Here is a 72,089-nt window from a genome sequence, read left to right on the forward strand (position 1 = left end):
GTGGTGGATGAAGTGTGAGAGAGGTGGTGTGCCAAGGGATGAGTTGCAATGAAACCAAGCACTCCTATTTATAGGCTGAACAGAAGCCTGGGCACGGCCCCGTGCCCGCTGGACACGGCCCCGTGCCCGTCTGACAATCTCTCTCCTCATTAATTGTAATTCACAATTACAATTAATGCGCCTGCAGTACTTTCGCCACGCCCCCGTGTTCACTGGGCACGGCCCCGTGGTGGGCAATAGAAGCTTCTATAGGTTTGTCTTATCTGCTGCTTCTTGGGCACGGCCCCGTGCTGGCTGAGCACGGGGCGTGTTCAGTCTTCTGCCTTCTCTGTTTTGCTTGGGAGGATGCTGTCGAGGGGTCGGGCAATCCACTTATGTTCCTTTTCTTGTATTTATGTCAGATTTAGCTGCCTTTTTGCTTCTTTTGTTAATTTGAGCTCATTTAATCCTGAAAATACAAAAGGAAGACAAAAACACTCTTTTTCCAACATTAGCACTTAAAAAGGGTTAGTTTTATGCCTTATTTGATGTAATTTATATGTTGCATTTTACACAAATCAAATATCCCCACACTTGAATTTTTGCTTGTCCTCAAGCAAAACTCTTTAATATGTGGCTTACACTCCCAAATGGAATGGGTAGAAGAGAAGGTTTTGGCTTGTCATAGAGTGTCGGGAATCCAAGATCTTTATTGGGTTTTATTTTTATTTAGTTACAATCCTATTCGTTATGATTTATTTAGAACGTTTCATAAGAGAAATTACTTATTTGGGCATAACATGCCTTTTTAAATTTTCATTTATATACAAGTTCACATACCTCACGGGAGAAATCACTCACACTCGGCCGAAGGTGTCTTTTTTTAGTGAATCACTCGAGAGCGGCATGGAACTTATTCCTACCATAGTTTGTGTAACAACTGCCACTAAAATCAATAATTAGGATGATAATTAGTCAATAAGAAAACCCTAATTAAGACACCCAAATAATTCTGCACTAGCCCTAAAATTTTCAGAACAATTGGAATCAGGATCAGGGCCCCTAAAACTCAAGGGGGGTAAACCCTAGTTGATAATTATCTAAAATAAAACGATGGAAACTTCTGATTGGCCAATTGTGTTGATTCATGCAAGCTACTCCCGTGCATGGCAAGTCTAGGACATTTAGGTATCCCTTACGGACCGTAAGGGATCAGGCTTACGGTCCGTAAGCAAGGCCAAATTTTGGCTATAAATAGCCGACCTTGGGACTTGAACAGGGGACTTAGAACGACGTAAATAGCTTCTGTGTACGTCGAGATATCACTGTTATATCATAATAAACACACACACGATCACGAGGTGCTGCCGCAATCAGGGTAATAACTCGATCGCTATTACGATTCAACGTCCGATCGATTATAACTATCCAACGATTGTCCGAGTGCTACTCAAATTGAGCTTGTACTTTGTTATTCATTGTGATTTCGACTTGAATGTTTGAGTGCTGTTCGAATTCGGACTATGCTCTGTCATTCGTTGTGAATCCATTGAATTATTAAGTATCGCACTTGATAATAGTTGTGAAGGTTTAATCTCGTGAATTGACGTAACTGCTGAATTAGTTACTAATCCCGTTTGTGTGTGCATTGTTATTTAAATTAGGTTAGAAGGCTAATCAGTAAAGCTTATACTCTGCTCGTAAATCTGCAGTGTGAGTCATTCTCTTTTTACCAAATATGCTTTACAAAACTCCAAACTATTTTCCGTTATAATTACAGGGATTAAGTCTATGTAATCACCAAATTACAGCCGGTATGTGGGGTTTTGTATACATTACTTGTTTCCCGTCACACTTGGACAAACGGGTGGCCAAGGGGTGATCTGACCACAGTCACAGACACCATTGGACAAATGGGCTAGCCAATGGATGGTCGAGTGATAAATACTGTGGGTAGTTGGTTTGATATCAGAAACATTGTAATTCCCCTTAATACTGTAGATTATAACAAATGTGTCGTTTTTAGTAAAATGAATGATTCACTCAGTATTTCCCCGCTGACAAAACCTTTTTCAAACATGTTTCAGCTGATATGGTATGAGCAAAGAAAAGTGCCGTGGAGCACTCCCAGCTTAGAAAAGTGGCTCAATGTAATTAAATAAATGAACATGTTTTGAAAATAAAGATTTCCCTGAGAAATCACATTATTGTAAATTTCGGGAATTTATCCCTAAGTTATGAAACGGGCAGTTTGAATGATTGAAAGATCCTGTTTTAAAAAGACTTCCGCTGTCGCCTAAATTAAATACCACGGGGTTCCTGTCCCGCGGCTCCTGAAACGGGTCAAACCGGGTCGGGGGCCGTGACAGGAAAAGGTGGTATCAGAGCTACTGTTTTAAGCTTACTGATTAAGCTCATTATTTTTAATTAGGAAAATTTTAGTTATCATTCTGTGAATATATGCTTATTAACTGATTAATTGTTAAAATTACATTATGGGTAAACAAAAGATTTCTGCTATCTACCACAAATTAGATAGTACACCTAAAGAACAGGGAACCTCTTCCTCCAAAACTTCCGTCAAGTTAGAGGAAGGAATCTTTGTCCGTAAGGCAAATTATGAAAACCCACTTACACCGGAGAAAAGGAATTCAATCCTTAGAAAAGGTCAAGAGAAAAAGAAACCCCGAACCAAGAGAGTGAGGTTTAACCTAGAAATTCAGGAAATTAGTAATAATCCACCAGGGGAAAATAAGTTAGATGAAAAATGGGCAAATCTATATCTGCTCGCTACCGTAGCAGAAAATGCAAATCTTTAAAGCTTTAAATCTAGAAATATTTACTTCCCAGTAAATAAATAAATAAATCTGAGTGTGTACTGTTTGCTGTTATGTTGTACAAATTGGTATGCAATAAAAAAATGTTTATTTGTTAAGCTTTGTTCCAAAGTTTTAACTTAGCATTTTGTGCATTTTGCATATATGCCGTACAGCATGAATGAGATGTCGGAAGCATTTCAGAATCTCAACCTCTATCCTGTGCCAATTGAAGTCTCCCACAACTTCACTGGTTACATTGCTGACATAGAGGAACCTCTTGAATTCCAAGCTCCACCGCTGGAAAAAGCAAAACCTAAAAAGAAGAGAAGATATGTAGGGTGGCGAAAAGTGCGCAGAAGGAAACCTAGGAGACTCCCTAAAATAGAAAATCCTGCGAGTGTGAGCAAGGGAAAAGAGAAGGAACAAATGGCAAACAAGTTCCTGAGTCATCGTATGCTAGGTGTAGACTGTCGAGGATATACTTCGACATTCTTCGAATATGCGAGAGTGGTACCTTCCCTGGCTTCGCCAGAACCGGTACTTATTTCCCGTTATATTTGGGGATTAATTGGAGAAATCCGTAACATCGTTAAAGCTGCGAGACCACGCACGATTGACGATGCTGTGGAATTAGCTAATACCTTAACCGATGAACTAGTCCGCACCAGAGAAGAAGATCGCAAGAAGGAATTGGCTCAGAAGATTACCCAAGGATTTCGCATGGGTAATAATAGCAATAAGTTCAAAAAGAGGGGAACAGGGCAATCCTCATCACCTCCTTTCTGCCGAAATTGCAAAAAGAAACACTATGGACAGTGCAATATATTTTGCAACTTCTGCAAGGCGAAAGGACATCGGGAAGAAGACTGCAGAAAGAAAACAAGAGTTTGTTATAACTGCAGAGAAACAGGACATTTCCAGTCTGAATGTCCTAAGTTAGCTAAACCAGCAGACAGTAGAGCTAAAACGACTGAAGGAACTACTAAGAAAAATGCACGAGCATTCCAGCTGACCACTCAAGAAGCCGAACTCATTCCAGACGTGATAGCGGGTAAGTTCTTAGTGCATAACGTCTATGCAGAAGTATTATTTGATTCTGGTGCAAACCAAAGTTTCATTAATACTGCATTCTGCCACGCTCTTAACTTACCTCTAAATACCCTTAGGCAGATCTTTACTGTTGAAACGGCAGATGGAAATTCTGTCAACATAAACAAGGTTTTACAAAAAGTAAAGATAGAATTGTTAGGCCATAAGTTTTCTGCAAACCTATTACCTATGAATTTAGCCGGATTCGATGTAGTGTTAGGAATGGATTGGTTAATAGCCAACCATGCTCGAATCCTGTGTGATAAGAATTCCGTAGAAATCCGTACCCCCACAGGAAAAGTAATTCTAATTTCAGGAGATAGACCTCGAAAGCCACTGAAATTCATTTCAATAATGAAATTGGCTAGTTATTCAAGGAAACAAGGAATGGTGTATATGATTTCTGTAATCATTAACACTAAAAGTAAGGAACTCCAGGACATCCCTATAGTTTCAGAATACCCAGATGTTTTTCCAGAAGAATTACCTGGGTTACCACCTGATAGGGAAGTAGAGTTTAGAATTCATTTAATTCCAGGTACTGCACCAATAGCTAAGACACCTTATCGATTAGCACCTACTGAAATGCTAGAATTGAAAAAGCAATTAGATGAATTACTAAGCAAAGGATTCATACAACCTAGTTCGTCCCCTTGGGGTGCACCAGTGTTGTTTGTGAAAAAGAAAGATGGATCAATGAGAATGTGTATCGATTATAGGGAATTGAATAAAGTCACAATTAAGAACCGATACCCATTACCTAGGATTGATGATCTTTTTGATCAATTGCAAGGAGCTAGGTATTTCTCTAAGATAGATTTAAGATCTGGATATCACCAATTGAAAGTACAAGAGGAGGACATACCTAAAACTGCTTTCAGAACTAGGTATGGTCTTTATGAGTTTACAGTCATGCCCTTTGGATTAACAAATGCTCCAGCTGCATTTATGGACATGATGAATAGAATCTGTAAACCATACTTGGATAAATTTGTAATTGTGTTCATTGACGATATACTCATTTATTCCAAAAGTCAGAAGGAACATTGTGAGCACTTGCATGCACTCTTAACTTTGTTAAGAAAGGAAAAGCTTTATGCCAAATTCTCGAAGTGCGAATTCTGGCTACAAGAAGTGCAATTTTTAGGTCATATGGTAAATCACGAAGGAATTCACGTAGATCCTGCTAAAATAGAAGCAATCACAAATTGGAAAGCTCCACGAACAGTTATGGAAGTTAGAAGTTTTCTAGGATTAGCTGGATATTATAGACGATTTATTAAAGATTTCTCTAGGATAGCTATACCTTTAACTAAGCTAACCTGTAAAGCCGTTAAGTTTGAATGAGGATCTAGACAAGAGGAAGCTTTTAGGATTCTAAAGCACAAATTGACAAATGCTCCAATTTTAGCTTTACCCGAAAGAACCGAGGATTTTGAAGTATACTGTGATGCTTCAAAATTAGGATATGGATGTGTGTTGATGCAACGCAAAAAGGTAATTGCGTATGCCTCTAGGCAATTGAAAAAGCACGAAGAAAATTATACAACTCATGATCTAGAGTTAGGAGCCATAATTTTCGCCCTTAAGATTTGGAGACATTATCTGTATGGAAGTAAGTTTACTATCTATACGGACCATAAGAGTTTAAGGTATATATTTGGGCAAAAAGAGTTAAATATGAGGCAAAGAAGGTGGATGGAAATCTTAAGTGATTACGACTGTGATATTCAGTATCACGAAGGAAAGGCAAACGTAGTCGCAGACGCCTTAAGTCGTAAGTATCATGAAAAGCAAAAGCGAGTCCGTGCTCTTAGGTTAAATCTACAATTAGATTTAATGGAACAAATAAAGGAAATTCAGGGAACGGCAATCAAGGACGATGCCGAAGGAATGAAAGGTTACCTAAAGGAATTAGAACAAGGAAAAGATGGAATTTGGAGATTCCACAAGAAACGAATTTGGGTACCTAAGCAAGGAGAATTAAGAAATAAGATTTTAGAAGAATCTCATAAATCTAGGTATACCGTACATCCAGGAAATAATAAGATGTACCAAGATTTAAGAAATAATTTTTTGTGGATAGGAATGAAAAAGGATATAGCCGAATACGTATCTAAGTGTCTAACCTGTTCACAAGTTAAAGCCGAACATCAGAAACCTTCAGGACTACTACAACAGTTAGAAATGCCTGTATGGAAATGGGAACTCATAACAAGGGATTTTGTTACTAAGTTACCCAAAACCAGAAAAGGTAATGATGCTATTTGGGTAATTGTGGATCGATTAACCAAATCAGCTCATTTTCTACCAATGAAGGAAACCTTTAGCATGGAAAGGTTGTTGTATGTAGATGAAGTAGTATCCTTACATGGAGTCCCACTCTCCATTGTATCGGATAGAGATAGTCGTTTTACTTCCCGTTTCTGGACAAGTTTCCAAGAAGCAATGGGAACTCGACTTAATTTAAGTACTGCATATCATCCTCAAACGGACAGACAAAGTGAAAGGACGATACAAACCCTGGAAGACATGCTCCGAGCATGTGTAATTGACTTTGGTGGTAATTGGGATAGCCATTTACCATTAACTGAATTCTCCTATAACAATAGTTATCATTCGAGCATCGAAGCTGCTCCATTCGATGCACTGTATGGACGCAAGTGCAGAACTCCCGTTTGTTGGGCAGAGATAGGAGAAAGTCAGTTATCAGGCCTAGAGATTGTGCAAGAAACTACTGACAAAATATCGCAAATCAAGGAAAGACTGAAGACTGCTAGAGATCGTCAGAAGAGTTATGCGGACAATCGCTGTAAGCAATTAGAATTTCAAGTCGGAGACAAAGTACTTTTGAAAGTATCTCCTTGGAAAGGAGTAGTACGATTTGGTAAGAAAGGAAAACTGAGTCCAAGATATGTTGGACCATTCCCAGTGATCCAACGAATAGGACCAGTAGCTTATCGTTTACAACTACCAGAAGAATTAGCTGGAGTACATGATGTGTTTCATGTATCCAATCTCAAGAAATGTTTATCAGACGAATCCCTGGTAGTACCTCTTCAAGATATAGAGGTAAATGAAAAGCTGAAATTCGTAGAGAAACCCTTACAAATAGAAGACCGGAAAATCAAGTTTCTCAAACACAAACGACTAGTGCTAGTAAAAGTCAAATGGGAATCCAAGAGAGGACCAGAATATAATTGGGAACTGCAATCAGAGATGAAGCGAAAGTACCCTCATCTATTTCAGTAAATCTCGAGGACGAGATTTTTCTCAAGATGGGGAGGATGTAACAACTGCCACTAAAATCAATAATTAGGATGATAATTAGTCAATAAGAAAACCCTAATTAAGACACCCAAATAATTCTACACTAGCCCTAAAATTTTCAGAACAATCGGAATCAGGATCAGGGCCCCTAAAACTCAAGGGGGGTAAACCCTAGTTGATAATTATCTAAAATAAAACGATGGAAACTTCTGATTGGCCAATTGTGTTGATTCATGCAAGCTACTCCCGTGCATGGCAAGTCTAGGACATTTAGGTATCCCTTACGGACCGTAAGGGATCAGGCTTACGGTCCGTAAGCAAGGCCAAATTTTAGCTATAAATAGCCGACCTTGGGACTTGAACAGGGGACTTAGAACGACGTAAATAGCTTCTGTGTACGTCGAGATATCACTGTTATATCATAATAAACACACACACGATCACGAGGTGCTGCCGCAATCAGGGTAATAACTCGATCGTTATTACGATTCAACGTCCGATCGATTATAACTATCCAACGATTGTCCGAGTGCTGCTCAAATTGAGCTTGTACTTTGTTATTCAGGTGATATGGTATGAGCAAAGAAAAGTGCCGTGGAGCACTCCCAGCTTAGAAAAGTGGCTCAATGTAATTAAATAAATGAACATGTTTTGAAAATAAAGATTTCCCTGAGAAATCACATTATTGTAAATTTTGGGAATTTATCCCTAAGTTATGAAACGGGCAGTTTGAATGATTGAAAGATCCTGTTTTAAAAAGACTTACGCTGTCGCCTAAATTAAATACCATGGGGTTCCTGTCCCGCGGCTCCTGAAACGGGTCAAACCGGGTCGGGGGCCGTGACAGTTTTCCAAGCAATCAATCCTCCTCCTTTTTAACTTTTTACCTTTGTAAATATCAAGAGGACTTTTTTGGGTAAAGGCTTGGGCTAAAGGTGGGTAGTTGGGTTAGTGGTTAGTAGAAAGGTGCGAAAATCGTAAAAAGCGTCGGTTTTCGTAAAACATTTTGTTTTAGTGACTTTTTATTCTTAATGAAGTATTTCTTCAACCAAGCTTTTTAGGAGCTTTGTTTGTTTATTTCTAACTTTATTGTAAAATTCTCTCTTTTTTTTTTGTTTTTTAGTCACATGAAAACCGAACTTGTTACTAAAATAAAGGGTAAAAATAAAAAGGGTTTTTGGTGGGTAAAAAGGGTTTTGGGTTAAGAAATGAAAAGGTTTAGGCTCAAAGGGGTTAACTAGGGGGAGTTTTTTGGGTAGGTGAAAAGAAAAATAAAAATAATGGTTTTGAAAGAAAAAAGGTTAGTCCTAATGCCTCCATCATTTACTTACTTGGGTTTAAGTTGGTAAGGACCGGGAATGAATTGTCGTGACAAGTTGTAGAGTTGTAAGAACCAAGCGGCTATTCACACAAGAAACGAAAAATGAGCATTTAGCGTAAAGATGTATATTTGTATGCTCAATAAAGTCTCAAAACTCACTTTTGTGGGAATGGGTTTTTCTATGTGATCAAGTATATATAATCGAATTTTAACTAAGCTTGTCATGCCGTTTCATAATTTTCTTTTGTTGGTTCTTTTTATCACGACGCTATCGGTTGTAAATTTGTAAAAATATAACCTTGTTAGTCTTAGAATTCCTAACTTAAACTTTAGACAAGTAAAAAAAATGATTTTTTTTTTTTGAAAAAATTTGGGGTGATTAGCGGTTCCAATAGAGTTTTGTGTAAGGCTTGTTATTAGGACTTGCAAAATTCAAGGTTTTAGCATCCCCCCCCCCAGACTTAAATTACACATTGTCCTTAATCTGTCCTAAAAATAAATTTTTAGGTTGATTGAATGTGTGATATGGTGTTAAAAGCAAAAATTTATGTTACTGGCAGTCTGGACACGGCCCCGTGTTCAGGTGCCAGTAACGATAATTAAAGAAAAGAAACAGAAGCCTGGACACGGGGGCGTGGTCTGGTGAACACGGCCCGTGTCCAGTTACCTGAACTGGGCATTTTTCTGCAGGGTGTTTAGCACGGGGCCGTGTTGGCTGGGCACGGCCCGTGCTGAACCTACTGTAATGGAGAAATTGATGTCGGGTGGCCTTGTTCTTGTGCATGGGGCCATGTTTCTCGTTTCCCTTATCATCCTTTACCACCATGAGTGTGTTTTATTCCTACAAATTAAAACTAAAAGATTAAACTAAACTAAAGATAGTTCCGCGGAATGCCTCCGTGGTGCGCCACGTTTATAAGGGTCCTTGGCTAGACCCAAGGTGAGGTTATATATTTTCTGAGTGGGATGTTTTGCATCCCATGTTGCACCGTCGGAGAGCAACATCCAAACTCGAATCAATAACCTTCATGTAGTTGACCGGGTCATCGTCCTCTATTCTCTTCCCAACCCCGAACTTTACTTCATCATCCCCGTAACTTAAGGTGAGCGTTCCGTCATTCATGTCTACTACTGCCTGTGCGGTGGCGAGAAATGGTCTCCCTAGTATGAGGGGGACTTCGGTGTCTTCTTCCATATCGAGTATGACAAAGTCGGCCGGGTAGACAAATTTGTTTACCTTGACTAGGAGATTTTCGATGACACCTTGCGGGAATTTGACAGATCGATCAGCAAGTTGTATGCTCATTTTTGTAGGACTCGTTGTTCCTAGGCCGAGTCTTTTGAACATTGATGAGGGCATGAGTTTAATGCTAGCCCCAAGGTCGGCTAGTGCATTACGAACGGGGGAGTCCCCGATCGAGCAAGGAATCGTGAAACTTCCGGGATCGATTTTCTTCTGGGGGAGTTTGTTGAGTACGAGGGCAGAGCATTCTTCGCCTAAGTTAACTAATTGCAAAGTTTCAATTTTCCTTTTATGAGTGAGGAAGTCCCTCATAAACTTAGAGTATTTGGGCATTTGGGTTAGGACATCAATAAAAGGAATGTTGACATGCAATTGTTTTAGTAGACTTTCGAATTTTGCGAATTGCTCATTGGTCTTTTGACGGATTAACCTACCGGGGTACGGAACCCGAGGAGCCTTGGTAGGCTCTGGTGATGGAGGGGAACCCTTCTCTTGTAGAGGCGGCGGTATAGTCTCCTCGGTAGGCGATGGCACTTCCGTAGGACCCACGGTGCGGTTTCATAATGTGATGAGATGAACTTGCGCTTTTGGGTTTGTTTCGGTATTGCTTGGTAATGCGCCTTGTGGTCTCTTGGAAAAATTTTGGGCTAGTTGACTTATTTGTTTTTCTATGTTTTGAATACTAGCTTGTTGATTTCTAAAATTTGATTCTAATTGTAGAAACCTTTCTGAGTTTTTCTTTTCAGTGTCGGAGATGAGGCGAGATATAGTATCTTTAAGCCTTTCTCGTCCACCTTGTTGTTGAGGGAAATTTTGTGACTCATTTTTTGGTTGTTGAAAGTTTGTTCGTTGGTTTTGTTGGTTACTACTATTGCCGGGCTCTCTCCAACCAAGGTTAGGGTGATTTCGCCATCCTTGGTTGTAGGTGCCCGTTGGAGGACCCGACGGCCTAGGTCTATTATCAATGTAGCTTACCGACTCTTGTTGATCATCTGCTTCTTTCATACAACTCCAATTTTCATGTGGCCCACCACACCCTTCACAAGCCATAACCGAGACTGTTTTTGTCATTTCCAATTTTTTTATTTTCGAAGAAAGGGCCTCGATTTGGGCTTGTAAAGAAGTGCTTTCACCAACCTTATGGGTGCCCGGGGCAATAGATTTATTGCCTCGGGGAGTGTGCCACTGAAAATTGGTTTTGAGCAATTTCCTCAATTTGATTATATATTTCATGCGGGCGGCGATTACCTAAAAGTCCCCCGGAGCTAGAGTCAAGTGTCTGCCTTGTGTGTGGCAACAACCCATTATAGAAAGTGGATACTTGTTGCCATATCGCAAGGCCGTGATGTGGACACTTTTGCAATAGCTCCTTGAACCTTTCCCAAGTTTCATATAAGGATTCCCCGTCCTCTTGTGAATATGTATTAATTTCAGTCATTAATTTAGCCGTTTTAGCGAGAGGGAAATACTTATATAAAAATTTTTGGGCTAGTTCATCCCAGGTGTTTACCGATCCAGCTGGGAGGGCGTTAAGCCAAGCTTTTGCTCGGTCTTTTAGTGAAAAAGGAAACACTCGGAGGCGGATGGCGTCATTTGATGCTCCATTGATCCGAAAAGTATCACATATTTCTAAGAAATTAGTAATATGTAGATGGGGATCCTCGTCCGCAAGCCCATGAAAGGTTGCGGAGTTTTGAAGCATTTGTATCAAATGCGGCCGAAGTTCGAAGTTATTGGCTTCAACATTCGGTGCATTGATAGCGGCGCCGAGATTACCTACGGTGGGTCGTAGATAATCCATGAGGGTACGTTGGTCCGCCATTGGAAGTGGATTTCCCGAAACCTTCTCTTGGTTTTTGGCTTTTAGTCTTTTTCTGAGAAAGCGTTCGGGTCCTTCTAGAGGTTATTTTATGTCCTTATTAGAACTGGAGCTCATACACTACGTAGGGATGGCGTCTGGTTCCAAGTCCTGCAATAAAAACAAAAGAGAATGCTGGTCAGAAGGTTCACCACAGCCCCGTGCTCAGTGAACACGGCCCGTGGTCGGAGTTACAGTGGTTGTTTTCCAGATCCCAGTTACTGGAGAGTTGGACACGGCCCCGTGTTGCACCGACACGGCCCCGTGGTCAGCCTTCTGTAACTTGGAAAACTAAAAACTGCCAGTAACAACGCTGGGCACGGGCCGTGTCCGACCAGGCACGGCCCGTGCTGAGCTCTGCAGAAGCTGAAAAACTAAGAAAATCCTAAAAATTAAAAAGAAAAAAAAATGATTAGGCCGTTGATTCCTAACTTTCTTAAAATCCTTGTGTCCCCGGCAACGGCGCCAAAAAACTTGATACGTGCAAGTGTGTATATGTTTTAGATGTATATTTTAAGCCCTTTTTACACTTTTAGCCAAGTTTTAAATTTATAAAACACGATATTTACTAACACTAAACACACATATGGGCAAGTGCACCCATCGTGGACGTAGTATAGTGTTGGTAAGATACCGAGGTCGTCCAAGGACACAAGAGCTTTTAGTACCGGTTTATCCTCAACGTCTAACCAAATCAAAATGTTAGAAAAGATTTTTAAACTAAGAAAATAAAACTAACTAAATGCTAAAAAATAAAAATAAAAATAAAAACAGATAGACAAGATGAATCACTTGGATCCGACTCGTGTATTAGTATAACCTTTGATTATTTTCGCACTTTTGCACTTGTTTAAGAGATTATCTTAGTTATTGTAGTAGGCCCCTCTTTTGAAGGCGACGTTACCCTCAACCCAGTAGTTTGAGTCAGCAAGGATACAATCCTAAAGGGTCGGATTATTGAAAAATAATGAATTAAGTTATTAATGCAAATTATGGTAGGCCCCTCTTTTGGAGGTGACGTTACCCTCGACTAAGTAGTCTGAGTCAGCAGGGATACAGTCCTAAATAGCCGGGTTATAGTATTAATAGTAGTTAACTTATGAGGGGTCAAAGAGTTTGGATCCCGCCCATCCAATACCTTTGGGTATTGAAGGAGATCCTACTAAATTTGACTTAGGTCCCTTGCAGGACTTCTAAATGTTGAACAAGGGCAAGACCCGTACCAAACCGTTCCCTTAACCCCCGACCAGGTAGCCAACATACCTCCATATAGACCGTGGAGACATGAATGGTGAAAATCTTTTATTTTATATAGACAGTAAAATAATGCCAAGACACCATGGACAAACGATAAGGAAGAATCAACTTCAACATAAGCAACTAGTTATTAAAGTCATTAATACAAAACCAAATAAAAAGTGCAAAAGATTAAAAATAAAAAGTATTATACTTAACACTTGTCTTCACCAAGTGATGTAAGAGACTTAGGCAAACATGGCCTTGATTGTCAAGAACTCTTACGATCAATCTTGGATCCCGAGACGACTCACACACTCTATGATGGACAATGGATGATGGTGGTGGATAATGGTGTTGTGATGGTGGTGGGTGGTGGATGAAGTGTGAGAGAGGTGGTGTGCCAAGGGATGAGTTGCAATGAAACCAAGCACTCCTATTTATAGGCTGAACAGAAGCCTGGGCACGACCCCGTGTCCGCTGGACACGGCCCCGTGCCCGTCTGACAATCTCTCTCCTCATTAATTGTAATTCACAATTACAATTAATGCGCCTGCAGTACTTTCGCTACGCCCCCGTGTTCACTGGGCACGGCCCCGTGGTGGGCAATAGAAGCTTCTATAGGTTTATCTTATCTGCTGCTTCTTGGGCACGGCCTCGTGCTGGCTGAGCACGGGGCGTGTTCAGTCTTCTGCCTTCTCTGTTTTGCTTGGGAGGATGCTGTCAAGGGGTCGGGCAATCCACTTATGTTCCTTTTCTTGTATTTATGTCAGATTTAGCTGCCTTTTTGCTTCTTTTGTTAATTTGAGCTCATTTAATCCTGAAAATACAAAAGGAAGACAAAAACACTCTTTTTCCAACATTAGCACTTAAAAAGGGTTAGTTTTATGCCTTATTTGATGTAATTTATATGTTGCATTTTACACACATCAATACTCGACTCTTCCATTTGGGCAATCTTCGGGAATTCAAGGAGATGGGTATGATGAGGGATATGAGGAATTTGAGGGTTTTGATGAAGATGGGTATGCGTATGCGTATGGGGGTGATGGAGATCAAGGAGAGTTCGGTTACGTGCAAGGCCAACTTCAAGGAATGCCAAGTTTTGGTGGAATGCCACAACAACAACAACAACTTATACCACAACACATTAGGCCAAGGCCACAAGGGCCACATGTTCAACAGCCTATACCATTGCAACAAGTTCGGCCACAAAATGCACGCCCACAATTCCAAAGGCCAATTCAACAACCACCGATGCCACAGCAACAGTTTCAACAACCATTAGCACCACAAGGGCATAGGCCTAGACCAATGGGTCCTATGCGTCTAAGGGGTCGGGTTGGTGTACCAAGAAGGCATCTTAGAGATCATGCAAGAGGTATTGAAGCACATTTTAGGCCAGTGATTACTCATAATTCTTCACCAGTAGTTATTCCTCACAACGACCAAGGAAGAACTTTTGAAGTGAGAACGAACTCTTTGCAAAGTTTGCCGAAATATAAGGGTCTAGCAACGGAGGAACCTTATTTTCATTTGGAAGCTTATGACTCAGTTTGCAATACTCTTGGGAGTCAAGGTTTTTCGGCCGATGATGTCAAGTTAGTTTTGTTTTAATTTTCGTTGGAGGATAAGGCAAAGAAGTGGTTCTACACTTTGCCTTCAGCATCTATTTATACTTGGGGGGAAATTTTCTTAGATGAGTTCTACACCGCCCAAAAGACAAATGATGCTAGGAAGGGGTTAAGGAGTTTTCAACAACAACAAGGTGAAATGTTTCATGAAGCCTTCGAGCGTTTCAATGTGATGATTAAGAATTGCCCTCACCATGAAATTGAACTTTGGGAGTTGATGAATGCTTTTCACGAAGGGCTGTGTGCCGAAGATGCGCGTGATCTAATGTCCATCACAAATGGGACTTTTGGCACAAATTATGAAAATGATGATTGGGAGTTCTTGGAACAAATGGCCATTACTTCGAAGAGAAAAGCTCAAGCATCAAGGAGAGCATGACCGGCCGTTACCCGAACTCAAGTGCATGCAGTTGATGATGGTAATGTACAAACTTCTAACCAAATTTATGATGTTTGTGCTATTTGCAATGAAATAGGTCATGCGACTGAAAATTGCCAAGGAATGGTGGAAGGGCAATATGAGGAAGTAAAGCTTTCCAAGGTCAAGGAGGAGGTGGTAGAAACTTCAACATGAATTCTAACACTTACCACCCCGGGTTGAGGAACCACCCAAATTTCCGATATGGGAATCCTTCAAATCAAGCAAACCTGAATTTTCAAGGTAGCCAAGGAAACTATGGTTCGCGCCTACCTTACAATAACCAAAGTGGATATCGAGGTGGGAACAACCAAGGATACCAAAGGCAATATCAAACGGGACAAGAACAAGGGGGGGTCCTTGGGTGGAAATGAAATGATGGAAATGTTGAAGAGCATGCAAGTGGAAATGCTAAAGAGGAACCAAATGGATGACACTCGCATACAAAAAGATGAGGCCCGAGATAAAGCGATTCGAACTTTGACCACCCAAATGGGTCAACTTGCAACCGAAGTGTCCGAATTGAAGAAAAGTAAAGGTTAATTACCAAGCGACACTAAGGTAAACCCGTCTCATAGTACTTCAAGAGGTAATAATGTTAATATTCACCATGTAAGTGTTTTGAGAAGTGGGAAGGAGTACAAAACCAATCCTTCACCGGATTTGGTTGATGGGGTGGTTGAAGATATAACGGGTCAAGATAGTGAGGAAGAAAATGAATCACCCATTGTTTCTTCTAAAAAACCCAATTTTGAAAAACCCGAAGTTAATAAAGAAAAAGAAAAGGTAAATGAGGGTGAGGGATCTACTGAAGTACCATTTCCCTCGGCTTTATTAGATCTGGGTAGAAAAAAATTTATTTCAAAACGGGGTCCTCAAAAAGAGGAAATGTGGGAGGTTTTTAAACAGGTTAAAATTAATCTTCCTTTACTTGAAGCTATCAAACAGGTACCCGCTTACGCCAAGTTTTTAAAAGAATTGTGTACCCAAAAGAGGCAACAAAAAGTGCCTAAATTGGTAGACTTGACGGAGCGGGTAAGTGCGGTCTTGAAAGGAGATCTTCCTCCTAAGCTACAAGATCCGGGAACGCCTCTAATAAACATCCAAGTTGGAAATTTTCAAACTGCAAGGGCGTTATTGGATCTTGGAGCCGGAGTAAGTATCCGACCGGGGGGTTATATGACCAATACGATTTTGGTCCATTGAAGCGGGTTGAGACAATGGTTGTACTAGCCGACTTGTCTCACAAACTTCCCCAGGGTATTGTACGGGATGTGATAGTTAAGGTTGATGAGTTTTATTATCCTGTGGATTTTCTTATGCTAGATTACTCATCCGCGGACCCAATTCAACAACAAAATGTTATTTTGGGTCGGCCGTTTTTGAACACCGCACATGCCGTTATTGATTGTCGATATGGGACGGTCGACATGACATTCGGTAATAGAAAGATGAGATTAAATGTCTTTACTAATGGTACTAACGTTTATGGTGATGAGTGTTTTCTAGCAGATTTCATAGATGGATACGACCCGAAGGAGTTCGAAGAAGAGATTTTGGGTTCTTGTGTTTGTGATGTGTCTTTGCAGATTCATGCATGTGAGTTGGAAAATGAGGAGAAGGAGCAAGAGGCTCTTGCGGTGAAGGAAGGATAACCACCATGGACCCACCAAATGGATGCTTTACCGGTGGAAATCGATTCGGGTACAAAGCCTTCTTTGGAATGTCCACCAAATGTGGAATTGAAAGAGCTACCAAAGCACCTAAAGTATGCATTTTTGGGGGAGAATGACACTTTACCAGTGATCATTGCTTCCAATTTGGCGGTAGCTCAAGAAGAGGAGTTGATACGGGTGTTGAAGTCCCACAAGGCAGCAATTGGGTGGACAATAGCCGATTTAAAAGGTATTAGTCCATCTATTGTGATGCACAAAATCATTACAAGTGAGGATGCAAAGCCGACCCGTGAAACACAAAGAAGGTTGAACCCAAACTTGAGAGAGGTGGTAAAGAAAGAAGTTATCAAGTGGTTGGATGCGGGGATCATTTATCCTATCTCAGACAGTGCGTGGGTAAGTCCAACTCAGGTAGTACCTAAAAAATCCGGCATCCAGGTAATAAAAGATGAGCAAGGTGAGCAAATTGCCACCCGCCCGGTAACCGGGTGGCGAGTTTGTATTGACTATAGAAAACTAAACGCTGTTACCTCCAAAGACCATTTCCCGTTACCCTTCATTGACCAAATAATTGAAAAGCTTTCCGGTCAAAAATATTATTGTTTTTTAGATGGGTACTCGGGATATAACCAAATTGCTATTCACCCGAACGACCAACACAAAACGACATTTACATGTCCATATGGTACATTTGCTTTTCGGCGAATGCCATTTGGACTATGTAACGCCCCCGCCACGTTCCAAAGATGTATGATGAGTATATTTTCGGACATGGTTGGGGAATCTCTTGAAGTGTTTATGGATGATTTTTCCATTTTTGGCCCAAGTTTCGAGTCTTGTCATGATGAATTAGAAAAAAGTTTTAAAAAGATGTGTTGAGACAAACTTGGTACTAAGTTGGGAAAAGAGCCATATTATGGTTCAAGAGGGCATTGTGTTGGGACATGTGATATCGGACCGGGGAATGGAGGTAGACAAAGCAAAGATTCGGGTAATTTCATCTCTACCCCCACCAAAAAAATGTTAAGGGGGTGTGATCATTTTTGGGACATGCAGGGTTTTATAGAAGGTTTATTAAAGGTTTTAGTGTAATTACAAAACCTTTATGCAACTTATTATTGAAAGATGTTCCATTTGGTTTTACTGACGAATGTTTGCAAGCGTTTCATGTTTTGAAGGAACAATTGGTGAAGGCTCCTATCTTGCAACCACCGGATTGGTCAAAGTCGTTCGAGATTATGTGTGATGCTAGCGACACGACCATTGGAGTGGTTTTGGGTCAAAGGGTTTATAAAAAGCCGGTGGTGATTTATTATGCAAGCAAAACTTTATCCGAGGCGCAACTGAATTACACCACAACCGAAAAAGAATTATTAGCGATGGTGTATGCCTTGGACAAGTTTAGATCTTACATTTGGGGGAGCAAGGTGATTGTGTACTCGGATCATAGTGCGGTTCGATACTTAATGGAAAAGAAGGATGCAAAGCCCCGGTTGATTCGTTGGGTGCTTTTGTTGCAAGAATTTGATCTTGAGATTCGGGACAAAAAGGGATGTGAAAATGTTGTTGCGGATCATTTGTCCCGGATCCCATTGGAAGGTGTTGACGACCCGAGTGAGATTAATGAACGGTTTCCCGACGAGCAATTGTTAGCCGTATCTACTTTTGTTGCACCTTGGTATGCCCACTATGTGAACTATTTGGCCAAGGGTGTAATTCCGAATCATTGGACGAAGAAGAGACGACAATAATTTATTAGTCAAGTGAAGCAATATATATGGGATGAACCGGACTTGTTCAAAATCGGACCCGATCAAGTGATACGAAGATGTGTTCCCGAAACTGAAATCTTAGAGATTTTGACTCATGCTCATTCATCGGCATGTGGAGGGCATTTTAGTGGGAACAAGACGGGTTATCGGGTATTATCTAGTGGGTTTTATTGGCCCACGATTTTCAAGGATTCTTGCGAGTATGCCCGAAATTGCATCAATTGTCAACGAGTAGGAAGCATTTCGAAGCGGGATGAAATGCCGTTACAACCAATCTTGGTAGTGGAAGTATTTGATGTTTGGAGAATAGACTTCATGGGTCCTTTTCCAAATTCAAATGGGTTTTTGTACATATTGGTTGCGGTTGATTACGTTTCCAAATGGATTGAAGCTATCGCAACTAGGACCAATGATCACTCTGTTGTATGCAAGTTTGTGCAATCCAATATTTTTGCTCGATTCGGTGTGCCTAGGGTGATAATAACTGATGGCGGTTCACACTTCAAGAACTTTAATTTTGGGAAATTGTTAAAAGGTACAATGTGAACCACCGCGTTGCTACACCATATCATCCACAAACGAGTGGTCAAGTGGAAGTGTCTAACCGGCAAATTAAAGAAATTCTAATGAAGACGGTGAGAACGGATCGGAAAGATTGGTCAAGCAAGCTTGATGATGCGTTGTGGGCTTATCGAACGACCTACAAAACTCCACTTGACACCACTCCTTATCGAATGGTGTACAGAAAAGGGTGTCATTTCCCTATGGAGTTAGCACATCGGGCATATTGGGCGATTAAAACGGCGAATACAAACTATGACGAAGCGGGTCGGGCGAGAAAGTTACAATTGAATGAGATTGAGGAAATACGGGATCAAGCCTATGAGTGTGCATCCGCATACAAAGACAAACTGAAGAAAGTTCATGATGCAAAAATAAAGAAAAAGAACTTCGAAGTGGGTCAAAAGGTGTGGTTGTACAATTCAAGGTTGAAAATGTTCGCGGGGAAACTCAAAAGTAAGTGGATGGGTCCTTACGTCATTCGAAGAGTAGGGAGGTTTGGAGATGTTGATATACAATATGAACAAACAAGTAAACAACAAACGGTGAATGGGCATCGGCTCAAACCGTACTTGGAAGGTAACGATATCAACAATCTCGAGCTCGACAAAGTGGGGTACATTTTACGCCCGGTGGATGACGAAGAAACGTGAAAGAGGCCCAGATTTGGTGTTTGTAAATATTTAGTTTAGCTTATTTTAGTTTGAATAAGTTCCATTTAAACCGGTGTTCGAAACAAGTGTGGGGAATTTTTTACGGATTTCCTGAACATAGTGTTGAGGACAACACGGGTTTTTAATGGGGGGTAGGGTAATAATTTTTATGTTTTCAATAAATTATAAAACTTAGAAAAACCATAAAAATTAAAAAGCTAAAAAAATATTATAATAATAATAATAATTTTTTTTTTAAGTTTCAAGGATGGTCGCCCCCCCCCCCCATGCCAGTGACAGCCGTAACCTACGGCTGGGGGGCCGTAGCTTACGGAAAGCATCAAACAAAAGAGCCTTACGGATCCCCTCTACTATTTTACGGTAACTTGTTTGTGACCCAGGTACCGCCGTAACCTACAGCAAGGTACCGTAGGTTACGACTCCGAGCAAAAAGGTGGGGGCGTTTGGGGTGCTGCTTGTCGGATTTTTAATAAAAACAAAATTAACAATAACAATAATAATAACCATTACGACTACGACAGTTTTTATATAAAAAACGAAAATCAATAATAATAATAATAATAACCATTTTTAATAAAAAAACCACATCTTCCATCTTTTCTCTTCTTCTTCTCCAAAGAACCCTAACCTCCATTACTTCACAACTTCATATCTTTCTCAAATCTTGTCCAAATCAAGTGATTTTTGGGTCCATTTTGGGTGAAATTTCACAAGGATTCTAGATTCATACTTGTATCTTGAAGATTCCTTTGTTTTTGGGGTCGGATTTGAGCATAGGGGTGCCGAAAATTTGGGGCTTTTTGTGGGTTTGTGTTTTAAAGTGAAGTGCTTGTTATTCTCATCTTCCACAAGTCTAAGGTATGCAATTTCTTGTCAATTTGTGATGTGCATTGAGGTTTGTAAGTTTTCATCTTTGTTTTTGCTTACACACTTGCTAGTATTTGATAGATGATAGGATTGTGTGAACCATTGAGTGATATGGGTACTAATGTGTTTGATGTTTAGTGAAAATTTTGAGAAAAATTCTGATTTATAAGGACATCATGCCGAATTTTTGTTTGAAAGAATGAATTTTTGGTTTTTTGTACATTAGCACCCATAACATAAAGCAAGTGTGGGGAAGATTGGGAATGAGTACTAACTTGTTTTGTTTTGTGTGGTTGGTTTTTGAATGTGTGTAGGTATGGTGACGAAAAAGGGGAAAGGAATTGCAAGTTCATCTAATGAGCCTCAAGGGGATGATGCACAACAAAAGAGGAGGAGACTGACCCGGGTTGGTGACCCGGACTCAGAGGAGGATGCACCTCCAAGGGGTCCGAAGCCGGATTGGACATCCGGTTCATTGCTAGAACAACCCGCGGAATGGCGAGAGGATCTATTTCACGAACAAATGAATAAGCTAAAACAAAGGGGTGAAGCATTTATTTGTGAAAAGGAGATCAAAGAGGTTGATTTCGGGCCATTTGGGATAACGGCAAAGTTCAAGGAATTGGGTTGGGGTGCAGCTTTGAAGTGTTATGACGGGGAGGTGAAGAAGATGTACGACACTCAGATTCAAGAATGGGTGGCTTCACTCGAATGTCCCCCGTTTAAGGCCCCAAGCAACATGAGACTTGTTGGACGGTGTAACGGGGTAAAAGTAGAAATGTCTTATGACTCTTTGCGCAAAATAGCGAAGTTTGACGACGGACCCGCAAATGAGTACATTTACCCGAGTCTCAAAGATCTCTACCACGAGCCTAACAAGCATCCGCAATGGCAAAATATGCTTGACTACCTCTTCCTTCCGGGCACAACACATAGGAAGTTATATAGGAGCAATCTGAGAATGGAAGCAAAATTGTTGTTGACATTGTGCATGTATAACGTTGTTCCGAGGCGGGGTGACAAGATGGAAGTGCGGTATCAGGAGGTACCGATCCTATATATGATGATGCATGGATCTCCCAAGGTCCCTTTCCGATTTCTCGTGTTGAATAATATCTGGTTGGGCAAAAATAGTGGAGAAAGAAAGATTATACCTCATTGCCGGTTGATTACGGCGTTGTTGAAAAAACATGGGGCAATTAATGGTGATGAAAAAGGTTCTTACAAGAGGTTTAGACCATTTGACCTTAAGAATCTGGGGCCAGGATGGATTTACACAGAATCGGAGAGGTTTCATAAGTTGAAAACAGATGGGAGAAGGTGGAGAGCGTTGAAGGTGGATGCGAGACCGTTACGACCAGGAGAGGCCGAGGAGCCCGAAACATCGGATGACAAAGTGAGTGGAGACGACGACTACCGTGAAGACACATTCATGGTGGATGCTCAGATAAGGGACGCTGGTCAGGCGGGAGTTCAGGAAGCCGGTGTGCAAGCTGGTTATGTGGGGGGGGGTGCATTTGATTATGCACAGCAAGCTTATGGTCCTTACTGGGCCCACTCGGGAAATATGGGCCAAATTATTGAACAAAGGCGGCCACCTACTTTCGGTGAATGGAGTGAACCAAACCAAATGCTCTTTGATCAACAAACTTTCATGGGTGCTAGCATGGAAAGAGCTATCAAACGAAGCTATGATAGAAACGAACAATGGAACCGTGCTCATATGTATGCTCGTGAAGAACAAGTGAACAACCGCTACTTAGATGATCGCCAGAGACGCATACATGATCAGTGGCATGCGGGCCAACCAATTGAAGCAGATCCGCCTGTTGTGGATTATACTACATTGCCACCGAATGATGGTAGTGTGTCATACCCCACTCCACCATTGCATCACTCTCAGTGGGTGGATCCACATGCTATGAGTTACCAACAGGCGAATCCAAGTGGTGATCAAGGAAGTAGTAGTAGCAGTGGAGCATTTGGCTTTGGTGAGTGGACTGATATGATGACATCCATCTTCGGACCTCCACAGCCGAAGTACTACTAGCCAGGTCGTATCTTGCTCCTTTGTACATGTTTGTTTATGTTTATTTAGTATGTTTATGTTATGGTTGGGAGGTTGGATGGTGTTTGATGTTGATATGTTTGTTGGGTTGTGAAAGTTGGTGGTGTCTTTAGTAATAAAATAAAATAAAAATACAAAAAGAAACTTGGGGTTTGAGAGTATAAGCAAATATCGATGTTTTTGGTTAAAGCGATCTTTCCCTCAAAACCATACATTAGGACAATGTATCCCAAGTGTGGGGATGGGGGGGAATTTTTAAGAATTTTAAATTTTTTGTAAATCCAAGTGAAAATTGTCAAAAATTTGAAAACTTGATATGGTTCCATTTGACACACCAACACCCATTCCTAGTCTTTTCTTGGTGAGGATTTGAGCCACACATGATCGTTATTGATATTTCGTTGTTTGAGTGGCGGTGTGCGTTGTGTGTTAATAGAACTTGTGTGTGAATTCTTGTTAAATCCTAGAGTTAGTATGCTTTTGAAAGCGATAAGGGACTTTTAGGAAGCCTCGTCTAGATGTGTGAGAGTGCGGGATTGGTGGGTTGGACCTCATACTTTACATATATGAGCTTGGTGTTGAGAGGGGTGGGGGTTTGGTCCTTAGAAAGCCACGTTTGAGCCTTAGCCCATTCGGTTGTGACCCGAGCCTACTTCCTATTAAAATTTTACCTTTTGAGACGACCCGGTTAGGAGGTTTAGTTTGTAATGTTGATGTTTTTGCATATATTGTTGAAGTTTGAAGCATTGAAAAAAAGAAAAAGAAGAGAAAAATATGAGAAAAAATACAAAAAGAAGAACTTAGTTGTGTTAGTTTGTGAAAAGTTGATGATGTTTGATGTTGCTTGTTAATAGTGAAAATAAAACCGGGTCGAATCAATTAGCTCCTTCATGTGTATTCCACCATTCCCTACCTTTGCATTTAGCCCCATTACAACCCGTAAGTCTCTTTGATTCATAAGCATGCTAGATATTTGTTAGGAGGAAACTTGATTCTTATACAAGCTTATTGTCGCACACACACACACACGCATTGAGTGGTTTTGCATTACATGCTAGTAATTCTTGTCATCGAGAGATTCTTGTGAGGGGTGTGTCTTGTGGTACGATTGAAAGTTAGTAAAAGGACGGCACATTTTAGCTTGGGTTTGTGTGATTAGTTGCTTGTGGTTGAGAATGGTTTTCGAATGGGTTGCTTGGGACAAGCAACGGGTAAGTGTGGGGTTGTGACAGGTGGTCCGTAGGACAACCCTTAAAATGTCTAAATATATATACATTCCATGCTTAATTCGGTTTATTGTTTGAACTTAGTAACTACGAGAGATTTGATGTTGCAGGTGTTAAGGCGCTCAAAGTGCAGGATTTAGGAAGCTTGGATGGATGTGGGAAGATGGCATCATTAAGAGATGAAGAAAACAAGTTTTGAGGGAGAAACGAAGGAAAAAGCCCACTCAGCGCCATAACCTACGGTGCCTTGCCGTAGGTTACGGCCCTCCACTTATGAAAGATACACTGCCGTAAAACAGGAGAGATGTGCCGTAAGAAACAACTCAGAGCCGTAACCTACGGCTGAGGGTTGTAGGTTACGGCACTTTATGTTGACTTTGGAGTTGCTGACCGCCGTAACCTACGGCTGGGGGCCGTAGGTTACGGCACCGACTGATCTCATTGTGTAACTTATGCATTAAACTCATTTTTGATGAGGGTTTTTATGACCAATCATGCTAGTTTCGGTTACTACTTGCTGGGAAACAATTATTGGAGTATATTAGGCACTTGAGGGCATGAAGAACAATATCTTTTATCTATCTTTTATCTAGTTTTTGTTGCTTGTGATCTTATTGAACATTAAAACTTTTGTCATGATGTTTGTTCAAGCCATGAGTGGCTAAATACTTTGTGCTCATCTTTGGTGGAAGGTTTTGTAAGACTTTATGTTTTAATTCTCTATTTCTAGAATAACAATCTCTTTCTTATTTGAATTGTTTGTTATGGTGCATGATTGATTGTTAGTAAAGTATTGATTCTTATGTTAAACTAATTAGAAACCATACGTTCTTGGTGCCATTGGCAACCGAGATATCATGGGTATAGTTAGGCTCGGGTAAGGGTTGATGGATCATCGGGTGACAACCTCACGTTCTAGGAATCTGAGTACTTAGTTCCCTTTCATCACTGCAATTGATCATACATGAACTATGTCTATGTAGTTCTTTCTAGTTGAATGTTAGCATAAATGTCAATGCAAAACCGGAAACTGAAGATGATCATTTATCTCTAATTTGTTTACAACCAAACTTTTCTCTTGCAATTTATTTAGTTAAAGTTAGTCATAAAACCATTTCACTCAAATCAATTATTGAACTTTATTTTCTTGCAATTAGTCTAATTTAGTTAATCTAGATAAATTCTCAAATAGCACATATTCCACAAACTCTCTGTGTTCGATACCCACTTATCGCTATCTACTTAGTAGTAATTGGATTAAATTTGATTGTGACCATGACATCTTGTCACACGACCTAGTCTGGGTCGCTGTCTTAGAGAACTAGACTATAGTTAGGAACCAACAGACCAAGCATATGCGCTGAAATCCTGCTATTTTTCACTATCACCACACTCGAATTTTCAATAATGAGAAGGCGATTTGGTCAAGATTAGGTGTGAAAACCGTAAACTCTCGACTAAATTGTTGGATCAATGCTGTTTTATCCACCTATCAAGGAGTTTCTTCATTACTTTTTCAATAACGAACGAGGAGAATTATACCAAATCAGGAGTGAAATCCATATTTTGATGAATAATCTCCTCAATTTCACTAAAACAAGGTAGGAATTGCTAAGCCAAGGGTGGAACCCAAACCTTGGCAACTTATTCCGACTTCTACTCATCCCACCAAAGCCTCGACGGACTCCAACGACCTGAACTCACGAGTATGACCTAGGGAATACGTGCTGAATGCCCAAGAATCGAGGCGGAATCACGATCCCGAAAGTCAGAACGTGACGACAAGTCCATTGAGAATAGTCGAATCGCTTTGGGTAGTCAATGTCTAGTAGCCGTAGACAATCCGCTTCTCGATTTTCATGTGTTTTGATCCTGAGCCCGCAACTGCTAACTCTGATAATTCGTCGATTTTATGTGATTTATGTGAATTTATCTGTTTATGTGCTTAAATTTTGTGGGATTTCTCGATTTTGCTATCACTTCGATCGACGCACACGATCTGCATTGCTAACAAATCGCTGCAAATCTAGACGATACTATGCTATGATATACGCTTATACTATACTCGACATGCTATACGATTATACACTACTACTCGACATACTATGCGCGATCGATATATACGAACGACACGCGAGCTTTGAATGATAGGTTTCTGTATTCTGACTGCATCTGTGACTAGATGTGTATGTGCTTCTGTGTTTAGGTGTATCTGTGCTCTACGTGTTTATGTGCTTTCGTGATTACGTGAATCTGTGATTATGTGCTTATGTGTTACGTGATGCATGTTTCGACGTGTTCCTAAGCTTTAGTAAGTAGTAGACATATGAGGTGAGATTCGATTTGTTGTGTCTGAGACCTACGATAATGTCTGTTGCAGACCATGTCGTCATCTGGACACCGAACCCCACTTACCCGCCAAGAGAAGAGAGACTGACGTCTTGCTGCTATCATCGCCAAGCAAGTAGCAAAAGCTGTGACCGATGTATATGAAAACGTCAATAAATCATCTGAGGAGTCGAGAACTGAAGCTCCAAAGGATGCTGCCAAGACTGTTTTTAGCTTCAAACAGTTCAAGGCATGTGGACCAAAAGAATTCACCGGAGAAGATGGCCCCACGGCTATATTTCAATGGTTTGATTCTATCGAAGTCACTCTGCGCCAAAGCGGTTGTCCTGCAAATCTCCGTACCGTAAACGCAACCGGCGTCTTCCAGTCCCGAGCTCTAGACTGGTGGACGGCCGAACGAAACAAACACGGGAATGATGCAGCTTACGAGCTGACTTGGAAAGAGCTGAAAGCCATTATGATGGACGAATTCTGCCCTCCCCATGAACGCCAAAAGCTGGAGGACGAGTTTTGGAACATCAAGCAGAAGGACGGGGATAACGCTGCTTTGACTGCACGCTTTAAACAGCTCAGCATTATCTATCCCGATCAAGTCAAGACGCCCGAGATAGCGATCAAGAAGTATATTCGAGCTCTACCCGATTGTGTTGCCGATTTTGTTCACGCTGCAAAGACCTCGTCGATCGAGGAAACTTACTTGCTTGCCGCCGAGATCAATGACAAGCGAGTAAAATCTGGTTTTTGGGATAAGCCCTCCAAGTCTCTACATCAAGCTACCACTGCATCGACCACCGACACCACAACTGCTCAACCATCCAAGTCATCACGCCGAAAGAAGAAGCACAACAACAGCAGCTCCAGCAACAAGAACTGTGCTGTCACAACCACTGCTACTCCTCTGCAAGCCGTACCGGCTCAGCAGCAATCTCATCATCGACCAGCACCAGTTACTCAAGCACCGCCAGCAAAGCGCGCTTACATAGGTCCCCACCCGCTCTGCCCGACATGCTCATATCATCATCCGGTGGGTCTTGCCTGTCGTTTCTGCGCGCATTGCAACTTGTACGACCACTTTACTGCCAACTGTCGTTATGGTCCTCGTCAAGCCCCAGTTTAAGCCACTGCTCATCAAGCTCTACTTCCAGCCCCGTAAGGCCAACACGCAGCTTAGGCACCCGCGATCAACGCTCGAGCCTGCTTTGCATGTGGTGACCTTAACCACTTTGCAAACATGTGCCCAAATAGGGTTGTAAAGCAAGAGCCCCAACAGCAACAGCAGCAGCCTCAGCAGCAGCAACAAGCAGCACACGCCAGAACCTTCAATATTAATGCTCGCCAAGCCCAAGCTGACAACAACGTGGTTAATGGTACGTTCTTTGTGAATGGTATTTATGCATCATGTTTGTTTGATACTGGAGCCGATAACAGCTTTGTGTCATTTGAATTCGAGAAGCTCCTTAGTCGTAAGCATTCTTATCTTCCCTCGTCATTCAAAGTTGAAGTCGCTACAGGAAGAACTGTCGCCGTTAATTCTGTTCTTCGTGATTGTACCCTCGAGCTCAACAGTCACATCTTCCCAATCGACCTTATCCCGATGCAACTCGGAAGTTTTGACATCATACTAGGCATGGACTTTCTACGCGAAAACCATGCTGAAGTTGTGTGCTTCGACAAGATGATTCGATTCTCACTCGCGAATGGTGATCTGTTGTGTGTGTACGGTGAAACTGCATCGAAAGGACTCAAGCTCAAGTCATGTGTTCAAGCTAGCAAGTATCTCCGCAAGGAATAAGAGCTTTCTTGGCCAACATTGTACTAGCGGAGAGGTTAAAGACGTCCCAGTGGTCCGTGAATTTCCTCAGGTGTTCCCTGATGATCTCCCCGGATTACCGCCCAGTCGTGATATCGACTTCCGTATCGACCTCATTCCTGGAGATAACCCCGTAGCTAAAGCCCCTTACCGTTTAGCGCCATCCGAAATGCGGGAACTCTCGAGACAACTCCAAGAGTTACTTGAGAAAGGCTTTATTCGCCCGAGCACCTCTCCTTGGGGCGCACCAGTCCTTTTCGTCAAAAAGAAGGATGGATCATTCAGGATGTGTATCGACTACCGGGAATTGAATAAGCTGACCATCAAGAACCGATACCCTCTACCTCGCATCGACGATTTGTTTGATCAGCTACAAGGTGCTCCGTGTTTCTCGAAGATCGATCTACGCTCAGGCCATCATCAGTTACGCATACAAGAGGAAGATATACCCAAAACCGCCTTTCGCACTCGTTACGGCCACTGTGAGTTCGTTGTTATGCCTTTTGGTTTAACCAACGCACCCGCGGTTTTTATGGATCTGATGACTCGCGTGTGTAGGCCTTATCTTGACCGTTTCGTCATCGTATTCATCGACGACATCTTGATTTATTCCAAATCGAAAGCCGAACACGCGCAACATCTACGTTTGGTTCTCGAGTTACTCCAGGGGAACCAACTCTATGCCAAGTTCTCCAAGTGTGAATTCTGGTTAGAGGAGGTTCAGTTTCTGGGTCACATCGTGAATAGTCAAGGTATCCATGTTGATCCTGCGAAGATTGAAGCAGTTAAGAGCTGGATTACGCCAAAGAACCCGTCTGAAGTCCGTTCTTTTCTCGGATTAGCGGGCTATTATCGACGATTTATCGAAGGATTCTCTAAGATCGCTGTGCCGCTTACCGCTCTTACGCACAAAGACAAGTCTTTTGTTTGGGGAACTAAACAAGAGTCTGCTTTCCGAACCCTCAAGCATAAGCTCTGCAATGCTCCTGTTCTCACATTGCCCGATGGGAACGACGGTTTCATTGTCTATTGTGATGCTTCCAACCTTGGTCTTTGGTTGTGTCCTCATGCAGCGAGAACAGGTTATAGCTTATGTGACACTCTAGGTTTTTCCGAACGAACACCTTGTAATATTTTGTGTATATAAAGGTTATTATATGAAAACGTGATCTTTATTTGCATAATGTGTGTTGTATGTACGTATTATATATTTATGAGAGCCGAGACCACGACCCGAGACCATGACTCGCAACCACCCGGTTGCGAGTGGGCCACTCGGTCTCGAGTGGGCCTTTGGGCCGTAACCGGTTTGGGCCGAAACCCCAAGCCCAACTCAAAGACCCCTTGTATATAAATCCCACCTTTCCCCACCTTCCCTCATTTTACACACACAAACACTTCTACTCTTTCTCTCAACTAGAAATCCCAAACAACAACCCATTTCTCTTCTTCTACTTTCGGTTCAAGCTCAAGGATCTCGGACAAGAACCTCGATCAAGACCATCACTCGGACACTCCATCTTCTCGGTTCCCTTCTCTTTGTTTTCGGCTCCTTCTTCACAACCGGTTAGTGATTGTCTTGTGCATAAGACTTATGTATGTTGAATGGACTAGAAAATGCTTGATTAGTAGTATTATGCATGATCTTTAGGATGATTTGTGAAGTTTGACTATGTGTAAACTTTTATGTGTAAAATGCTTGTAACATGTTAAAATGGCTAGAAAATGGTAGTTTAAGAATGATTTTGGCCAACCAATCTATGCTTCATTGTTTCTTGCAAAATGGTGTTATTGAACATGAGATTTCGGCTACAAAAATGTATGTTTCTTGTTCTTGCATGATGATCTTGCTAGAAATATATGATTTTTGGTTCAAAAATGTATGATTATGTTAAGGTGAAAACCCTAGAATTGATGAACTTGTTATGAACTAGTTGAATATGACTTGAAGATTCAAAAATGGCTAAGTTTGATCTATTTTTACTAATAGTCAGATTAGGCAAAGTTGTTAGTTAAACCTCATTGGCTGTTTCCCGATTTGGGCCTGAATACATGGTACAAATTGGACTGATGCATCTGCATCATCACGTGTACATGAAAGGGACAGCATTCCGACTCGCAACCGCACCGTTGCGACTCGCAACCAAGGCATGACAACTCGAGACCACGTAGTTGCGACTCGCAACCATAGCATGACAACTCGAAACACACGATTGCGACTCGAGACTACGACGGTTGCGACTCGCAACCACAGCGTAATGACTCGAGACCACGCGGTTGCGACTCGCAACCACAACGTGACAAGCCGAGACCTCCTGGTTGCGACTCGAGACCGCCTGGTTGCGAGTGGGCTGTCCATTTTGGTTATTGGGCCGATATGTGTAATATGGGCTATCTGTTGACTGGACTATGTGTTACTATGTGATTTCGTAAATGATAAGGCCGGCCCAGTAACCCACTGTTTACTTGTATGCATGATACGTGTTAGTTATGTGTAAGTTTTTTTTTTACGTGAATGCTTGTACACCAAACCTGACCTATACCGGTAACCATGTTAGGACGTGGTGACCAACGTATTTGACAAGTGACCTAATCTGCCGAGCAACCCAAGGTGAGTTCACACACTAAAAGCATGCGTCCCGCGGAGGGACACGAACAAACTACCAATTTTGGGAAAAACACTTGTGACCCATTACTCCGGGGGAAACAGAATGGGTAATTACTATCTCCGGGGGAGATACGTGTGGATATTATTTATAAATCACAACTAGCCAGACTAAACGAAACTCTATCACCTTAAGTCCCTGCTTACAGTACCGATTAATCGCCGGGGGCGAACGGGTTATTAGTTGATAGCGCTATTAGGTTTGACAACCTCACACCGTGACCGGGGGAGATCGGGCGTGAACTAGTAGACCTTGCAACATGGTCAATGACGATAGACTTTGACTCGGGGCACGAATATTTATATTCCGTCAACAGTTTCGGTATCAACAGTTTAGTGAGCTTACAGATGGGGTAGCTCCCCACAACGTGATTATAAATGCTTTATCTAAACAACTTAAGTTTTTTGGTAAACTAAAACTGGACAACTAGTGAACTCACTCAGCATTATTGTTGACCCCTTACTGCATGCTTTGCAGGTAACCAGTGACTCAGGAGCTGCTGCTTGGGGATGTGTAGTGTTCGTCAAACCCGTGTGTTGGGTTAATTATTTTTCAACTAAGAACAACCTTTTAAACTACTTTGGTTTATGCTTCCGCTGTTTTGTTAAACTAATTACCGAACCTAAACTCTGATGTTGCTAATTACTTCGGATATTAAATATTTCTACTATTAATTAAATGCTCAGTATAATTGGTGGCTGGATCCTGGTCAGTCACGCCTTCAAAGCGGGTGTTATCCGCAGGTGGATTTTGGGGGTGTGACAGATTGGTATCAGAGCCATTGGTTATAGTGAACTTGGTTTTAAAAAGGGGAAAAATCTTTTTGGAGAAAACCAGACTATAACCTGTGACTCGCGACGACACTACACTCCAAGTGCAAGGCTCGACACATTTGACCTCATAGCTCGGACCAGTGTTTACTTGTTTGCTTACCTTATGTTTCCTGTTATGCTATACGTATTAGTGTGCCTAAATTAGATAGATACACCTCTCACTTCTATCTCATTCTCGCTACATTATGACATCACACTCATACTGTGTTTTCTGGTTATGAAGACAATGAGTGGACGCGGAAGAGGAAACATCAACATGACACAGGCTCAGTTCACTAACCTGCTCAACACAGTGGCTGCAGCTTTCGCAGCTCACCCTATAGGTAAGCTCGTTGTTTTAGGATGTTTAGATCCTACCGCCACATCGTCTTTTCGCCTCTAAGCCTATACGCTTCGCTTCTCACGCACAGGTCAGCATGCACCTGCGCAACCACCCGTGTGTACTTTCAAAACTTTCATGGATTGCAAGCTTCTCCCTTTCAACGGCACTGAGGGTGCCATAGGTCTTCTGCACTGGATTGAGAAAGTTGAAGCTGTCTTTGCTGTCTGTGAGTGTCCCCCTGCAAATTGGGTGAAGTTTGCTACTGCTACACTTGAAGGAAACGCGCTTTCTTGGTGGAAGGCGCAAATTCAGATGTTTGGTTTGGAAACTGCTAATGCTACTGCGTGGGAGGATTTCAAGGACATGATTAAGGAGGAATACTGTCACCGGGATGACATCCACAAGCTTGAGAATGAGTACTATGCGCTTAAGATGGTCGGGTCAGAGATTGAAACTTACACCAAGCTGTCCAACGACTATGCTGCTCTTTGCCCAAACATGTCTCGACCTATGTATCGAAGAATCGAACTGTACATCAAGGGTTTGGCTCCAGAAATTCGAAGCCATGTAACTTCAGCCAACCACACTACCATTCAGCCGATCGTTCGACTTGCTCACAAACTCACTGATCAAGCCGTAGAAGAGGGCAGGTTGCCCAAAAGGATCGGTGCTACTGTCGGAACTTCTAGTGACAACAAGCGTAAGTGGGAAGGAAATCAAAGCAAGGATGCTAACCCCACTCAGGCCCCAGCACAGCAAAGGAAAACTGAAAACAACAAGGGCACTCAACAACAGGGTGGCTATCGCGGTAACCACCCCAAGTGCAACAAGTGCAATCGACATCACAGTGGGCAGTGTGTGAAAGGTCAGTGTCAGCGATGTAACAAAATGGGGCATGAGGCCAAAGACTGTAGGAGTCCACGTCCCGTGGGGCAGAACCAGCAGCAACAACATCACGGGAATGCCAAGGGTTGTTTCCAGTGTGGAGCTGAGGGGCACTATAAGAAGAATTGCCCTGAACTAAACCAGAACCGCAACAACAATCAGGGAGCTGGAAACAACGATCAGAACAACAATGCTGGGAATGGTGCTAGAGGAAGGGCTTTTGTGATTGGAGCTGGGGAAGCAAGGAATGACCCCAATGTCGTGGCGGGTAAGTTCCTACTCGATGATCGTTATGTTTCTGTATTATTTGATTCCGGTGCCGATGCTAGTTATGTATCCCTACGTATTAGTAAGAAGCTTAAGCGTCTGCTTTCGTTACTAAGTTCGCACCATATCGTCGAGATAGCTAATGGTAGGAACATCGAGGCCTCACATGTTATCAAAGGCTGCAAACTAGAGTTGTCTGGTCAGATATTTAGTATCGATCTTTTCCCTGTTACTCTTGGAAGCTTCGACGTCGTTATTGGTATGGATTGGTTATCCAAGCATCGCGCTGAGATCCTCTGTCAGGAGAAAGCAGTTCGTATTCCCCGTCGTTCTGGCAAACCCCTCATTGTACAAGGTGGCAAAGGCGGAGAAATCTCCGGCGTTATCTCTTTCTTGAAGGCCCAGAAGTGTTTACGAAAAGGGCACACCGCTATCTTAGCACTTGTCACCAACACGCAGGAAAAGGAAAAGAGGATTGAAGACTTTCCAGTAGTGCGTGACTACCCCGAGGTATTTCCTGAGGAATTACCTGGACTCCCTCCCCATCGTCAGGTCGAATTCCAAATCGAGCTAGCTCCCGGGGCAGCGCCTATAGCTCGTGCGCCTTATCGACTAGCCCCCGCAGAATTGAAGGAACTCTCTACTCAGCTACAGGAACTGTTGGATAAAGGGTTTATTCGCCCTAGTTCATCACCCTGGGGAGCACCGGTACTCTTTGTCAAGAAGAAGGATGGCACGTTCCGAATGTGCATTGACTATCGTGAGCTGAACAAGGTTACCATCAAGAATCGTTACCCTCTCCCGCGAATCGACGACCTATTCGATCAGCTGCAAGGATCGAGCTACTATTCTAAGGTTGACCTGCGATCAGGCTACCATCAGTTAAGGGTCCGTAATGAAGACATCTCCAAAACTGCATTCAGAACTCGTTATGGTCATTATGAATTCCTCGTTATGCCCTTTGGAATGACCAACGCGCCCGCGGTATTCATGGATCTCATGAACAGAGTGTGCAAACCCTACCTCGACAAGTTTGTGATCGTGTTTATAGACGACATCCTGATCTACTCGAAAAGTCAGGAAGAGCATGAACAGCACCTACGCCTTATCCTCGAACTCCTTCGCAATGAGCAACTGTATGCCAAGTTCTCGAAATGCGACTTCTGGCTTCGGGAGGTCCATTTCCTTGGGCACGTGGTTAACAAGGATGGAATCCACGTCGACCCAGCTAAAATCGACTCTATAAAGAATTGGCCTACCCCTAAGACTCCGACCGAAGTCCGCCAATTCTTGGGACTAGCAGGATACTATCGAAGATTTATCATGGGATTCTCAAAGATCGCTCAGCCTCTCACGGCTCTTACTCAGAAGGGTATGGTTTACAAATGGGGTGAAGCTCAGGAAACCGCGTTTCAGAAACTAAAGGATAGTCTTTGTAGTGCTCCTATTCTCTCGTTGCCTGAAGGCACTGACGACTTTGTGGTTTACTGCGATGCGTCTATTCATGGACTCGGTTGCGTGTTGATGCAACGCGAGAAAGTGATTGCTTACGCCTCTCGCCAACTTAAGACGCACGAAAGGAACTACACGACGCATGACTTGGAACTAGGAGCAGTGATCTTTGCGCTTAAGATATGGAGACATTACCTGTACGGTACCAAGTGCACCATTTACACCGATCACAGGAGTCTCGAGCATATCTTCAAGCAAAAGGAATTAAACATGCGACAACGTCGATGGGTCGAACTCCTGAATGATTATGAATGCGCCATCAAGTACCATCCGGGCAAGGCCAATGTCGTGGCAGACGCCCTCAGCCGAAAGGACACTATACCAAAGCGCGTGCGAGCATTGCAACTTACTATCCAGTCTAACCTCCCTACCCAGATTCGAAATGCTCAGACTGAAGCTCTGAAACCGGAAAACATCAGGGCTGAATCGTTGCGAGGATCGAGACAACGACTAGAGCAAAAAGAAGACGGCGCCTACTATGTGGCAGGGCACATTTGGGTCCCACTATACGGAGATCTACGAGAGCTTGTGATGGACGAAGCCCATAAGTCCCGTTATTCAGTACATCCTGGTTCAGATAAGATGTACCACGACTTAAGGACCACTTACTGGTGGCCTGGCATGAAAGCCCACATAGCAGCCTACGTTGGCAAATGTTTGACCTGCGCAAGAGTCAAGATCGAGTATCAGAAACCAGCAGGCCTACTCCAGCAACCGGAAATCCCGAAGTGGAAATGGGAGCAAATTTCCATGGATTTTGTTACGGGGCTACCTAGATCTCAACGCGGGAATGATACTATTTGGGTGATAGTAGATCGATTGACCAAGTCCGCGCACTTTCTGGCCATTAAGGAAACAGACAAGTTCTCTACCTTAGCAGAAATCTATTTAAAGGAAGTAGTCTCCAGGCACGGGGTGCCAACTTCTATTATTTCCGACCGAGACGCTCGTTTTACTTCCGAGTTGTGGCAAGCTATGCACAAATCCTTTGGCTCACGTTTGGACATGAGCACCGCTTACCACCCACAAACGGATGGGCAGTCTGAACGCACCATCCAAACCCTGGAAGACATGCTTAGAGCATGTGTGATCGATTTTGGCAAGAACTGGGAGAAGCATCTACCGCTGGTGGAATTCTCCTACAATAACAGCTACCACACTAGCATTCAAGCGGCACCTTTTGAGGCATTGTACGGTCGTAAATGCCGATCACCTCTTTGCTGGGCGGAAGTCGGTGATAGTCAACTCACAGGCCCAGAACTGGTGGTAGGTACAACGGAAAAGATTTCACAGATAAGGCAACGCATGGCGGCAGCTCGTGACCGTCAGAAAAGCTACGCTGACAAGCGTAGGAAACCGCTAGAATTCCAGGTCGGGGACCGGGTTCTACTTAAAGTCTCACCCTGGAAGGGTGTGGTTCGTTTCGGTAAACGAGGCAAGCTGAATCCACGATATGTTGGACCATTCGAAATTACCGAGAAAATCGGTAAGGTGGCTTATAGATTGAACCTGCCTGCAGAGCTGAGTGCAGTGCACAATGTCTTTCACGTGTCTAATCTGAGGAAGTGCCTGTCAGATGAAACACTCATAATTCCTTTCAAGGAACTCACTATTGATGAACAGCTACACTTCACTGAGGAACCGATTGAGATTACGGATCGAGAGATCAAAACCCTCAAACGTAGCCAGATACCTCTCGTGCGAGTTTGTTGGAACTCACGACGCGGCCCAGAGTTTACCTGGGAGCGGGAAGACCAGATGAAGTCTAAGTATCCCCAGTTGTTCCCAAACGAAACCCCCAGCACTGAAGCTACAACTGAATTTCGGGACGAAATTCCAAACTAACGGGGGGATGATGTGACACCCCGTTGAAACACTCTAGCTTGACAGTGGCTGCTTTAACTTTCGGGACGAAAGTTCTTAAAACTTGGGGATAATGTGACACTCTAGGTTTTTCCGAACGAACACCTTGTAATATTTTGTGTATATAAAGGTTATTAAATGAAAACGTGATCTTTATTTGCATAATGTGTGTTGTATGTACGTATTATATATTTATGAGAGCCGAGACCACGACCCGAGACCATGACTCGCAACCACCCGGTTGCGAGTGGGCCACTCGGTCTCGAGTGGGCCTTTGGGCCGTAACCGGTTTGGGCCGAAACCCCAAGCCCAACTCAAAGACCCCTTGTATATAAATCCCACCTTTCCCCACCTTCCCTCATTTTACACACACAAACACTTCTACTCTTTCTCTCAACTAGAAATCCCAAACAACAACCCATTTCTCTTCTTCTACTTTCGGTTCAAGCTCAAGGATCTCGGACAAGAACCTCGATCAAGACCATCACTCGGACACTCCATCTTCTCGGTTCCCTTCTCTTTGTTTTCGGCTCCTTCTTCACAACCGGTTAGTGATTGTCTTGTGCATAAGACTTATGTATGTTGAATGGACTAGAAAATGCTTGATTAGTAGTATTATGCATGATCTTTAGGATGATTTGTGAAGTTTGACTATGTGTAAACTTTTATGTGTAAAATGCTTGTAACATGTTAAAATGGCTAGAAAATGGTAGTTTAAGAATGATTTTGGCCAACCAATCTATGCTTCATTGTTTCTTGCAAAATGGTGTTATTGAACATGAGATTTCGGCTACAAAAATGTATGTTTCTTGTTCTTGCATGATGATCTTGCTAGAAATATATGATTTTTGGTTCAAAAATGTATGATTATGTTAAGGTGAAAACCCTAGAATTGATGAACTTGTTATGAACTAGTTGAATATGACTTGAAGATTCAAAAATGGCTAAGTTTGATCTATTTTTACTAATAGTCAGATTAGGCAAAGTTGTTAGTTAAACCTCATTGGCTGTTTCCCGATTTGGGCCTGAATACATGGTACAAATTGGACTGATGCATCTGCATCATCACGTGTACATGAAAGGGACAGCATTCCGACTCGCAACCGCACCGTTGCGACTCGCAACCAAGGCATGACAACTCGAGACCACGTAGTTGCGACTCGCAACCATAGCATGACAACTCGAAACACACGATTGCGACTCGAGACTACGACGGTTGCGACTCGCAACCACAGCGTAATGACTCGAGACCACGCGGTTGCGACTCGCAACCACAACGTGACAAGCCGAGACCTCCTGGTTGCGACTCGAGACCGCCTGGTTGCGAGTGGGCTGTCCATTTTGGTTATTGGGCCGATATGTGTAATATGGGCTATCTGTTGACTGGACTATGTGTTACTATGTGATTTCGTAAATGATAAGGCCGGCCCAGTAACCCACTGTTTACTTGTATGCATGATACGTGTTAGTTATGTGTAAGTTTTTTTTTTTACGTGAATGCTTGTACACCAAACCTGACCTATACCGGTAACCATGTTAGGACGTGGTGACCAACGTATTTGACAAGTGACCTAATCTGCCGAGCAACCCAAGGTGAGTTCACACACTAAAAGCATGCGTCCCGCGGAGGGACACGAACAAACTACCAATTTTGGGAAAAACACTTGTGACCCATTACTCCGGGGGAAACAGAATGGGTAATTACTATCTCCGGGGGAGATACGTGTGGATATTATTTATAAATCACAACTAGCCAGACTAAACGAAACTCTATCACCTTAAGTCCCTGCTTACAGTACCGATTAATCGCCGGGGGCGAACGGGTTATTAGTTGATAGCGCTATTAGGTTTGACAACCTCACACCGTGACCGGGGGAGATCGGGCGTGAACTAGTAGACCTTGCAACATGGTCAATGACGATAGACATTGACTCGGGGCACGAATATTTATATTCCGTCAACAGTTTCGGTATCAACAGTTTAGTGAGCTTACAGATGGGGTAGCTCCCCACAACGTGATTATAAATGCTTTATCTAAACAACTTAAGTTTTTTGGTAAACTAAAACTGGACAACTAGTGAACTCACTCAGCATTATTGTTGACCCCTTACTGCATGCTTTGCAGGTAACCAGTGACTCAGGAGCTGCTGCTTGGGGATGTGTAGTGTTCGTCAAACCCGTGTGTTGGGTTAATTATTTTTCAACTAAGAACTACCTTTTAAACTACTTTGGTTTATGCTTCCGCTGTTTTGTTAAACTAATTACCGAACCTAAACTCTGATGTTGCTAATTACTTCGGATATTAAATATTTCTACTATTAATTAAATGCTCAGTATAATTGGTGGCTGGATCCTGGTCAGTCACGCCTTCAAAGCGGGTGTTATCCGCAGGTGGATTTTGGGGGTGTGACAGCTTACGCTTCTCGACAGCTCATAATCCACGAGAAGAACTATATAACCCATGATCTCGAGCTAGGCGTGGTTGTTTTTGCGTTAAAGATCTGGCGACACTACCTGTACGGTACCAAGTGTACGATCTTCACCGATCATAGGAGTTTACAACACATCTTTGATCAGAAAGAACTCAATATGCGTCAACGCCGATGGGTAGAACTCCTCAACGATTACGACTGCGAGATTCGTTATCACACAGGCAAAGCAAATGTCATTGCCGACGCGCTCAGCAGACGGAGCTATTTGCTCAGCATTCGTAATACCCAAGCCCAACACGATCTCGAAGCCCTCATCCGCGAAGCTCAACATGCTTGTTTTCATGAACGCACCCTGAAGAAAGAGAGAATCTACCACGATGGAGCCCAACTGGTAAGCAAATCGAATGGGATCTTCTATTTTCTGGATCGAATTTGGATTCCTAGGCGAACCGAGCTACGAAGGATTTTAATGGATGAAGCCCACAAATCTCGGTATTCTATTCATCCCGGTGCTGATAAAATGTACCAGGACCTTCGCTACAAGTACTGGTGGCTGGGTATGAAGAGGGATATCGCTCTCTATGTCGGAAGATACCTGACTTGTGCTAGGGTTAAGGCTGAACATCAACGACCTTCTGGCTTACTCGAACAACCGCCAATCCCTATATGGAAGTGGAAGAGTATAGCTATGGATTTCATAACCAAACTTCTGCCCACGCCATCAGGTCACGACAACATTTGGGTTATAGTTCATCGTTTAACCAAATCAGCCCACTTCTTGCCAATACGAGAAGACTACAAGGTAGAACGATTAGCCCAAATCTACACCGACGAGATCATTTGTAATCATGGTGCGCCTCGTGACATCATCTCTGACCGTGATGCTTGGTTTACCTCGCGATTGTGGGAAACATTTCAAGCGGCTCTTGGTACGCCGCTTAATTTAAGTACCGCATTCCATCCTCAAACCGACGGACAGACTGAAAGAACGATCCGTACTCTTGAAGACATGCTCCGTGCGTGTGTCATAGACTTCGGTGGTAATTGGAACAAATACCTACCATTAGTCGAGTTCTCGTACAACAACAGTTATCATGCCAGCATCCAGATGGCACCATTCGAGGCTTTATATGGAAGAAGATGTCGATCGCCTATTGTATGGCACGAGATCGGTCACTCGCAATTAACCGGTCCTGAGCTATTACAAGAAACGACTGACAAAGTCCTCCAGATTCGAGACGACTTGTCGAAAGCCCGGGATAGACAGAAAAGTTACGCCAATAGAGGACGCAAGCCCCCGGAATTTGACGTTGGCGACTACGTACTCCTAAAGGTATGACCTTGGAAGGGTGTGGTCAGATTCGGCAAGAAAGGGAAACTGGCGCCTCGATATGTTGGACCTTTTAAGATTCTGGAAAGGAACGGAAAAGTCGCCCACAGACTCGAACTACCGGAGGAACTTAGTAATGTCCACCCGACTTTCCACGTGTCAAACCTCCGAAAATGCCTGGCTGAGCACGATCTGATTGTGCCTCTCGATGACCTTCAAATAAACGAAACGTTACACTTCGTGGAGAAGCCTGTCGAAATCATGGATCACCAAACCAAGCAACTCAGGCGCTCGCGCATTCCTATTGTGAAGGTCCGATGGGAAGGCAAACGAGGCGCAGAGTTCACTTGGGAACTCGAAAGCGACATGAAGGCGAAGCACCCACAGTTGTTCAAATGAAAGCCTAGAGAGAGAAAATGGCAAGGTGATTCACGGTGCTGTGCAGCTTTCAGCCTAATTTCGGGACGAAATTCCCTAAATAAGGGGAGGCTGTAACACCCCGTGTTACCAAATGTCAAAGTCAAAGTCAAGATTGACTTCTTTGACTATAGTTAGTCTATTCCATGTTGGTGATTTTCGTTAGTTGTATTATGTGGAGTAAGTGTTGTTAATCAAGGTAATCGAATGTTTATCAATACAAACCGGTTTACGACATTGAATAGTAGGAAGTAACAATGCGATAAAGTCAATCAATCAATAATCAAGCTAATCTAATCATCATCGAACTCGAAACTCGAATTGCGCGAACTCTGTTTGTTGTTATATGTGTGTGTGTGCCTTACGTGTTACTTGTGCATGTTTACTTTATGATATGTGGGGTGATCAATCGAATCAATCGAATCGAAACTTGAAACTCAATCGAACTCAACCGAAATCAAGTTATGATAATTGGTGGAGAAGAGATTACGCGAGATATAGATGATTGTACGTTAGATATAGTGATTGGGATTAAAAGTAATTTGAATAGGAAACTCTATCGTATTCGTATCATCTTCAATCGAAATCAAAATATCAGAAATCGTCGCACCGAACACTCGAAACAGGCTGTTGATCGATCAGGCTTCCAGCCGATCGAACAGCCCAGCCGATCGGACGGATTGTCCGATCGAGCAGGCTGTCCGATCGGGGTGCCTGGCCGATCGGCCAACCCTTTCCTCTTTGGGAAGCCTATAAATAGCCCTGTCATTGTCATTCTTTCCACTTTTGGAAACCCTCTGACCGACCAGCTCGTGCTCCCCTTCTTTTCTCAGATTTCTTCCGATTCCGGTAAGTTTTCATCCTAAATCTTGTACTTCCTTGATCTACATACACTCCTACACCTTTCTATCTTTTGAATCTTAACTTTTAACCGTGAAATCATCAAGATTCAAGCATTCTAGGATGATGTCATCATGGTGTTCTTGAAGAACTTCATGTTTTGACCTCAATCTACCACGAATAGCTTGGATCTAACCGATTTCCACATAAACAAACACAGATCTACCACAGAGCTAAACAGATTCTTGGTGGAAAAGAGTGAAAGATGGATTTCCAACTTTCTTTCAACTCTTTTACACTCAATGCCTTCAAACCGGTAGAAACGGAGCTTGAACCCACTCACTAATCACTCTAGTAGTTGTGCGGTTCGAGATTCAGGATTCTATCCATGAGGTTCACCGACTTCGGGTTAAACGTCAAACTACCGTTCCAAACAGTTCACCGGCCGGACTTGGGTGATTCCTGTCCGAGCAGGGGAAACAAGTAAGAAAGAAGGTTCCATAGTTCAGCTCGATGTCAAAATACCTCAATATAACGTTAAGCAATCAGAACAGCCAAAGTGTTAGACGAACAGGCCGACCAGGTCAGGATGTTGACCGATCGGACGGGCTGTTCGAACGAACAGCCCAACCGATCGGACATGTCAGCCGATCTACCAGGCCAGCCGATCGGCTAGCACATGGTCCCACACTTTAACAATTGCATGAAGTCTAGTATGGAACGAAGTGCTGTTCGATCGAACTACGGTTTGATTTGAATTACTCTTCGGATCATGAGATACTATGCTTCAACACTTAATCGATTTTCAACTCGTTCGACGTATTTGGAGTGCCACCCGATCGAACATGCCGCCCGATCAGGTGACATCCTGCTGAGGACTTATTACTGAAGTACCTAACCGATCGGTTAAGCCGGCCGATCGAACGGCTCGTTCGATCGATCGACCTGAAAGGTAAGGACACTTCGATGTTCTCAAATACTACAACGAAAACTTCAAAAGGACAAGCCATCATACACAAACACATCCTACACAAAGGAAGAAACAATCCACTCGAACGGCCAAACCGATCGAGCCCACCGGCCGACCGAACAGGCTGTCCGAAAGGATTGCCAAACCGAACGAACAACCCGTCCGATCGAACCAACCGTTCGATCGACCAGGCTGTTCGACCCACCAACACTTGTACTCGTTTTACGCGTTGCTTATCGTTATGCTATCAAATCATCCAGGCTAACCCTACTCTCAAGCGCTCCCTTCAATCCATCAATCGCTGTGAGTATACTCGATCCCTTTTTGCTTTTAGCACTTTTGGGTGTTATATACGTCACATATTTCAAATCACAATAGAACACACTACTCAATTATTTGAACGCTAACCGTACCGCATGTATTACGTGACTAAATGAATGCTTGTTGTTATGTTTACACGTGGAATGTTGTCTACCTGCCTTAACGACGATAGTACTATAGTTTGGACTCAGCACCCGTTCTCACGGGGGTCGTTAAGGACCATTACTTGCATGGATTATGGTGGTAATCATGTATTGCGAACTGCCTCGGGCAGTCAACCCGCAGTCATTGGTATCGATAGATCCATGTCGATAATTAACATGCTTCGTTTTCCTCTGTGTACGTGCTGGTTATGCGTAAACTATTTCGAACTCTATATGCTATTATCAAACTTGTATGCTCACCTTTACATTTTATGTATTGACTTTATTTTAACGTATGTGACAGGAAATTAGGATGCTTATCTGCTAGGAAGACGAGCTTAGAATAAGCGTCTAGAGCATAGTTGTCTGTAGATCTTGCAGATCGAGTCTCTAGAAGCAATTAAACAATATTTATTTTTATATTTAAATCTGAGTTGTCGGAACAGAATATTTGGCTGGATTTATATCTGTAATAATTTGTTTGCTATTTGAGGTACGGTATGGGACGTATTATATAAATTAAATAGTGATAATAATTGTTATGGAAACTTCTGGACAATCTGTTTCGCTCAGTGCCATGCCTCGATGATTCCGCCATCGGTTGGGGTGTGACATTTCATTTTTGGACCAAAATGGCAATAAAACTGAAACCACAGGGACGCAGATGCAAAAGGTTTGAGTTTTGGACTAAAGTGGGAAAAGTGACCAAACCTCAGGGATCAAAATGACATTTTAGTCTTTACTAAATATTTTAAGTTTGTTGACTTGACCCGAACCAACTGTACCGATCTGACTTGAACTGGACATAAAAAAATATTATAGCCGGTCATTTATTGAAATTAATTGACTTGGTTAATAGTGTTACAAATCTGGACTCAAATAGTAACTGAAAACCGGATATCGTATAATTAAAAGGGGTGGCGGCGCAGCGTGTTAACCGTCTACCTTCTGTTTTAATGTAACTTGTCAAGTATGTTTTTAAATGAAATTCATTTGTAAATGAAAAAAACGAGTTAAATGTCATTTTAGGCCCTGTGGTTTGGATCATTTTGATAGTTTAGTCCAAATGTTTCATTTTTCTCATGTGGGTCCAAAAAGGTTTCACCGTTGTCATTTTAATCCACTGGGATAACTTCATCCATTTTTTCTGTTAACCAGAAGGACAATTCGGTTATTTTATATGTAATTCTGTTAACTAGAGAGACAATTCGGCCATATAAAATGACCGAATCGCCCTTCTTGTTAACAGAAATAATGGATGAAGTTAACCCAGTGGACTAAAATGGCAATAGTAAAACCTTTTTGAACCCACAGACGAGACGAGACTAAACTGACAAAATGGCCTAAACCACCGGGACTAAAATGACATTTAACTAAAAAAAAGTTAAAAACTTAAAATACTCGATCTGTTTTATGTTTTAAGTTTTAACGCATTTTTGAAATAAACAAAAACCAGAAGCATCCTCAGCTAGAAGTGGGGAAAACCTGAAAACAAACTGCAACTGCGTGAAGCGAATCAGTCGACGCAAATTAACCGGAAAACTTCCAGTCGCCGTCAGGCAGTTCGTCTCCTCCAATCTAGTTAAAACCGGTAAACTACATCTATCTCTTATGTTATTGGAATGTTAGGGTTTAGGGTTTTGGGATTGTCAAATGTCCGTGCAATTGAATTAACAATCTCATATATTTATTTCGTTTATTTTGTATTGCAGGGAACCTTAATCAAAAGAAACAATCATGGATGGTATGTTTCTTCATTTCATTTCATTTCATTTTATTTGATTGCATGCTAAAGACCTAAATAATAAGATCTTTTTCTGAACCTGCTGTGTAACTTGCTTTTGAATTGTTGCCCTATATGTATGAATGTTTAGTCTACTAGAGGGGCCTTCATTTCAGAACCCTAGGATCTGAGAACTGCTATATCTTGCTTTTAAGTGTGTTACAGAATGCGGTTATATAACCGCTTATCCCCCTGTCTTATTAAATCATCAATGCACTATGCGCAGGTGTTTTATGCATTACACAACTACACAGTACACACAGTTCTCAACATAAAATTGGTTATGAAAAGTACGCCTGCCTAGTCTGCTAACTCCTTAAGCATGTCAAGCGTTCATGTTAATTTAGTAATTAGTTTGGTTTGTATGTTGTATTGGATTAAGCGGAACAATAAAGCTAAGCAGTTAATGCGGTAAAATATCGGATATCGGTCAAGGACCGATATTTGAGATATCGGTTATCGCGGTGGGATATCGGTAATTTTAATATCATGCTAAATTTATATATATAGCAATTTAACACTAACAATTGTAACAAGTAAGAACTGACTAAGACTTATAACACTAACATTTAACAGTAACAACTAACAATTAAGACTTAAAACACTAATAGCAGCAATAAGAAGAAAAATGAACGGTAGAAATAAGAAGAATGGTATTGATATCGGGAAAATCGGTGATTTATCGATCAAATATCGGACAATATCGCTGATATTATCGGTTGATATATCAGGATATTAACTACATAGCAATAAAGTGAAGAATTTATTGGCATGGGATTTGTTTTTTTTAACCACCTGGTTTCTGTATTGTTAATGTCTAGTTGATTCACAACCAATGATGGAGGAAACGGTTCTGGTTGGAGATGATTTAATGTTAGGACCACCGTCACCCATTATTCCACCGGAAATTGCTTCTCATGTCCTTGAAGGTGTTAATTTGTGCGATGGGATTTTACGGAACTTGTTTTTATGTAAGTTGTTCGTTCGCCTTACGTTGATTTATCAGTGTGGATGTGGTTTTTCACAGCTTAGTTTTCATTGTTTCTTTTCGTTTGGAAACTTGTTACAGGCCTGCAAGTTAATGACATAGAGCCGTTTTGTCAAGAAGAGATTGCACTGTATCGTGAGTGTGCAGAGAAACGGGTATTTTTCTAATGAATTTTCGTTTTCTTCTCTTTTGTGTGTATGGGTTGCAGAAATAATTTAAATGACACTTGATATATGAATGTTATATGTTCAAGGATAAAGAACTAAGGCAACGTCTTCAAGATAGCGAGTATAAGTTAGGTTTATCAATGCCATTGGATTTAGCAAAAGAAAGAGCTTCTCAGCTTGAGTCTGAAACCACAACGTTAGAGAGGTATGCTAATCATGTACTGATCCATAAATATTAATCTTATTGTTCTAGTTTTCGTTCTTTTGGTATCTCAAACTGAACATTAACCTGTGTTTGTAATCTGCACTGCACTGCAGGCGATTGATTCTTGCAAGTGGGATGGAAGGTGCAGAAGGATTTCGCCAAAGATGGAGCTTGCATGGCCGTCTTACTGATACCAAGTAATATTTACTCATCCTTTTTTTTTTAAATTTCTTTATGTTACCTTTTTATATATCTGAAATCTTGATTTTACTTCAACTATTCTTTTCTCATGGATTTAAAAAATGAGGGGTCAGAGACGGCTCGGCTTTGGGGGTAGTACCGTCTTTATCAATAATGCTTGCTTTGATTAGTCAAAATTGATCAGTCCTATGTCTTTTTGTGACAATTAGATATAGTATATATACTCATATATTAAATTCAGTCTAGTATCACATGTTTTAAAAATTGTAAGGTGATGAAATATATATTTTTTTATTCAAATCCTCAAAACTCTTCAGATTCTACTATTTCATCAATTTTAAAACCCCCCGTGTTATAAATTTACATCGAGATATTTGTTTTCGCAATATTTGCATATAATAATGTAATCCCATTGAACATTATGCAGGAAAAGAATGGAAGCATTAAAGCAAGGACTTGAAAACAGGAAAAACGACGAAAATGTCACGACAAGCGTTAAAGCTCCAGCAACTAGAAGATGGTTCTTTTGGTGAAAGTAGGAAAAAACATTAAATGAAAAGATGTCCTGCAGTGAAAAATAACCCAACACGGATACTGTTGTCGGGATTTGGTTTGTATGTTTTGCCTGCAACTCATTTCGGGTTTTTTGGGGTTCGTGGAGTTCTGTTTTGTAGCGGTTAACTCCCTTTTTTAAATTATTATAAATTTGATTATAGGATGCATAGATTATGATATGATCATAATGGGTCACTTATTGATGTAATTATGCTTTGGTCATCTTTGAATGTGAAAGACCATACGCTTAGCTATTATTCTGTATCTGGGGTTTAAATAATGTTTCTAACCCAAAAAACCTCTAAGATGTGTGACTTATGATGATAACAACAGACCAATGTAAGTTTTACGTTTGGCCATGTTCCTAGCAAGATGTTAAATTAAATATAATGTACAAACCAAGATGCCATTTAGGCAATTGTAAAGCAAGATTACACCAAAGGGACAAAGGGACCAATCTAAGTTTTACGTTTTCGCCATGTTTTTTACTCATAAGAATGTGTTTACCTTTATCTTCTCGACAACTTTGGATGGATGATTGTTTTTGTTGTGAAGATTTTATCTTCCAGATGTCCCATAACATCACCATAAATATTGCCTGTATTAGCTTCTTAGCCCGCTTGGGTGAGTTTAGTGACTTCGAGAATTCAATATTTCTATCACCGAGTTCCCCACTGATGTCTAGAGGTTGCCCCATAATCAGATGTTATCCCAAACTCCTTTTAATGAATCAAGAAATTAAAGCTTATTCATGAATTGTTTTTGATGATTTTCATGGTCATAAGTGTATAAATATATTCATCATGTGAGATTTGATCATGGTAAAATCACATATTTAACCAAGGACATAATGACATATATGATAATGCTCAACATACTAGTTTAACAAGCTCCAAAACCAAACCCAGATCATATAATCGGTATAGCACGTTGTCAATAACAAAACTACACATAATTTTATATAAAACAAGTAGAAAAAAATATCAAAAGTTGAGATGGCCGAGTTGGTCTAAGGCGCCAGATTAAGGTTCTGGTCCGAAAGGGCGTGGGTTCAAATCCCACTCTCAACATTTATTTTTGTTTTTTTACTACAGCCGGTTTTGTTCCAGATTTTCACAGAACCAATAACCGAATTTTAAAATATTAAAAGCAAAAACTATAGTTGGTACAGTTCCGGTTTCAAACCGCTTTTTATTAAAACAATGGCACACTACTAAATAGATTTTTTGTTGAACGACGGACGATTCTATGATTATAGAACAAGGGTAGCGAGGCTGTAAAACCCAAAACAAAAAACAAACACAAACAACAAAAGAAAAAACGAAATACAACTGTTTTACTTTAAAGGTAATAGATACTATATAACCCAAAACATATTAGCAAGTAGCTACACTGCTTTACTTTAAAGGTAATTGCTCATAACATCTTTAGTTCTTTACAACCATGCCGTATTGCCATTTCACTAACCCGAAAATATTTTAAACAATACTGGAATAATCCAGAGACAACACTATACATGACATTAACATTCATCATTCCAGCTTGAATCATGAAGTAGCAAAGGGTAGTCAGCGCGGTCAAAATGTTTATCAAGAAATGAATCCATGTAACTAGATGAACTGTAATCATTCACACCACCTTTTAACAACTGGTCTGAACCGTACACAATATTCTCTTTGTTTTCATCATCATTAACAAGTGAATGTAAACCCATGCCCTGGAAGCTTAGGGGCTCATTTAAGGACTCATTCACGCACCATGTATTATAATCTTGAAGTGGGAATCTGATGCTGCAATCTTCTACAGCCATAAGATGCGTGGGAGTGTAAGGTGAGATTGACGATGTCAGCAAATGTTCTTTCCTTAGAAAAGATTCGTCTTTTTCACTGTTGTGATCCCAACCCAACAGGAGAGTCTGTGGCTGTTCCAAGAGTTTAGGTTCATTATAAAGATGTGATTCATCAAGCTCTTGGAAGTTTCTAGATAAATGCATATGAAGGGGCTTGTCAAAAGCTAAGATACTCTCCATGTCAAAGTTCGGAAATCTGAAACTGCCAGCTGTACGGTGGTGATTATACCGAATACTAGATTCTAAGCCACTAAAGCCAGAAGGGTTCCATTCCAGGATATCCATATCTGTGGGTTTCTTTGCGGATCTGGAAAAACAATCATCCAAGTATGATATATGGTGAGACTTGATGAATTCTCTTTTGTAACCTTCTATTTGGCAGCGGTTATACTGGATGTTAAAATTTGGGGAATAACCGCAAGAAAAAGATTCCGGGCCCGTACGATTCCATTCCAGAAGATCATTATCTATGGGTTTCTTTGTTGGTCTGGAAAGCCCATCATCCAAATATGATATATATTGAGACTCCATTAATTTGCTTTTGTAAGCTTCAAATCTTTTGATTTGTTTGGCTGCTTCTGACTCAGAAAAAGGAGGCAGCTTGTGTTTATAATCAGTTTCATCTTGATTAGGATCTCTACGAGACTGCCAAATACCAAAATTTAGCGACCAAACCAACACATTCATATCAAATAGAGTATTCCAGATATATTAGTTTACAACCACGATGATTAGAATATCGTACTTTATTATCGTGGACCACTGGGAGTATCCTACTAATGAGAGCAGAAACCAAATCAAACCTGAGATATAGTCACTAATCAAAGATGTTTAACTAATAAATGTCGGGATGTGGAACGATTAAGATTGTTGAGTTAACTAACCCTTCTGAAGAGAGCTCATTGACATTACATGACAATCTTTCTGCTGCCAATTGACGTAGTTTCTCCCTCTTTGCAGAGAACACTCCTGTATTCCCTGCTAAAAAAGATATGTTAACTTTTGAATTACTAAAATAAGATTGCATTAATACATTAAACAGCTCAGCAAATGTTTACCCGGGGTTTTCATTTTTCTGCCCACTGATGGAGACAATCGGTTATATTCACCATAATTCTTGAATCCGTGACACGGGGGTGAAAGAAAGGAATAGTGGGCCTCGTTTTGTTCTTTCTCATTGGGCGATGAAGATCTGGCATACTTTATGCTCTCTTTTTGTACATTAGGTACCTCTGCAAAGTATAACGTGTTGTTACTGTCAGAAAGTACTAATATAATCACCTATAGACAACTTGTGTAACATCAAACATATTCGATATTCAGCAGAGATTGCTAATTCCAGAAATGGTAAGTAAGAACCTTCTCTTGTGAAACTACGGCTATTTTGAACATTGCTTAATTGGTTGTCACAACAATTTGGATCTGCATGTACATTACTACAAGTATTCCCTTTCATTCTCTTAAAGAACGCATATTCAGAAGTTTTTGCAGCTAAATCTCCGCTGCAACCTGGTGTCATAAAGTCGTAACAACATCACCAACACGTGAAACAATAAAACAAGCCAAGAATAGTCAGTCACATGTTTCCCTAGTTCAGCATTAAATTGGTGCTATTCAGTCTACGACTAATATTGCTAATAAAATGTATGCAACATAAGAATTTAAGGTTACCTCTCGGATCACCAGCGGCTTCAGATTGATTGGATGACGCATTTTGTCCCAAATTAGGGAGATCATGAACTTTAGCATCATCAACTTTCATTCTTTTCACCTTCTTTGTACCTATAACCAGACAACCGCTTCAGCTAGCAATAATTAATTCCATATCTTACAGCATACTCATGTTACCAAATTTAAAAAAGATCGCTGTTTACTAATCAATTCTATCACAATACATACAAAACAAAAGAAGACATAAGTAATTAATACGAACTGATTTTGAATTTGATAAAGTTACCTTCAATTCGATTGGTGTTTACGTGGTTAAATTGATCGTTAAAACGACGATCTCCGATGATAGCTCTGATTGAAGAACTCCGGATATTGCGTGGTGGATTGTTGCTAGGGTTAGGTTTACGTTTCCTGGCGTTCTGACGCATTGTTGATTTGAGATTTAGGATGCAGAAACCCTAATTTTTGATATTTGAGTCGCAGACTCCAATTGAGCGCCAAATTGGAAACGGTTCTGCCAACTTCACGTTTTAAGCTTTATTACCGGTGAACTTATGATTTAACCCGGGCGTTGTTGTTGGGCTGTGATGGGAATTCGATCCGTATTTATTTATTCGGTTTGTCATAGTACCTAGGGATAATAAAAATACCCGAACCCGACAGGTATACCTGAAACCTGACACAAATGGGACGGGTATACCCGATACCTGACGGGTATTGGGCCGGGTATGAGATTAGTTTTAAAATTTTTCACGGGTATGGGTCGGGTATGCTAATTCCCGACCCGATTACTCGAAACCACATACCCGTTTACCTAAACTATATACCCGATCATATACCCGATGTTTTTAGTTTATATTTTTATTTTCCATTAACCCTTATCTATTAGTGATTTATTTATGTATTTCATAATGTCAAAAAATAAATTTTCTTTAAGTATATGTATTTGATGATAATATATATGTTTTGTATGTTGTGAAGTATATAAATATAAGTGTATAAATAGTATAAAGTTATTATTAATTTATGATAAAACTTATATGTATGTAATGTATATTTTAATTTATAATAGTTATTGCATAAATAAAATTATATAATAATTATAATAGTAAAAAATGTATTTGAAAATTCCAATGTATATCTTTTAACAAATTAATGGGTATACCCGATACCCGCGGGTATATTCGGAACCCGATGGGTAATTACCCGATATATACCCGACGGTATTGGGTGGGGTATGAGACACGATTTTACAACCGGGTATGGGTATGAGATTACCAATACCCGACCCGAACCCGACCCAGTCACCGCACGTTATAAACTAAAATACCCAAATCACGCATGTTGGAAAACATTAATCACGCACGTTATACACATAATCACGCACGTTGTCGTACGTGATTTACGTTAAGCCGTAATGTATTTTACACTTTTCCTATATATATATATAACTCATTCTTTAGATTGGTCTCTAAAAAAATTGGGTCTCGGCCGGGGGTGCGGCTCGCCCACACCCACCCCCTAGGTCGGCCCTGATAAACATTATAAAAACCGCAAATAAAAAAGGAAGGGAATAAATTGCAGTTTACGTATTTATGTTCTAATCAAATTTCAAGCGTTGTCCGTTTATTTAAGAAATTACAAAGATTTCCTTTATTCAGGCGTTGTCCGTTTACTTAAAAATTACAAAAGATTTCCTTTATGTTTCAATTTCTATATGCACGATGTTCTTTTATCTAACCAAGTTAATTTTTATTGTTAACTCTAAACATGTGGCCTGTGCCACTACTTGGTTGAGGTGAATAAAAGAACCGGTTACAAAACCCGAACACGTTTTTAACCATAACCCAAAATAATCGGTTTAGATTATTGATTAATCAATAGGTTTAGGCCTGTAAACGAACCGAACGTTCATGAACTGTTCGTGAACTTGTTCGGCGGGAAGTTCGTTTATGTTCGTTTATTTAATAAACAAACGAACATGAACAAAAAATTTTGTTCTTTTAATTAAATGAACGAACATGAACACACCTCGTGTTTGTTCATTAATGTTCGTGAACGTTCGTTTATGTTTGTTCATTTATGTTCCTTTAAATTTTAGTAAATACATAAATAGTTATATTTAAATTAGTATTAGCTTCTCTAACTACTTATATAAATATAACTAAATAGTAATTAAGTTTCTAGTAAAAAAATGAAATTTTAAACTTTTTCTTAGATCGTAACTGATCACTTACTTAATATTTATATAAAAACCTACTTAATTTTAGCATTTATGAACCCAAATTTAGATGTGTTTTCGGATAAACTATAATATATTAAACTTGTTTATTTGTGTTCACTAATGTTAAATTGTGTTTGCTTATATTTGTTCAATCACGTTCATTTGTGTTCGTTTATGTTTGTTCAATCATGTTAATTTATGTTTGTTTTATGTTCGTTTGTGTTCATGAACTGTTCGTTTAGACTTTAAACGAACGAACATAAACGAACACGAACATGCCCGATTTCTTAATAAACAAACACGAACAAAAAGATGTGTTTGATTACATGTTCGTGTTCGATTAAAGTTAAATGAACAAACACGAGCATGCCTATGTTCGTGTTCGTTCGGTTCGGTTACAGGCCTAAACAGGTTAGTAACTGGTCCTATGTTTAGGTCTATGATTGGATTTTTTAACCCATATGAAACCAGTTAGTTAACCGGTGTGATGAAAAAATAATAATATAGCCATTGCAAACGACATTATAGCAATTTATAGCCATTAAAAACGGTTTTCCCATTTTATTCCCCAAGTTTAGTATAAATAGATACTAGGTTTGTTGGTTTAATCACACCAATTCTCTAGCTCTAAAAAACACAAAAACGTGAAGAAAAAACAACGCAAAATCGCTTACAGAAACACAAGTCTCAAAACCACCAAAATCTCAAATGGCTAGTTAAGGTGCTCAAGGTTCTTTTGAAGTCGGTGCTTCCCCGAGTGAAGTAACAATGATGAATATCTTAAAAACGAGGAGCAAAAAATTTGGGCAAAACTTAATTTATGTGAAATGTCCAACGATATATATAATTTTGTTTACAGTAATGAGTGTTAAAATAAATAGATAAAAAATTTAGATAAATAAACAAACAAACAAATAAATATAAATTTTGTTAATTGCCGTTAAAACAGTAATTAATTTGTAACTAGTATTCACAATAGTTATTATATCTTCTTACTTCAAACTCAATACGATTACAAACTAGTATTTACTTTGTAAATATTGCTTTTGGTCCATAACTATGTTTATTAGGGAATATTTTAATTATTTTATTATAGTCGAACTAAAACATAAACAAATCAAAACACAAAAACAATCAACAGTTAGCTTTAAACTAATTAACTAAACAGTAATTGGATTATCTATGATCGGAATATTACATGGATCCAATAGAGATTTAGAAAGCAAATATCGTGGGACAACATTATCCAAACAAAGGATATCATCACCCATGTGGCAACACTCCACTGGCTATCTCAAATGAAACCAACACCATTCACTCAAAACTCAAAATTCTCCAAGAAAAAGATAACCTTCATTAGATCAAAACCCTTTGATATTCAATTATCATCATCTCTTAACACCACCTTCAAATTCAAAACTTTCTGAAAATGGCAAGTTGCAGTATGGCATCGGCTGCTTCAACTTTTGTAATGACACCAAATGTCACCTCTAACACAATAACAGTCAAGCCCAATATGGTGGTTATGTTACCTTCTCAAAACACAAGAGGTTCAAGACTTGTTGTTAAGGCGGCTGAAGAGGCCGCACCACCGGCTGCAACTGCTGAACCGGCTAAGGTAGAGGCTAAGGAAGAGAAGCCTAAGCCCCCACCAATTGGACCCAAGAGAGGAGCCAAGGTATACTCATGCACATATGCATACGATAACAGATAATCTTATTTTGTACATACTTTTATGCATATGGATAATATTGAATATGGACATATGGTGATTATTATTTGCACCTACATGATATGATATTAATTGTGCACACAGGTGAGAATTTTAAGGAAGGAGTCCTACTGGTTCAAAGGAGTGGGATCAGTTGTGACTGTAGACCAGGTAAATTGTATGATAAATGCGTGTGTGAGTTGCGAACATGCGCGCGTGTGTGTGTGGCTAATGTGTTAATGGTGTATGTGATGTTGGTGTTCATATAAAATGATATGATATGCAGGATCCAAAGACTCGATACCCGGTTGTTGTGAGGTTTAACAAAGTGAATTATGCGAATGTGTCAACCAACAACTATGCATTGGATGAGATTGAAGAAGTATAGAGCTGAGTTTCTTGATCATGTAGAATGCCTCATATTTCAATCTTTTGCAACATGTTTTATCAATGAATTTGTATTATATTCAATATGTGTGTTTCTTTGGTGTGTGGTAAAATCTATGGTCTTGCTAACCATCATACATTAGGTCAAGCCCAAGTGAGATTCTGTTCTACCTTAATTGGGAAAAAAAAATAGTTGAAAACCAAAAAAGAGATCCACAGAATGAATTAGGACTCGATGTAGCATACCGGTATCAAGGTGTCCCTCCCCAAGTGGTTGAGGGTTCAAGTCCTATCGTAGACAAGGGTAAGGGTGAGCAAAAGGTAAAACCCGACCTGACCCGACCATTACCCGACCCGACCGGAGAACCGATCAAACATAAAATACAGAACCGATTCACTACCCTAAATATAGGGTCGGTTCCGGTCCATAGGTCCAAGTCGGGTTTCACCATGAAAAGAACCGAGAACCGACCTGACCCGACCCTATTTTATATGAAAAATTGGAACCGATCTAAATACCTAGGTACTTGGGTTCGGGTCAGGTTAGGTATATTTTCGGTTCGGTTCTCGGTTATTTTCGGTCCGGACCTAAACTTGCTCACCCCTAGACAAGGGTGTAGATTTAGGACTATGATTAAAGGGTGTGTGAGATAGCAAGTCAAAATAAAATCTGATAGGAAGACTAGCATGAGAAAATTTCAATGACTCAATCTGATGTGAAGAATTTGCTAGAATGCCTGTTAGTTAGTACTAGAGAGTACACTAGCTACATTTTACTGTTAATAATTACCATAGTTAGAAGTAGGACTGGCAAACGGGTTGGGTTGGGTTAGAACGGGTTAGGGTCGAAACGGGTTAGGGTTGAAACGGGTCAAATAAAAAAAGGGTTGTTTTGGGTCGGGTTAGAACGGGTCCGGCTTGAAATGGGTTCGGGTCAGATCATGTCTAGTTCGAAATGGGTTTCGGGTCGAAACGGGTTGGGTTTGCTTTGCCATTTCTAAAAACATGATTTCATCATTAATATACCTTTTGTTCGAGTCGGGATAGAGACCGAAAAACCGACCAAAACGACACAAAAGAACCGAAGCCAAAACGAAACAATACGACTGAAACGAAACTGACTAAAACGAAACAAAAGAAACTGAAAAAACCGAAACCGAACCGAAACAAAAAAAAACTGAAAAGATCGACTTGATCCGAAACGAAACCGAAAAACAGAGCAAACTGAAAAAAAAAATCAAAACCGAAACGAAACTGACCAAACCCGAAAAAAAAATCGAAATCAAACCGAAACAAAACAAAAAAAACCCGATTAAAACGAAATAAAATATCAAAACTGAATAAAAAAGAAACCGACTGAAACGAAACAAAAAAACTGAAGAAACCGAAACCGAACCTAAACGAAACAAAAAAAAAAAGCTGAAAAGATCGAAATCCATCCGAAACAAAAACTAAAAAAAACTGTTCAAAGCGAAACAAAAAATCAAACCAAACTGAAACGAAACCGACCAAAGCGAAACAAAAAAAAAGTCGAACCGAAACGAAACAAAATACTGAAATGATGGAAAACGATCCAAAACGAAACCGAAAAACCCGATTAAAACAAAACAAAAAATCAAACCGAACCGAAACTGACCAAACCGAAACAAAAAAACCGAAACCGAATCAAAATGAACCAAAAAACTGAAAAGATCGAAACCGCTCCGAAACGAAACCGAAAAAACCAATCAAAATGAAACAAAAAATCAAAACCGAACCGAAACTGAATAAGCCGACCAAACAGAAACAAAAAACCCAAACCGAAACAAAACAAAACAGAAAGATCGAAAACGATCCGAAATGAAACCGAAAAAAACCGATCAAAACAGAACTGGAACGAAACCGAGAAACGACCAAACCGAAACGAAACCCGTCCCTACCCGAAACTAGTCCCGTATGGAAACTCGTGTCGGCCCAAAACCCGTTGCGATCTGAAACCCGTCTTGTGCGAAACTCGTGTCTGCCTGAAACGCAATCCGAACCAACCCTGTTCCGATCCAAAACCTGCGTCGTGCCGAAACCCATCCCGGCCCGAAACTCAATTCGAACTGAACCCGTTCCGATCCAAAACCCATTTCGTGCCGTAACCCTTCTTGTGCGGATACTTGTGCCGGCTAGAAACCCATTTTGATCCGAAACTTGTCTCGTTTCTTTAAGACACTAACCCACACCGACTCATTTCTTTAAAGTTGTTGACCCGTTTTGACCCGAAAATAACATGATGGAATTTCAACTGACCCGTTGTGACCCATTTAGTTAAAATATCTTATCCAAACCAACCCGTATAACTTTAAAAGCAACCCAAGCTGACCCGCTTGGAAGGCTTTGGGTCAAGATTGCCCCCTCTAGTTAGAAGACACGACTTTTGTAGCTATCTTCATCGTTATAAATAGTTGATCAATAGTACATAATAACTTACAAGGTTTCATTATTTTATATGGTATCTAATTCTTAGAATTATTGCTTCTTTTCTCTCTTCACACTTCATTCTTCCGCTTTTGTCCCCATAAATTGGTTGATTGTTGACCCTTTTGTGAAGACTTTCTTTTCTTTCGCTCTTGTCTATGATACCCGTATATATAGATTAGGTCTTATTTATTTTTTATCTTGTTGTCCTTGCGTGGCTACATTCGTAGCTTCTGTCACTAAAGCCCTGTCGTCGTGTCGTCGACGTTATGGTCTTACATATGTCACCGCCCTTTGCGGCCACAATTTTTCTTACTTTTTATGTTTGCTGCCGGCACACCTTATGATTTGATTAGGTTTCACTTGTAATTATTCTCGTTTTATTCTTAACTAGTTAGATCAACAATACACGAAATTGGGTTTTCATCATTTATAGTAAGATGCTAGCTAATCCTTCATGGATGATGGATGTGTCTGTGATTACAGTATAAGGTGTCCAGATGCCCAAAATCTTGTGGATCTTTCTGATCTATAAACTAATACATACAAATGCCAAATTGGCAAACTGGTAATAAAAGGTTACCTAATTCATTGCTTCCAACAATCTATTCGTCGACTATACTGTTGTTAGACAATTCAATTTATACATATAAGAAATTTTTGGGCAATTAATGTACCACCTCGTAAAATCGTGTCCAATAATGTATTGACACGTGTCCCTATTCCTAATTATGCCTAATGTTGGCTAGGAGGGACTATTTTTGTCAAATAATGAAAACTATGAATGTGGAGGGATTAAAAGTGTCAACATACTGAAACTATGCCTCTGAGTGACCTTATACGGTGTCCGTATTCTTAAATGAGCGACTTGTTGGACGAAGGGAACCGTTTGTGAAATTGTTTGAAAGTTTGTAAGTTGGAGGGTTAAAAGCGTCAACATGTTAATTTATACCTCTGAGTGACCTTTTAACGAACCGAGAGCTTTATGATGTTCGGTCATACTCTCGGGTGTGTCTAATATTGGCCATGAGGGGCTTTTTACACTAATATTAACATTACATACAAGAATGGAAGTCAAAGGGCCTGAAGTGACAATGTGTGAAAGTTATAATTTTTGGCCAGACCACGCCGTAAGTTACAGTGTCTGTACCATAGTTTACGGTAGAGTCTGCCAGCTTTCTTTTTTTTTTTTTTGCCTTGGCCTCCACACAAACAGCCAAAACTCATCAAACTCGAAACCATGGGCTTGTTTCTGGTAAGGGACACGTACTAGGATATGTGTACGCTTCTCCTAACTCCCCATTACACCTGTAGCCATCTCCAAACACCTCCTCCAACTATAAATAGGTGCTTGATCATTCATACCAACTTGCACCTACTTCATTATCACTTCCTCTCTTCTCCTGGAGATTACCAGCTAAAGGGAGCCTCCGCTTGAGTTTATTGTCGTGCTAGGACCACTTGTAAGTGCTCCTACCTCCTGCATTTTCATTTTGTAGGATTTTAAAGCCGGAAGTCAAGCATTTTTTATAAATGCTTTGACTTTCGGTTTAGACCTTAATGGTCCAGCCATTGTTCGAGGCGAACATGGCTACGTGATCGTAATTAGGTATGTGTTAATCCCTCAAAAGGGCACCTTGATGTGTGTAAAATGCAACATATAAAACACATCAATTAAGGCATAAAACTAACCCTTTTTAAGTACTAATGTTGGAAAAAGAGTGTTTTTGTCTTCCTTTTGTATTTTCAGGATGAAATGAGCTCAAAATCACAAAAGAAGCAAAAAGACCACTAATTCTATCATAAATACAAGAAAAGGAACAAAAGTAAACTGCCCGGACCCTCAACGGCACCTCCCAAGACAAAGAGAAGAGAACAGAAGTCTGAACACGCCCCGTGTCCAGTGAATACGGGGGCGTGCCCAGGAAGCAGCAGAAAAGACAAACCAGTAGAAGCTTCCATTGCTCACCACGGGGCCGTGCCCAGCGGACACGGGGGCGTGTTGAAAGTACAGCAGACGCATTAATTGTAATTCGCAATTACAATTAATGAAGAGAGAGAATGTCAGACGGGCACGGGGCCGTGTCCAGCGGACACGGGGCCGTGTCCAGCGTTCTGTTCAGCCTATAAATAGAGGAGCTTGGTTTCATTCTCTCTCATCCCTTGGCACACCACCTCTCTCACACTTCATCCACCACCCATCACCACCATAACACCATCATCCACCACCATCATCCATTGTCCATCATAGAGTGTGTGAGTCGTCTCGGGATCCAAGATTGATCGTAAGAGTTCTTGACAATCAAGGCCATGTTTGCCTAAGTCTCTTACATCACTTGGTGAAGACAAGTGTTTAGTATAATACTTTTTATTTTTAATCTTTTGCACTTTTTATTTGGTTTTGTATTAATGACTTTAATAACTAGTTACTTATGTTGAAGGTGATCTTTCCTTATCGTTTGTCCGTGGTGTCTTGGCATTATTTTACTGTCTATATAAAATAAAAGATTTTCACCATTCATATCTCCACGGTCTATATGGAGGTATGTTGGCTACCTGGTCGGGGGTTAAGGGAACGGTTTGGTAAAGGTCTTGCCCTTGTTCAGCGTTTAGAGGTCCTGCTTGGGACCTGGGTCAAATTTAGTAGGATCTCCTTCAATGCCCATAGGTATTGGATGGCGGGGATCCAAACTCTTTGACCCCCTCATAAGCTAACTACTATTAATACTATAACCCGGCTATTTAGGACTGTATCCCTGCTGACTCAGACTACTTAGCCGAGGGTAACGTCACCGCCGAAAACGGGGCCTACCATAATTTGCATTAATAACTTAATTCATTATCTTTCAATAATCCGACCCTTTAGGATTGTATCCTTGCTGACTCAAACTACTGGGTTGAGGGTAACGTCACCTCCGAAAAAGGGGCCTACTACAATAACTAAGATAATCTCTTAAACAAGTGCAAAAGTGCGAAAATAATCAAAGGTTATACTAATACACGTGTCGGATCCAAGTGATTCATCTTGCCTATCTGTTTTTATTTTATTTTATTTTTCAGCATTTAGTTAGTTTTTATTTTTCTTAGTTTAAAACATTTTTCTAACTTTTTGATTTGATTAGACGTTGAGGATAAACCGGTATTAAAAGCTCTTGTGTCCTTGGACGACCTCGGTATCTTACCAACACTATACTACGTCCACGATGGGTGCACTTGCCCATATGTGTGCTTAGTGTTAGTAAATATCGTGTTTTATAAATTTAAAACTTGGCTAAAAGTGTAAAAAGGGCTTAAATAAACATCTAAAAATATATATACACTAACACGCATCAAGTTTTTGGCGCCGTTGCCGGGGACACAAGGATTTTAAGAAAGCTTAAAATCGACGGCCTAATCAGTTTTTCAAAACCTTTTCAAAACGCGCGCATTTTTTTCTGCATTTTAGTTTAGTTTTGCATTTACAGTAGCTTGAACACGGGGCCGTGCTCGCTGAACACGCCCCCGTGCTGCATATTTTTAGAGTAGATACCCAGATACAGAGTCTGACCACGGGGCCGTGTTCACTCAACACGCCCCCGTGCTCAACGTGACCAGTTAATTTAATTAAAACGCCCAGATACAGTCCCTGAACACGGGGCCGTGTTCACCCAACACGGGGCCGTGTCCAGCTTCTGTTTCCGTCTTATTTTTTTTGTTTTCTGGTCCCGAGACTCAGTTGTAGTCTGTTGAGTGATTCCTATGGATCAATACTCAAGAGATTACAACTACACCTATGATGAGGATGATTATAGAGGTAATTATTGCACTAATTGTCGTAATGCACGCTCGGTTCAATATAATAACTCATATCAACCATCCAATTCATACAACCATTATGAGGAGCCCAGGTACGAGCCATCAACTTCATACACATCCTATGAAGACCAAAGGTATGAACCTCCTTCCTCATACTCATATTTTGATGAACCAAGGTATGAGCCTTCATACTCATACTTTGAAGATTCAACATATGAGCCACCACCTTCATACACTTATTATGAGGAACCATGGCGTGAACAACCCACCTCATATGAGTACTATGAAGAGCAAAGTTTCGACCCTTATTCATCATACACTTACAATGAAGAACAATGGTGTGAACCATCTACTTCATATGAGTACTATGAGGAACCAAGGATCGAACAACCGGATTCAAACTTTGATGATCCGAATTCTTTCAATCTCACCGAAGTAACTAATCGGATAATAGAACAACTTAAAACTATCGAACGTTGCATAAAAGAATCTCGCGCACGGGAAGAGGAATCCCGCGCGAGAGAGGAGTTAAAAAGTAATAATAACGTAGAGATAGTTGAAAGTGTAAAAATGGAAGAACAAGAAAGTGAAAAACCGACACATGAGTTAAACAACGAAAAGGGTGAGTCCGATAATGTTAAAATTCAAGAAGAGTCTAATTTTGAAGAAATTAATCTCTTGTCACCTACTTTCGAAAATCATTGTTTAATAACCCCTCATGCCAAGTTTTTAAAAGAGTTAAACACTAGTGCTAAAATCAAAGACTTAGTAAGTGTTAAGTTAACTAATGATCAAACCTCGCTAATAAAAGAAGATCCTTTTGAAATTAACATTACACCGGTTCCATGTTTCTTTCAAAATTCGTTTATTAGTAATATCACTATTGATAAAGATCTTTGTGTTAACATAATGCCCAACTACATTTTTGAAAAGTTAAGTATTAGTGATTTTACTCCACTTCAAATACCCATTTTTCTATCCGACCGAAAAGTAATGAAATCAATCGGTGTAGTCGAAGATATTTTGGTTCAAACAAATCAAATGGTAATCCCAACCGACTTCGTCATCTTAGATGACGCCCCCTAGTCTTGGGAAAACCTTTTGTACAAACTCACAAAGCTTTGAAAAACCGGAAATTCAACAATCTAACTCTTCAATTAGGGGCATTCAAAAGGAGCATAGATCTTGAGCGCTCAATGAAATATCCTTTTGGCAACAATGACCCCCTAATTGAAGATGAAGCTGAACCACCTGATACAAACCACGAGGAAGACCACTTTGTCGACGAAGAGGTAGCCATAGAACAAACTTTTAAAGTTCTTGATCTAGATGAGCCACGAAATAAGGTGTCTCCTAAAGACCCAACCATCGAGCTCAAAGAACTCCCCAAGGGTTTGGAATATGCTTTTCTAGGCAAAGATGGTAGTTTACCTGTAATTATTTCATCTAAATTAACTAGCATAGAAAAAGAAAAATTAGTTAACCTACTTAAAAAACACAAAAATGCGATCGCTTGGAAGCTTGTAGATATTAAGGGAATAAGTCCTTCCATGTGCACGCACAAAATTTTAATGAATGATGACTACAAAACGGTGATTCAACCACAACGAAGAGTGAACCCCAATGTTCAAGAAGTGGTTAAAAATGAAGTCATCAAACTACTCGACGCCGGACTAATCTACCCTATCTCCGATAGCCCGTGGGTAAGTCCCGTCCAAGTAGTCCCAAAGAAAGGAGGTATGACGGTAATAACTAACGAGAAAAATGAATTAATACCCACAAGAACCGTCACAGGATGGAGAGTCTGTATAGACTATAGGAGATTAAATGAAGCAACAAGAAAAGACCACTTTCCTTTGCCCTTCATTGATCAAATGTTAGAAAGATTATCCGGTCATAAATTTTATTGTTTCTTAGATGGTTTTTCAGGTTACTTCCAAATACCGATAGCACCAGAAGACCAAGAGAAAACAACTTTCACATGCCCCTACGGAACTTTTGCATATCGACGCATGCCATTCGGTCTATGTAATGCGCCTGCAACATTCCAACGTTGTATGGTCGCCATTTTCCATGATATGATTGAAAAAACCATGGAAGTCTTCATGGATGACTTTTCCATCTTTGGAGACTCATATGATCAATGCCTCGATAATCTTGAACGAATGCTATCCCGATGTGAGGAAACTAACCTCGCCCTTAACTGGGAAAAATGCCATTTCATGGTAACAGAGGGAATAGTACTCGGACATAAAATCTCAAGCGAAGGAATGGAAGTTGATCGAGCAAAAATTGAGACTATATCTCGATTACCTCCTCCATCCTCCGTGCGAGCAATCAGAAGTTTCCTAGGGCATGCCGGATTCTATAGAAGGTTTATCAAAGACTTTTCGAAAATTTCAAGACCTCTAACAAAATTGCTTGAAAAAGATGCACCCTTCATCTTTGACAAGGAATGCAATCAAGCATTTCTAACCCTCAAGGAAATGCTAGTCAATGCACCTATCATGATAGCACCAGATTGGAAATTTCCTTTCGAAATCATGTGCGATGCAAGCGACTTTGCTGTTGGAGCAGTATTGGGACAAAGAAAAGAAAAACATTTCCACCCAATTTATTATGCTAGTAAAACTCTAAATGATGCACAAGAAAATTATACAACTACAGAAAAAGAGTTACTAGCGGTGGTGTTTGCTTTTGATAAATTTCGTTCTTATCTTGTTCTTTCTAAAACAATAGTTTATACAGACCATGCAGCCATCAGGTACCTCTTCAAGAAGCAAGACGCAAAACCCCGTTTGATAAGGTGGATTCTACTCCTCCAAGAATTCGACATTGAAATCAAGGACAAAAGAGGAGCAGAAAACACTGCTGCAGATCACCTCTCATGCTTAGAAGACCCAGCTTTGGAGACAACCAGGGACGAGCAAATCAACGAAAAATTTCCCACGGAGTCCCTGGAAATGATGGAAAGCAGACAAGAACCATGGTATGCCGACTACGCTAATTTCTTAGCCAGCGGTATAGTCACCAAAGGATGGCCACATCATCAAAGGAAAAAATTCTTTGCTGATGTAAAGCATTACTTTTGGGAAGACCCCTATCTTTTCAAAATGTGTGCCGATCAACTCATCCGAAGGTGTGTCCATGGTAATGAAGCACGAAGAATACTCCGTCATTGTCACGAAAGTCCATACGGAGGACATCATGGTGCCGCAAGTACCGCAAGAAAGGTATTTGATTCAGGATTCTACTGGCCAACCATTTACAAGGATGCACAAAACCTTGTAAAGACATGTGATGCCTGCCAAAGATCAGGTAATATTTCTTCCAAAAACGAAATGCCCCAAAATGGCATTCTCGTTTGTGAAATCTTTGATGTGTGGGGACTCGATTTCATGGGACCTTTCCCACCTTCAAAAGGAAACAAATATATACTTGTGGCAGTCGATTACCTGTCTAAATGGGCAGAGGCCGAAGCTCTTCCAACAAATGATGGAAGAGTAGTGGTAAAATTCCTAAAAAAATTGTTCTCTCGTTTCGGGACACCAAAAGCTTTAATAAGTGATAGAGGTACCCATTTTTGCAATCATCAACTTGAAAAAATATTAACAAGGTATGGGGGCTATCACCGGGTCTCAACAGCATATCATCCTCAAACAAATGGGCAAGCCGAAGTGACGAATCGAGGTTTAAAACGAATACTTGAGAAAACCGTAGGGATAAATAAAAAAGAATGGGCTGACAAACTAGACGACGCTTTATGGGCTTTTCGAACCGCTTATAAAACCACTATAGGCACAACCCCATATAAACTAGTCTATGGAAAAAGTTGTCACTTGCCAGTAGAAATCGCTCACAAAGCCTACTGGGCAATAAAAAACGTAAACTTAGACTTAGAAGTTGCCGGTAAGAATCGATTTTGTCAAATAAACGAATTAGAAGAACTTAGGAATTATGCATATTCTAACTCCGAAATTTATAAAGAAAGAATGAAAAATTTGCATGATAAATATATTAAATCTAATGAATTTCGGGTTGGAGACCAAGTCCTATTGTTCAATTCGCGACTTCGATTGTTTCCTGGTAAGCTAAAATCTAGGTGGTCGGGACCTTTTTCAGTCACCCATGTTTTTCCACACGGTGCAGTAGAAATTAAAACTCGAAATGGGATACCATTTAAAGTCAATGGCCAACGGCTGAAACTCTACAGAGGATCCATTGAGGAAGAAGAAGAGGAAATCGCACTTCAAACGGTCAACGAATAAACTCATACCCGACATGTTACAGGTAAGTATACATTCGAAACCAGTAAAATCCTCTAACCACTATTCGGAGATAAGGGGCATGCACACGAGCACCTTAAAAAAAAAAAAAAAAAAATTTTTTTCAAAAATTTCACCCGGCACGGGGCCGTGTCCACTGGACACGGGGCCGTGTCGAGGCGACTGTCGGGATAAAACCCTCTTTTTCTATCAGTTACACCATTCCACACGCCCCGTTTCGCCGAAAACTCTCTGGTTTAGAGCGATTTTCTGCCGATTTCGAACGTTACCACCAAGCCTAACAACGTCAAGGTATGATTCTATCCTTCTTAGTAGTTAGATTAGTTACTTGCATGTAGTTAAAACATCAAAAATTGGGGGAAATCTAGGGTTCTTCATGTTCATCCGGATCGAACTCAAAATTTTTGATGAAAATTGTTAGTAGTAGTTTAGAATAGAGTAGTAGGGAGTAAATAGACATGTATTGTTGATAGATTTGTCCGATTTCCAACTAAAAACACAAACCCTTGTTCTTGAACCGAAAAACACAAAATTGAAAGGGTAAATGGTTTGATTTTGGAAAAATGACACTTAGGGTTTCATTTTCGGGGGAAACCGCTGCTATTAGGCTAAACATTTTCAGGTTTTCGAAACCGGGACGAAAAAATGAAAATTAGGTGTTACAGACGCCTGAACACGGGGCCGTGTTCACTGAACACGGGGCCGTGTCCAGCCCACTGTCTGCAGTTTTCAACCCGAATTTCCATGTTTCGCACTAACTTTCGCTGTATTCTTTTCAGATGTCCAAATTCACACGGTTCAATGCCAGCGAACTTGACGCCAGGGCTCGCTACGAGGTCCTACAAACAAGGCCCGAAGAATATCCAAGGCGGGCATGTACCGATCTTCTGACAATGGTAAACCAACTGGACCGCTTCAACAACATAGTGACGGGTCCACTGCACGTTGCATTGACTACCCGACTTCGGTCGGTCCATCAATGCACATTGGAGTTCTATAGCACGTTCATCTTCAGCTCGAGACGCGACCCGTTTGATCACGAGGCGGTCGAGTTTCGATGTGGGGGTACGACCTATAGAACCTCCATGGCGCAGTTCGGATCAATCATTGGGCTGTACAAAGACGAAGAAGCGGGGAATGAAGAGAATACCGGGGGATTGCGAGACTTGGACGCAACAGAACGCCAAGCCGCATGGGCTCAAATCGGTGAGGGGATCTACAACTCCAGCAGCACGAAGAGTACCAAACTGAGAGACCCGTTATATCGCTACATCCACAGGCTCCTCACGTACTCGCTGAACCAACGTCACGACAGTAGTGGCGTTGTTGGGGTTAGAGATTTGGTTGTCCTTCACTGCATCCACAACCGGAAGCCTCTCGATGTTCCTTACCTCCTACTGCGGAACATGCACTTGAACCGCCTTGCCTCTGCTCCTACACCAATCTTCTTCGGGGGATGGGTGTACCGTCTTTTCAAGCACTTCGCAAACATCCCGAAGTCCTTCGAAAGGAGTCCATGGTCGGGACGGGTTGATTACCATATCTGCCGGGCCATGAACTTACTCTATGAAGCGGAGGACGGGACGGTGAGCTTTCAGAGGACGCAAGGCTACGCATGGAACCCGCAAGAGGCTCTAGTTCTTCATGCACCACCTCCACAGTACCAATACCCTCCCCAAGGCGAACAGGGTCAATCCTCCTCTCAAGGAGGCGGTTTTCCTAATTTCCAAAGTTTACATGATCTTTTGCAGGAAAACCTCATGTGCACCCGGAACACCTACAACCTCGCCAACAACACACACCTCCGGGTAGGAGCTATCGAACGCAGTGTCAACGATATACAAGATGATATCGGTAGCATCCGGGAGTACATGGCGAGGCAGGGAGGCGGAGGTGAAGACAGTGATGAAGATATGGAGTAGGAGGCTGGGAGGAGCAAAGGGCTAGCTGGTGGTGAGCCCACAGGTTTGATTACCCTTCTTATCCATCGAACAATTCATGGCCTGCGTGCCATTTGTCAAGACAATTTACTTTCCTTAACTACTTTTTATCTTTATTTTGTTTTTACTTTATGTTTGGATAATGTTTGATTATGGTAAGATTAGGATGGTTTGTGTTTGGTTGGATGGTATTGAATGCTTGAACAGGTGCAATGCAAGGGTTAGAATGCTAAACATTAGCACTCGCAGCCCTAGGAGGAAGAAACCGGAAGAAAACCCCATTTTTTCTGGCTAACAGACTGTCCACACGGGGACGTGTCCAGCCGACACGCCCCCGTGTCCATCTCCCAGTTCTGCTGTTTGGCTACTGACCTGCAGATTTTTGTCGGACACGTGGCCATGTTCACCCAACACGCCCCCGTGTTCACCCTCTGTAAGTTTTTCGTTACTGGCAGTTCGCCACGGGGCCGTGTCCAATGGACACGGGGCCGTGTCCAGAGCGCCAGTAACACAAATCTTTGTTTTTAAACACACTTTTACATATTCTAATCAACCAAAAACTTTATTTTTGGACACATTGAGGACAATGTGTAATTTAAGTGTGGGGGGGATGCTAAAACTTTGGAATTTTGCAAAATCCTAAAACAAGCCTTACACAAAACTCTATTGGAACCGCTAAACACCCCAAATTTTTTCAAAAACTTTTTCATTTTTTTTTATTTACTTGTCTTAGTTTAAGTTGGGAATAACAAGTTATAAAAGGGTTATATTTTTACAAACTTACAACCGATAGCGTCGTGATAAAAAGAACTAACATAAGAAAATTATGAACCGGTATAACAAGCCTAGCTAAAATTCGATTATATATGCTTGGTCACATTAAAAACCCATTCCCACAAAAAGTGAGTTTTGAGCCTTTATTGAGCATAAAAATACACATATTTAGATTAAATGCTCATTTTTCGTTTCTTGTGTGAATAGCCGCTCGGTCTTTACAAATCTAGAACTTGCCACGACGATACATTCCCGGTCCTTACCAACTTAAACCCAAGTAAGTAAATGATGGAGGCATTAGGACTAACTATTTTTCTTTCAAAACCATTATTTTTCATTTTTTTACCTACCCAAAATCCCCCTAGAAAACCCCTTTGAGCCTAAACCTTTCATTTCATTACCCCCAAAACAATTTTTTTTACCCACCAAAAACCTTTTTCATTTTTTTTCACCTTTATTTTAGTAACAAACTCGGTTTTTCATAAACATACCCTTTACGTGACGAAAAAAAAAAAAATGATGAATGAAGTCAAAAACAAACATAAGCTACAAAAAGCTTGTTTGGAGAAATACTTCAAAAATAAATGTCACCAAAAATAAGGTATTTCACGAAAACCGACACTTGTTACGATTTTCGCCCTTTTTACTAACCACTAACCAACCACCCACCTTTAAACCCAAGCCTTCACCCCAAAAGACCTCTTGATATTTACAAAGGTAAAAAGTTAAAAAGGAGGAGGATTGATCGCTTGGCAAGCATATGGAGAATGTAAATCCGTGCCGCTCTCGAGCGATTCACTTAAATATACACCTTCGGCCGAGTGATTGAGTGATCTCCCGTGAGGTATGTGAACTTGTATATAAATGGAATTTTAATAAGGCATGCTATGCCCAAATAAGTAATTTATCTTATGAAAAGTTCAAAATAAGCCATGACGAATAAGATTGTAAATAAAATAAAAATAGAACCTATACAAACCTTGGATTCCCGACACTCTAGGACAAGTTAAAACTTCTCTTCTACCTATTCCATTTGGGAGTGTAAGCCACATTAAAAGAGTTTTGCTTGAGGACAAGCAAAAGTTCAAGTGTGGGGGTATTTGATGTGTGTAAAATGCAACATATAAAACACATCAATTAAGGCATAAAACTAACCCTTTTTAAGTACTAATGTTGGAAAAAGAGTGTTTTTGTCTTCCTTTTGTATTTTCAGGATGAAATGAGCTCAAAATCACAAAAGAAGCAAAAAGACCACTAATTCTATCATAAATACAAGAAAAGGAACAAAAGTAAACTGCCCGGACCCTCAACGGCACCTCCCAAGACAAAGAGAAGAGAACAGAAGTCTGAACACGCCCCGTGTCCAGTGAACACGGGGGCGTGCCCAGGAAGCAGCAGAAAAGACAAACCAGTAGAAGCTTCCATTGCTCACCACGGGGCCGTGCCCAGCGGACACGGGGGCGTGTTGAAAGTACAGCAGGCGCATTAATTGTAATTCGCAATTACAATTAATGAAGAGAGAGAATGTCAGACGGGCACGGGGCCGTGTCCAGCGGACACGGGGCCGTGTCCAGCGTTCTGTTCAGCCTATAAATAGAGGAGCTTGGTTTCATTCTCTCTCATCCCTTGGCACACCACCTCTCTCACACTTCATCCACCACCCATCACCACCATAACACCATCATCCACCACCATCATCCATTGTCCATCATAGAGTGTGTGAGTCGTCTCGGGATCCAAGATTGATCGTAAGAGTTCTTGACAATCAAGGCCATGTTTGCCTAAGTCTCTTACATCACTTGGTGAAGACAAGTGTTTAGTATAATACTTTTTATTTTTAATCTTTTGCACTTTTTATTTGGTTTTGTATTAATGACTTTAATAACTAGTTACTTATGTTGAAGGTGATCTTTCCTTATCGTTTGTCCGTGGTGTCTTGGCATTATTTTACTGTCTATATAAAATAAAAGATTTTCACCATTCATATCTCCACGGTCTATATGGAGGTATGTTGGCTACCTGGTCGGGGGTTAAGGGAACGGTTTGGTAAAGGTCTTGCCCTTGTTCAGCGTTTAGAGGTCCTGCTTGGGACCTGGGTCAAATTTAGTAGGATCTCCTTCAATGCCCATAGGTATTGGATGGCGGGGATCCAAACTCTTTGACCCCCTCATAAGCTAACTACTATTAATACTATAACCTGGTTATTTAGGACTGTATCCCTGCTGACTCAGACTACTTAGCCGAGGGTAACGTCACCGCCGAAAACGGGGCCTACCATAATTTGCATTAATAACTTAATTCATTATCTTTCAATAATCCGACCCTTTAGGATTGTATCCTTGCTGACTCAAACTACTGGGTTGAGGGTAACGTCACCTCCGAAAAAGGGGCCTACTACAATAACTAAGATAATCTCTTAAACAAGTGCAAAAGTGCGAAAATAATCAAAGGTTATACTAATACACGTGTCGGATCCAAGTGATTCATCTTGCCTATCTGTTTTTATTTTATTTTATTTTTCAGCATTTAGTTAGTTTTTATTTTTCTTAGTTTAAAACATTTTTCTAACTTTTTGATTTGATTAGACGTTGAGGATAAACCGGTATTAAAAGCTCTTGTGTCCTTGGACGACCTCGGTATCTTACCAACACTATACTACGTCCACGATGGGTGCACTTGCCCATATGTGTGCTTAGTGTTAGTAAATATCGTGTTTTATAAATTTAAAACTTGGCTAAAAGTGTAAAAAGGGCTTAAATAAACATCTAAAAATATATATACACTAACACGCATCACACCTCCTAAGAATCACGTCTGCTTGGTCAATTGACGGGTCAACATATTATTGTTTTAAAAAGTCAACTGGGCATATTTTATAAATATTGTAATATGAGCTTATATGTGTTCTAAAATATGTTTTAACACTTAAACAACTTGGTAATAATTATTAGAACATGTGTAACCATGTTCGGCTCGTCAATTCCAGTCTTAGGGTCGGTTCGCAACCGAAAGTTGCAAAGTTTGACTTCTGCTTTGACTTTCGATTCTGACCCGAATTAGATTAGTTTGCTACTAATTTAGTGTTCCATTATGATCATAATTTAATGTAGCATAACCCTCTGAGCTTATATTACATGATCATAATAGTAATCTAAGTTTTATGCAAGTTTCCGTTATTATGCCATACTTTGACTATTTTGCCCTTTTTATTAAAAACAAGGTTTTAATCACTAATGAACTTGAAAATCGCTTATGTACTGATATTTTAAAGGAATTAACTTATAATGATGTTATTAAACTGATCATAAACTGAGTTTTCATATAATGTTGTAAATTATGCTTTAAAATTGCCGAAAATAGAACGGTTTTAAACATAATTTCTCATATAGAAGTCATTACCTACTGATATAATATCATAATTAGAATTATTTGGGATATCAAGTCAGTTTATAATATGAGTTTATATATAAGTTGTTGTATTATGTCCTTAAATGACGAAAATGCCCTTTTGTCACTTAACATGGTTTTAAATCATAATTTTTATACAAAACCTTTTACCTATTAATATGTTATATTAAATAATTTTAACAATATAAACCTGGTCATAACTTCTGTTTTAATATAAGATCAAAAATTGTGCCATTTAACGACTTAAACGCCCTTTTGGCGCATAGTATGGTTTTTAAACCATATTTACCAACCAAGACTTGTCACCTACTGATTTTATAACTTATTTAAAATATTTTTACAGTAAGTACACGTTATAAACTCAGATTCCTAAATAAGCTTTCAAACTATGTGTGAAATGACCAAAATGCCCCTACGGTGCATAGTTTGGTCTTGAACCATAAAACACACATATGTTTGATATCCTATTGATATTATATCACAAATAAAGTATTTTTATAGAATGATTATGTTTATAACATCAGTTTATATGCAAGTTCCTTTATACATCGCTAAATGACCAAAACGCCCTTATAAGGGATAGTTTGATTTTAAAACCTTAACGGGCATACAAGTTGACATCCTACTGATATTATAACTTTTTTAAAGTATATTGGCATATAGAACTTGTTCATGACTCATCCGATTACCCGTTATCGCTTATACTCGTACGGTTAGGCTTATGTAACTAGTTTACATAAGTTTACCAAAACGGGTTTAACCTTATCATTTTTATCTCAATCTTCAGAATGTTAATAGTTTACCCATATTTTACGAGTCTTAGTACTTGTTGGGTTTAAACTACATTCTATTTCGGTCATTGCTTAATCAAGCGTATCGTACCGTTTTTGATACTTTAAGCTAGCCGGTCTAAGTCTACGATTTAAATAAGATACGTTAGCATTCTAATTGGTAATTTATACCATCAATCCAGATTAGAGCCTTCCAGTAAATTGTTTCCTATGCTTATTTAATTGAATACGGCTAAGT

At 40.6% G+C, this 72,089-nt stretch overlaps 3 protein-coding genes and 3 non-coding genes across 7 annotated transcripts; 4 read left to right on the forward strand and 2 right to left on the reverse strand.

The window, feature by feature from the left end:
- The first annotated feature begins 11,058 nt into the window (after positions 1 to 11,058).
- LOC118491840 lies at positions 11,059 to 11,165 on the forward strand. Its single transcript, XR_004892285.1, has one exon. It is a non-coding gene; the product is annotated as a small nucleolar RNA R71 (small nucleolar RNA).
- A 3,378-nt stretch (positions 11,166 to 14,543) lies between these two features.
- On the reverse strand, positions 14,544 to 14,650 carry LOC118492039. The gene has a single exon (XR_004892479.1). It is a non-coding gene; the product is annotated as a small nucleolar RNA R71 (small nucleolar RNA).
- Positions 14,651 to 44,098: 29,448 nt separating this feature from the next.
- On the forward strand, positions 44,099 to 46,830 carry LOC110899057. Its single transcript, XM_022145923.2, has 7 exons — positions 44,099 to 44,262; positions 44,384 to 44,415; positions 45,276 to 45,425; positions 45,524 to 45,597; positions 45,696 to 45,814; positions 45,928 to 46,011; positions 46,443 to 46,830. Exons 2-7 carry the CDS (start codon positions 44,409 to 44,411, stop codon positions 46,546 to 46,548), a joined length of 540 nt encoding a protein of 179 aa, XP_022001615.1. The 5' UTR covers positions 44,099 to 44,262; positions 44,384 to 44,408; the 3' UTR covers positions 46,549 to 46,830.
- A 729-nt stretch (positions 46,831 to 47,559) lies between these two features.
- Positions 47,560 to 47,640, forward strand: TRNAL-AAG. Its single transcript has one exon. It is a non-coding gene; the product is annotated as a tRNA-Leu (tRNA).
- A 326-nt stretch (positions 47,641 to 47,966) lies between these two features.
- Positions 47,967 to 50,657, reverse strand: LOC110899055. 2 transcript variants are annotated; one of them, XM_022145922.2, is made up of 7 exons: positions 50,377 to 50,657; positions 50,091 to 50,201; positions 49,779 to 49,928; positions 49,478 to 49,651; positions 49,304 to 49,397; positions 49,165 to 49,195; positions 47,967 to 49,064 (listed from the first exon to the last, which is right to left on the reverse strand). In XM_022145922.2, the coding sequence occupies exons 1-7, from the start codon at positions 50,516 to 50,518 to the stop codon at positions 48,093 to 48,095; spliced, it is 1,674 nt and encodes a 557-aa protein (XP_022001614.1). In that variant the 5' UTR covers positions 50,519 to 50,657; the 3' UTR covers positions 47,967 to 48,092. The 2 variants fall into 2 exon arrangements, with proteins under 2 accessions (XP_022001614.1, XP_022001613.1); XM_022145921.2 differs by having other exon boundaries at positions 49,165 to 49,222.
- Positions 50,658 to 53,555: 2,898 nt separating this feature from the next.
- LOC110899054 (photosystem I reaction center subunit IV A, chloroplastic) lies at positions 53,556 to 54,525 on the forward strand. The gene is made up of 3 exons (XM_022145920.2): positions 53,556 to 53,992; positions 54,131 to 54,196; positions 54,312 to 54,525. The coding sequence occupies exons 1-3, from the start codon at positions 53,744 to 53,746 to the stop codon at positions 54,411 to 54,413; spliced, it is 417 nt and encodes a 138-aa protein (XP_022001612.1). The 5' UTR covers positions 53,556 to 53,743; the 3' UTR covers positions 54,414 to 54,525.
- Positions 54,526 to 72,089: the final 17,564 nt, after the last annotated feature.

This window comes from Helianthus annuus, chromosome 4, assembly GCF_002127325.2.
Source record: "Helianthus annuus cultivar XRQ/B chromosome 4, HanXRQr2.0-SUNRISE, whole genome shotgun sequence".
NCBI lineage: Eukaryota > Viridiplantae > Streptophyta > Magnoliopsida > Asterales > Asteraceae > Helianthus > Helianthus annuus.

Bases quoted from the DNA above. Each gene is read 5' to 3' on its own strand.
- LOC110899057 (XM_022145923.2), top strand. The intron at 45,426-45,523 runs GTAAGTTGTTCG...AACTTGTTACAG, and splicing joins TTTACGGAACTTGTTTTTAT to GCCTGCAAGTTAATGACATA. The intron at 46,012-46,442 runs GTAATATTTACT...AACATTATGCAG, and splicing joins GGCCGTCTTACTGATACCAA to GAAAAGAATGGAAGCATTAA.
- LOC110899055 (XM_022145921.2), bottom strand. From the start codon at position 50,518: ATGCGTCAGAACGCCAGGAAACGTAAACCTAACCCTAGCAACAATCCA. The intron at 49,652-49,778 runs GTTCTTACTTAC...TATACTTTGCAG, and splicing joins CCGTAGTTTCACAAGAGAAG to AGGTACCTAATGTACAAAAA. The intron at 49,065-49,164 runs GTACGATATTCT...GGTATTTGGCAG, and splicing joins CAGTGGTCCACGATAATAAA to TCTCGTAGAGATCCTAATCA.
- LOC110899054 (XM_022145920.2), top strand. From the start codon at position 53,744: ATGGCAAGTTGCAGTATGGCATCGGCTGCTTCAACTTTTGTAATGACA. The intron at 53,993-54,130 runs GTATACTCATGC...TTGTGCACACAG, and splicing joins GACCCAAGAGAGGAGCCAAG to GTGAGAATTTTAAGGAAGGA. The intron at 54,197-54,311 runs GTAAATTGTATG...TATGATATGCAG, and splicing joins CAGTTGTGACTGTAGACCAG to GATCCAAAGACTCGATACCC.